The sequence below is a fragment of the Arachis hypogaea genome, chromosome 2 (assembly GCF_003086295.3).
Source record: "Arachis hypogaea cultivar Tifrunner chromosome 2, arahy.Tifrunner.gnm2.J5K5, whole genome shotgun sequence".
In the NCBI taxonomy this organism is placed as follows: domain Eukaryota; kingdom Viridiplantae; phylum Streptophyta; class Magnoliopsida; order Fabales; family Fabaceae; genus Arachis; species Arachis hypogaea.
Genome location: NC_092037.1, coordinates 1,340,458 through 1,410,553, shown reverse-complemented (window position 1 = coordinate 1,410,553; position 70,096 = coordinate 1,340,458). Strand labels below are relative to the sequence as shown.

At 32.9% G+C, this 70,096-nt stretch overlaps 9 protein-coding genes, 1 long non-coding RNA gene and 1 pseudogene across 12 annotated transcripts in view; 5 read left to right on the top strand and 6 right to left on the bottom strand.

Moving 5' to 3' along the window:
- The first annotated feature begins 6,921 nt into the window (after positions 1–6,921).
- LOC112765248 (small nucleolar RNA U3) lies at positions 6,922–7,131 on the top strand (annotated as a pseudogene).
- A 4,920-nt stretch (positions 7,132–12,051) lies between these two features.
- Positions 12,052–14,003, bottom strand: LOC112731432 (palmitoyl-monogalactosyldiacylglycerol delta-7 desaturase, chloroplastic). The gene is made up of 5 exons (XM_025780858.3): positions 13,100–14,003; positions 12,872–13,012; positions 12,655–12,795; positions 12,416–12,522; positions 12,052–12,332 (listed from the first exon to the last, which is right to left on the bottom strand). The coding sequence occupies exons 1-5, from the start codon at positions 13,658–13,660 to the stop codon at positions 12,134–12,136; spliced, it is 1,149 nt and encodes a 382-aa protein (XP_025636643.1). The 5' UTR covers positions 13,661–14,003; the 3' UTR covers positions 12,052–12,133.
- Positions 14,004–14,030: 27 nt separating this feature from the next.
- LOC112731448 (protein POST-ILLUMINATION CHLOROPHYLL FLUORESCENCE INCREASE, chloroplastic) lies at positions 14,031–16,990 on the top strand. The gene is made up of 8 exons (XM_025780859.2): positions 14,031–14,468; positions 15,063–15,192; positions 15,272–15,356; positions 15,436–15,514; positions 15,604–15,717; positions 16,140–16,252; positions 16,481–16,591; positions 16,669–16,990. The coding sequence occupies exons 1-8, from the start codon at positions 14,384–14,386 to the stop codon at positions 16,792–16,794; spliced, it is 843 nt and encodes a 280-aa protein (XP_025636644.1). The 5' UTR covers positions 14,031–14,383; the 3' UTR covers positions 16,795–16,990.
- An 822-nt stretch (positions 16,991–17,812) lies between these two features.
- Positions 17,813–19,363, bottom strand: LOC112731416 (phosphatidylcholine:diacylglycerol cholinephosphotransferase 1). Its single transcript, XM_025780857.3, has 3 exons — positions 18,677–19,363; positions 18,420–18,557; positions 17,813–18,228 (listed from the first exon to the last, which is right to left on the bottom strand). Exons 1-3 carry the CDS (start codon positions 19,106–19,108, stop codon positions 17,911–17,913), a joined length of 888 nt encoding a protein of 295 aa, XP_025636642.1. The 5' UTR covers positions 19,109–19,363; the 3' UTR covers positions 17,813–17,910.
- LOC140178026 (uncharacterized) lies at positions 18,437–19,694 on the top strand. Its single transcript, XR_011870029.1, has 2 exons — positions 18,437–19,215; positions 19,331–19,694. It is a non-coding gene; the product is annotated as an uncharacterized lncRNA (long non-coding RNA).
- A 12,544-nt stretch (positions 19,695–32,238) lies between these two features.
- On the top strand, positions 32,239–32,838 carry LOC140180900 (UPF0481 protein At3g47200-like). The gene has a single exon (XM_072222473.1). The coding sequence runs from the start codon at positions 32,239–32,241 to the stop codon at positions 32,836–32,838; it is 600 nt and encodes a 199-aa protein (XP_072078574.1).
- Positions 32,839–33,058: 220 nt separating this feature from the next.
- Positions 33,059–36,444, bottom strand: LOC112731390 (PTI1-like tyrosine-protein kinase At3g15890). Of its 2 annotated transcripts, none has more exons than XM_025780855.3 (4): positions 35,976–36,444; positions 35,351–35,498; positions 34,318–34,580; positions 33,059–33,999 (listed from the first exon to the last, which is right to left on the bottom strand). In XM_025780855.3, exons 1-4 carry the CDS (start codon positions 36,002–36,004, stop codon positions 33,351–33,353), a joined length of 1,089 nt encoding a protein of 362 aa, XP_025636640.1. In that variant the 5' UTR covers positions 36,005–36,444; the 3' UTR covers positions 33,059–33,350. The 2 variants fall into 2 exon arrangements, with proteins under 2 accessions (XP_025636640.1, XP_072068655.1); XM_072212554.1 differs by having other exon boundaries at positions 34,318–35,002; positions 35,976–36,339.
- A 2,684-nt stretch (positions 36,445–39,128) lies between these two features.
- LOC112731374 (uncharacterized) lies at positions 39,129–41,427 on the top strand. Its single transcript, XM_025780854.3, has 5 exons — positions 39,129–39,623; positions 39,951–40,089; positions 40,216–40,439; positions 40,843–41,016; positions 41,135–41,427. Exons 1-5 carry the CDS (start codon positions 39,465–39,467, stop codon positions 41,219–41,221), a joined length of 783 nt encoding a protein of 260 aa, XP_025636639.1. The 5' UTR covers positions 39,129–39,464; the 3' UTR covers positions 41,222–41,427.
- An 11,393-nt stretch (positions 41,428–52,820) lies between these two features.
- On the bottom strand, positions 52,821–55,478 carry LOC112731358 (uncharacterized). Its single transcript, XM_025780853.3, has 4 exons — positions 55,313–55,478; positions 54,393–54,519; positions 54,214–54,286; positions 52,821–53,281 (listed from the first exon to the last, which is right to left on the bottom strand). Exons 1-4 carry the CDS (start codon positions 55,338–55,340, stop codon positions 53,018–53,020), a joined length of 492 nt encoding a protein of 163 aa, XP_025636638.1. The 5' UTR covers positions 55,341–55,478; the 3' UTR covers positions 52,821–53,017.
- A 342-nt stretch (positions 55,479–55,820) lies between these two features.
- LOC112731342 (uncharacterized) lies at positions 55,821–59,751 on the bottom strand. Its single transcript, XM_025780852.3, has 4 exons — positions 59,539–59,751; positions 58,339–58,465; positions 58,179–58,251; positions 55,821–56,300 (listed from the first exon to the last, which is right to left on the bottom strand). The coding sequence occupies exons 1-4, from the start codon at positions 59,564–59,566 to the stop codon at positions 56,022–56,024; spliced, it is 507 nt and encodes a 168-aa protein (XP_025636637.1). The 5' UTR covers positions 59,567–59,751; the 3' UTR covers positions 55,821–56,021.
- Positions 59,752–68,985: 9,234 nt separating this feature from the next.
- LOC112731316 (2-alkenal reductase (NADP(+)-dependent)) overlaps positions 68,986–70,096 on the bottom strand; it is a 3,667-nt gene continuing 2,556 nt past the window's right edge. For both annotated transcript variants that reach the window (XM_025780850.3, XM_025780851.2), the window contains exon 5: positions 68,986–69,553. In XM_025780850.3, coding sequence (XP_025636635.1) covers positions 69,169–69,553 — 385 coding nt within the window. In that variant the 3' untranslated portion in view covers positions 68,986–69,168. The remainder of the gene's footprint in view (positions 69,554–70,096) is intronic.

Sequence of the window (70,096 nt, the reverse complement as noted above, 5' to 3'; positions counted from 1 at the left end):
TATGACGGTATAATGTTGTGCTTCCCACTTTAACCTCTTTGCCTCCCGCCTATTCGTAGGGAGTGTCTCTGATTTGAGGTAGCTAATTATGGGAGTTATCCATCCTTGATCCTGACCTGCTATGGCTAGGAGTTTTCTTCTTTCAAGATTCACGGGTTCTGCAGTATTTTGTGGATGAGGCTTCTATTGTTGCTCCCTGTTTGGTGCTGGCTAGTTTTGAGAGTGCATCAGCTCGAGCATTCTGTTCCCGAGGTATTTATCGGATCTCACATTCCTGAAATTGTCTGAGTTATTCCCTAGTTTTGTCCAGGTACTTTTTCATGGCAGGATCTTTGGCTTGGTAGGCCCCTGCTATTTGCGAGGTGATGACTTGTGAATCGCTGAAGATGACAAGTTTTTGGGCTCCGACTTCTTTAGCTAGCTTTAAACCAGCCAGTAGCGCCTCATACTTAGTATGATTGTTGGAAGCAGGAAACTCGAACTTCAGGGAGAGTTCGATTTGGGTTCCCCGATTACTTTCTATTATCACACCTGCTCCACTCCTGATTTTATTTGAAGAGCCATCCACGTATATATTCCAACTTGTAGGAATTTTCGGGGTGTCAATGTACTCTACAATGAAGTCAGCCAGATACTGTGATTTGATGGTTGTCCGAACTTCAATTGAAGGTCAAATTCGGACAACTCGACTACCCACTGTAGAATTTTTTCTGCCAAATCTATTTTCTGCAAAATGCCTTTTATGGGCTGGTTGGTCCGAACTTTGATGGTGTGAGCCTAGAAGTATAGGCGAAGTCGTCGAGAGGTTAATATGAGAGCGTATGTGAACTTCTCTATCTTTTGATAGTTCAGCTCAGACCCTTGTAGTGCTTTGCTGATGAAGTATATAGGTTGTTGTCCATTTTCGTCCTCTTTGACTAATGCTGAGGCTACTGCCTGACTTCCTACTGCAAGGTATAATATGAGTGCTTCTCCTTCCTGTGGTCGGGTAAGAATGGGTGGTGGCCTTATGAATCTTTTGAAGTCTTGGAAATCTTGCTCGCACTCTGGTGTCCATTCGAACTTCTTCCCCTTCCTTGGTGTGCCGTAGAAGGAGAGAGATCTTATGGCTGCTCCGGCTAGAAATCTGGACAAGGCTGCCAGTTGCCCATTGAGTTGTTGCACTTCTTTGACACAAATTGGGCTTTTCATGTCGAGTATGGCCTGACACTTATCCGGGTTTGCTTCTATTCCTTTTTGTGTGAGCATGAAACCCAAGAATTTGCCAGCTTCTAATGTCGTCCACATATACTTCCATGAGTTTTTTGATGTGATCTGAAAAGACTTTGTTCATCAACCTTTGGTAGGTAGCTCCTGCGTTTTTGAGTCCGAACGGCATGACAACGTAGCAGTAGTTTGCTTTGAAAGTTAAGACTGAGGTTTTTTCTTAATCAGGCAGATACATCGGGATTTGATTATATCTTGAATAAGCGTCCATGAATGAGAGATACTTGTATCCGGAGGAGGCGTCCACTAGAGAGTCGATACTTGGGAGTGGATAAGGATCTTTTGGGCAAGCTTTGTTGAGGTCGGTGTAATCAGTGCATATCCACCACTTCCCATTTGATTTTTTCACCAAGACGACATTGGCCAGCCATAGAGAATATTTGACTTCTCTTATGAATCCTGCCTCCAGTAGAGCTTGTACCTGTTCTTCCACAGCTTTGGACCTTTCTGGTCCGAGATTTCTACGCCTCTGCTGTACTGGCCGAGATCCTGGATACACTGCCAGCTTGTGGCACATTAGCTTGGGGTCTATGCCCGGCATGTCTGCGGCTTTCCATGCAAAGAGGTCGATATTATCTTTTAAGAATTGTATGAGGGACTCTTTTACATCTCCTTTTAAGATTGCACCAATATTGGTCGTTTTATCTGGAACATCTCCGATCTGGACCTTTTCTATCTCGCCTTCAGGTTGTGGGCGAAGTTCTTCCCGACCTTGAACTCCCCCGAGTTCGATGGTGTAGATTTCTTCTCCTTTGTCTTTGAGGTTCAGACTTTCGTTGTAACAGCGGCGAGCCATCTTCTGGTCTCCTTTTATTGTAGCGATTCCTTCTGTAGTTGGGAACTTCATGCATAGATGTGGAGTCGAGACTACTGTCCCGAGCTGATTTAGCATGGTCCGACCTATTAAGGCATTGTAGGCTAAGCTTACGTCGACCACGATGTAGTCTATGTTGAGGGTCCTTGACCGGTTCCCTTTTCCAAAGGTTGTGTGTAGCGAGATGTATCCAAGTGGTTGGATTTGAGTGTCTCCTAGTCCAAATAAGCTGTTTGGATATGCTATGAGCTCTTTCTCTTCTAGGCCGAGCTTGTCAAAGGCTGTTTTGAACAAGATATCAGTCGAGTTTCCTTGGTCCACCAGTGTTTGGTGGAGGTTAGCGTTGGCCAATACGATAGTAATGACCATGGGATCGTCATGTCCCGAGATGATGGCAGCAGCGTCTTCTTTAGTAAAAGTGATGGCGGGGAGGTTGGGCGCTCCTTCTCCTCGTTCGACATGATATACCTCTTTAAGGTGTCTTTTGCGGGACGATTTGGAGATTTCTCCTCCCACAAAGCCTCAATGTATCCTGTGGACATGTCTCTCTGGAGTACAAGGTGGTCGTTCAGTTCGTCCGACCTCTTCATCCCTTCTTCTTTTTCTGGGCTCGTCCGTCTTGGCTAAGTACCGATCCAGTCTCCCTTCTCTCACCAATTTTTCTATGACATTCTTCAAGTCAAAACACTCATTGGTGGGGTGTCCATAAATTCGATGGTATTCATAGTATTCTATCCAATTTCTACCTCCTTTTTTGCTTTTAAGTGGTCGAGGTGGCGGAATCTTCTCGGTGTGGCATACTTCTCGGTATACTTCTACAAGAGAGACCCGAAGAGGGGTGTAATTGTGGTATTTCTTAATTTTCTCACCGTATGGATTTTCTTTCTTCTTGGAGTCTTTATCTCTATCTCGAGAGGAGTTGGAGAATCCAGATTTTGAGGTCTCTCCTAGTCGAGAGTTTTCTTTCATGTTGATGTAATTTTTGGCTCGTTCTTGCACTTCATTTAAAGATGTGGGATGTTTCTTTGATATGGATTTGACTAAAAAGTCCCTCTCGTAGGCCATTGATGAGACCCATAATGGCTGCTTCAGTTGGCAGGCTTTGTATGTCCAGACATACTTTGTTGAATCTTTCCATGTAGTTGCGAAGACTTTCCCGATCTCCTTGCTTGATCCTTAATAGGCTTGGGGCGTGCTTGATTTTATCCTTCTGGATGGAGAATCTTGCAAGAAACTTCTTGGCTAAGTCGTCAAAACTTGTGATGGATCTTGGCGGCTGACTGTCGAACCACTTGATTGCTGTTTTTGTTAGGGTAGTTAGAAAGGTTTTGCACTGAATTGCATCTGAGGCATCGGTGAGATACATTCTGCTTCTAAAGTTACTAAGATGGTGGCTTGGATCTGATGTGCCGTCGTATGGGGTCATTTCGGGAGGTTTGAAGTCCTTTGGGACTTTAACTTTCATGATCTCTCTGGTGAATGGATCTTGATCTGTGCGAGGGTTGTCTTCATGACTAGATCGAGTAGCTTTGGTTTTTAGGTCGGCTTCAAGCTTAAAAAGTTTGTTTTCTAACTCTCTACGTTGCCTAGTTTCCCTTTTGAGGTCATTCTCGGCTTCTCGTTGGTGCTCGACCTCTTTTTCGAGTTGTTTGAGACGATCTTGTTGAGCTTGGAGTGCCTCCAGAATTTCTATATTTGGTGGACTCTTATCTTTGAGTGAAGTCATCTTATCTTTAAGGGGTACCGCCTTATCTTTCTTTAGGCTTTGCCGCCTTTAGATTTGGGCTGTGTCCCTTCATTTTGGGCCTGCTAGGTCCTCTTATGGCGATTTGGCCGAGCTCTTTGTGAAGAGGTCGGTAATGGGCCAACCTTCCAAGAGGTCAGTCATGGGCCAACCTTCTAAGAGATCGGCCAACCCGGTCCTTTATAGCTCGAACCGATGCATGAACAATTTGGTAAGGATCTCAAAAATAGACCCGGTCATTATTTTGGGTCAGGTTTGGGCCATAGCTCGGGTCACCCGAGCTCGGCCCGGTGACCTGGTTATCATACACAATTAATATTTTATGTTATAAGTGATGGATGATGGTTATTCTTATGTGGAATTTAAATATTGTAAATCTTAATATTTTGTGTTATTAGTCATTATAAGATTATAAGTTAATGTTTTATGTTTAAAATGCATAAGACTTTAGACTAATACATAATATTATGTTATTTGTATTGATTTAAATATTTGGTGTTATTAGACAATATTAGTATTGATTATGGTTATGCTTTAATTTTAGAGAAGAGTTAGTTCTTGTTATATATTTTCAAGTGAATTTTACTATGTTAATTGTGAAATATTGGTTGGAGATTAGGTGATTTTTACATGCTAAAGATCCGATTTTCACCCGATTTTTATCCGGTTTTCACTCGACTCGAAGGTGCGTAAGTTTCATCAGGTTAGAGTCTAAAAATTAGGTCCGGTCTATATTTTGGGCCAGACCTAAATTAAGCCAAACCCAATATAACCCGGCCCATGTACACCTCTAGTACTAGCTACTTAAATTGGTAAAATATGAAATGAAACTATTAATTCATTAGAAAAATTATTAGTTTTTCAAATAATATTGGGAGATAAAAAAAAAGCAACTTGCTTTGAACTTTACTTCATATGTAATTTAATCCCCAAACTTTTTTAATAGACAATAATTTAACTCCTTAAATATTAAAATAATACTTAATTCTTTTTTAAAATCGATAATATTAGAGAGAAAATTTTTAAATTTAACTTATTTAATATTTATTAATTATAACGATAATTAATAAATAATAAATAAAATAAATTTAGACTATTTTAATTAATTTTTTCTGTCTTTTAAACATTGTTGATTATTAGCATAATACAGATAAAAAATAAATAATTATTCATCTCTTAGCTTCAGAATCAAAGTTGTAAATAATAAATAATTTTTTTTAGTTTGTCTTTATTGTTAGCCTATTTTTGAGCAAAAAACAGAAACATATATAGGTGACCAGGAGTGCTTTGGTAAATTATATAATATTATTATTATTATAATATTATTTCAAACTTAAAATTAAATAATATACTTTTGTGTCAAAATGATTTAATAATTTGTTTACAATAATATAATATGTATGCTTGAATAATAATCCACACATGCAACCGATAAATCTACACTTTAACCAAACAAAAGTGTGAACGCAGCTCAATCTAGGTTATGGGCTTACAAATACTTTTAACATATAAGTTACTTTAATTAACTTAAATAATTAGAAGCATGATTTGTTATCATCTTGAAATGCTTGCTTGAAAGGCATGCTCTGTATTGACGTAAGTGAACACATTATTAGAATGTTGATAAGGTTTTGTCCTTTCATTATGGTATAATTAAACATTGAACAATTCATGTTTTTTGTTGGCATTTTTATTCTTCCCATTTTTTACATCTAGATAATAAATTTATGCTGATAAATTTTAAGAACGGAAAATGTTTGATAACAAAAACAAGTTAGCCAAAATTAATCAAAAATTATTTTATTTAATATTTATTATTTATAATAAGATAAATTTTAACTTTTCTATTTTATCTCCCTCCCTAACATTATTGTTCTAAAAAAATAATTAGAGTGTTATTGGACCAGATTGGTTCTAATTTAAGCCAAAAAAAAATATACACGAACAAATTAAAATATAATTGAGTTGTATTTTTTTTTAAATTTAGATTTGTACTGATTTAATTTAAATAAAACTGAATTGGTTCGATTTGGGTAATTATATATTCAAGTAAAATAAAAAATTGTAGAAAATAATTAGAGAATATTTATGAGAATTGATTAGGAGAATTTCTCTTGCAATATATTGCTTTTTTATGATGATATATTAATAATACTATAATATATTTAAATAATTATATGCAACAAAAATTAAATTTATCTTAATACCATTTCTCTTAAAAATTTAAACAAATTGAAAAAAATAATATATATAAATAGTTATATTTCTAATAAAATTACTAATAACGTGGTGTGCCAACTTGGGAAGGAAAAAAAAAGTTAAGTAACAGTTTGATAATTAATAGAATCCCGCTAGAGAGCTATCTATATAATGTGTACAATAGATTATTTATTTGGTTCAATATAAGTTAAAAAATAAATATTTAAGATCGATAAAATACTATTAATTTCTCAAATACAATATATTCATACTATCTAGAATAACCATCCGTATATCAGGAATAATAAACATATGATATCCTACTGAATCGAATATCTCTAAATCCTATTATACACATTGTACATATACTACATTAACTCTTTATACTTCTTCTAATTAATAATATAACCGTAGGGTGAAATTGAAATATATTAAAATTTTATATAAAAAATATGAGGGAAAAAATAAAAATAAAAATAAGATTGGTAATTACACATTCCTAGAAAAAACTATATATATGGTAAATTCTAGCCTACTCTTTCTATAATAACATGTAATTTATCCTCTGTGACATGTCATCTTTTAATTGGTTGCTATGTTAACTATGGTTAAATTATTAATAATTAAATTATAGCCCAAAGCGGGTGATTATGTAATTAAATACCTCCAAATTTAATTTCAATGCCATCCAGAAATCCCATATCATCATCATTATCACTATCATTATCATCATCATCATCATCATTATTTTCATCTTCTTTTTCATCTTCCCCTTCTACACTATCATCATAAAAAGCCATCATAATGGATTTCACGTTCTTAAATTTTAAGATTTTCTGAGTTTCGCAAACGTAAAGCAGTTTTTATAACTAAACACAAAGAACACAAAACACAGAACACGACCTTACTTGAACAGGATCTGTTCTATAGGCTCGTACATCTGTATTTTTGAGTTCTAAGAAGACAGGAACCAAAGTCTGGCGGATGAACTATGACCGTGAGGTCAGAGTGTGATTAATTGTTCCAAAGCGCATGCCATCTGAATGGTGGAGGATCGTTCACGCTACAACCTTGTGGTCGAGATGGTCTCACGGTGTTCTGACAGACTCAAATCTTTTTTCCCTAACTATTTAATTAGTTATTTTCTCTAAATACTTATTTCCTGATTCATCAAAATATGGAATACCTAATGAGTTGATTTTTTCTTTCAATTTCAGAGAGAAATGGGACTGGGGTAAATTGAATTTCTACACAATAATAAAAATATAACTTTATTTTTTAATGTTTATAGAAATTATATATTTATCCCTCTTATAAAAATATTTAATTACAAAATTACCCTACTTTAGTTAACATATTAACTCTTATTGAGTTAAATTAACTCAAACTAAAATTAAGCATCTAATTAAAGCATGTCACGAGGAGTAATTTACATGTTGAAATAGAGGGGGTTGGGTAGAACTCATATATATATATATATATATATATATATATATATATATATATATATATATATATATATATATATATATATATATATATATATATATATATATAACACATTCTGACCAATAAACAACGGAAATTAAATTTGCATAATAATTCAGAGAATGCACTTTTTGAATGCGAAGGTACCAATGTTAAAATTAAAAATATATTGTATAGTATATTAAACCATAGTCCATAGACTTCATCTGTATCGTGCTTATAACACTCCATTAATTAATTTATTTGCATCAAGCTATACCTTTCTGTCTCTCTTCATATGATTATTATTGTTTCATTCTCCCAAATTAAATGATATAATAATAATCAATAGTATAATCTTTTTGTCCTTGCTCGATAAAAGCATTGCGGAAATAAATATATATTATAATCTTGCTTCTTCTATTGTTAGGATTATTTTAATTTTGTTGCTCATGTTCATAAAATGTATACAAATAATATGAGGTCATGAAAGCATGGTGATTAAGTTATAAAGGTAATGATGAAAAAAATGGTGCGTTTCAATGCTCGAGGTTGTTAATTTTAGGAGTAATATTTATGGTTATCCTTAATTTACTTTTTGAATATTCCACTTTTTTCTTCATCATTTTTTTTTCATCCCCAATGAATCTGTACTGTGTTAGAATTACGAGTTACACCCAGATTCCACACAAACAACAATTGATTAATATAGAAGTGAAAATTCACCGATAATTATTTTTATGTAAATTTAATATTTAAAAATTATTAGATAATTTAATAAATTTGACTAAATAATTTTTTAACGATTCTCAAATATTAGTTTCACACAGAAATAATTACATGTGAGTCTTTATTCTAATATAAAAGTTATAAGCTATGATGCATTGATACGGATACGAGACACGATACAACGCGAGACATGCCGACACGCGAATTTTAAAATATTATAAGATACGGGACACGCATACATATAAAATATAAATTAATTTTTTTAATTATTTTTAATGTCTTATTTTAATTATATCAAGCATTTAAAATATTTTTTGTTTTAATAAATAATAATATATACTATATCTAAATTTATTTCATGTTAAGAATAAGATTAGACACACTGACACATGATGGTATTTAAGTGAGTCCAAAATTTTTTTTCACTTTTTATTAAGACACAGTTGGACACAACAAATACGCATATCAGATAAATACTGATGAATATTATGTCCAATAGGGGTGTGCATGGCCCGGCCTGACCCGAAGACCCGGCCCAGTCCCAAACACTTTAGGGGCTAATTTGGTGTGATTTCATCGGGTCTAGGACCGGGTAAGGGTCTCAAAAATAGACCCGGTTATTATTTCGGGTCGGATCCGGGCCATAGCTCAGGCCACCCGAAATCGGTCCGGTGGTCCGGTCACCATACACAATAAATATTTTGTATTATTAGTGATGGATAATGGTTATTATTATGTGGAATTTAAGTATTGTAAACCTTAATATTTTGTGTTATTAGTCATTATATATAAGACTATAAGTTAATATTTTATATTTAAAATGCATAAGACTTTAGAATAATGCATAATATTGTGTTATTTGTATTGATTTAAATATTTGGTGTTATTAGGCAATATTAGTATTGATTATGGTTATGCTTTAATTTAGAGAAGAGTTGGTTCTTGTTATATTTTTCTAAGTGAATTTTACTATGTCAAATAATGGTTGGAGTTTTGAAAATTTGGATATTTTTATATGCTAACTTACAATAAGGTATCAAGGTAATATAATATTAACGGCCCGGTTTTTACCCGGTATATTTGTGGTTCGAAATGGTATAGGTTTCATCGGGTTTAGGGTCGGGTTCGAGTCTCAAAAATAGATCCAGTACATATTTCGGGTTGGATCTGAGTCACATCAAACCCAATTTTACTCAGTTCATATACACCTTTAACGTTCGAAATGTGTCCAACATACAAACACAGCTATTCAGCAAAATGTCGTACTTTATAAGTTATAAGATACTATGATATGGTATCGGAGAAAATGATATCATCTTATGAATGAGTAAAAAGGCTGAATGGTAATTCTGTATTATTATTGAACAAATTAATACTTTTGACTTTTTTTTTTTTATTTTTGATTTGAAGAGCTGTGTTTCAAGATCAAAATGTGCATGTAAAAAATTAGGGTAAAATTGCATTTAAGTTGTCCCAAATTAAGGGTTGGAAATTGAGATAATGATCTATTAAGAGGGAGTGAATCCAAAATAGCTTAAAAGTCACAACTCATTAAGAAAAATATTTCATAGTAGCTAAAAAACTTTTACTAATTATAGAAATTTCATTTTTTTGTAACTAGTTAAATGAAAATCTAATAGAGAAAGCAATTAACCTCGAGCCTACTATCAATTTATAGTCAATGGCTAATTTTTAATTCTCTAAAAAAACGATAAATAAATTTCTGAAAATTTACATTTCGAACAGATTAATTTAAAAAAAATTAATAAAATTTTTTATGATAATAAATATGTACACGTTAATTTAAATTAAGATTTTTTACTTTAATTATAAAATGTGAAAAAAATTAATATTTCATAAATATTCACATATATAATAAAGTTATCATGGGCCAAAAAAGTTTACAAAAAAAAGACTTATTTATGAACGAAAAGAATATTATCTAACAATGTCTATAACAATTAAGCGAATTATTAACCATCTTCAAAGCTTAGTAGAAATTCAAACTTTATGTGCGTGGAGAACTTTTTGAGAATGCATGCAACATGTGAAAAATTAATATATAGTACTAATATTGAATATAATGCCCCCATTTCATTCAAAATTATTAAATGGACGGTTACCCCAAAATGAAATTCCAAAATAATAAAGATTCATGGACGGTGTTTACTAAAATCAAAAGAAAACTATTAATTAATTAATAGTACCTAATGTGTTTAAACTTTTAAAAAAGCATTTCAAACATTAAGCTACTTAAAAAAAAGTATTCAAAATCATCTAAAAATTGAAGGGAGAACGTTCTAAAAATTATTTATTTTATTTTTAATTATACTTGTTAAATTAGAATATAAATAAAAAACATAAAATTAGAATTTATGGACAAATTTAAGTTCAAATATGAATATCAATTTTTCGGTAACAAGTTTCTTTCATATAAATAAGTGTATCATAAATAAGTTTTTTAATAAATTATTGTTAAAGTTTTAAAGACCAATTTTCATCTAATTTGGACCCGATATAATTGTAGTTCAAAAATATCTAAGTTTTATCAAGTCTATAATCGGGTTAGGATCTAAAAAATATATCAGGTGTATATTTAGGATTGGGTCTGTGTTAGAATAAACGATCTATTTACACCCCTTAAAAATTATAAGTCATAATATTAAATCAATTTGAATTGGTCGAGTGATCAACTCATTCGTCCGCTTAAAATAAGTACCGTTTAAATATTGTTTCATGTATAAAAATAGATCCTTAAATAAAACTCATTCGCGACAGATTAGTCTTATGTTTGTCGAATTAAGAGATACCTAAAAAAAAGTCATAATATTAATGTTGTCCGGGCTCACCACTACTAACAAAAACATGTGGATTATACTGTTCAATCGTCGGTTTGATGATTCAAGATTCCAATTAACACAACACCATATTAAGAGGTTTTAGTCGCTTATGACTTTGGAAAAAATGAATCACACAATTTTGGATTTGTTTCTTTATTTATGTAAGATAAGGCTCATGTTTTAAATACATTGGGAGAATTATAAATCATTAAAAGAAATTGGAATAAAATGGACGGAAGAAGAATAAAAATCATGCTCTGAAAATGGCATTTGCCTTTCCCCAATGTGGGTGGAACTGTTGAACTTTTTTTTTATATCAGTATAATTTATTTTTTTAACTAGTAATCAGTCAATTATATTTAAATTTTTTGTTAAAAATATAATGTTAGACTAAGACTATTAGAATACTGACTAAAAATAATAATTAATATAAATTAAAATTATGTGTATTCATAAGAGTAATCGAAAGAGAATTTCTATAATTAAGTGTATATTTTATATTGAGAATTAGTTAGGTAATTTTTTTTATTAATAGTCAAATTAGTTCTTAAAAAATGGCTCATTTTTTAAATTTGTCATTCAAAGATTTTATTAATTAAATTAGTCCTTAAAAAATTATAAATTAATTATTTTTATTCTTCAGTCACTTAATTAACATATTTTATCAACGATTAATGATACGAAATATTAACTCACATCATACATAACACTTAGCATATCCAATTAGATACTAAACAAATATATTTATGTAAATAAATTATATTAGGATTAGAATTTATATAATTAAAAAATAGACTAAATTAATAGATTTTTATAAATATATTTATTTTTTGTTCAGTGTCCAATTAGATGTGTTAAGTATTATACCAGATAATGTTTATATCATCAATGATCGACAAAAATTATCAATCGTGTAACGAAAGGATACAAATGATTAATTTGTAATATTTAAAGGAGTAATTTGAGTAATAAAAATTTTCAAAAAAAAAAAATTTGAAAAATGACTCCATTATGGTTATAATTTTTTATATCTAAACTATGAGTGACCTTATACATAGTCAAATCATACATTCATTATTCATTGAATGCCAATTTTTGCTTGTGACTTTGAGAGGGTAGCTTGACATGAGTGGCCAATCCAATTGCTTGCAAGAACCTAACCACATACCAAGTCATGTCCAATTGCCACCACTCTAAGCCATGTCTAGCTGAATACTCAAATGCATGGTGGTTATTGTGCCAACCTTCACCAAATGCAAGCAATGCCACCCACCTAATCAATTTTTCCAAGATTAGCACAATAATTAAGGATAAAGTACCCTAATTGAAAGATTGAAAGATTGAAAATAGAAATACCAATTGTTTCTGGATAAGTCCTTGGTGTTCCATGCTTGATTCCCCCATACATGGCAAGCTGAATTTACCAACCAAGTTATGTGGTACACCCAAACAATCCTCACACCCTGTGTTCATGTAACCAATTCATGCATAAGCTTCAAGTAAACACTCCCTATATCTACAAAGTTTAAGTAGATAAATGCGGTCTACTTTGCGTGAAGTTGATAACTGAGAGCGATTAAATAGAATTCTCTTACCATTCCCCAAACAAGAAAAGGAAATCCTCCAATGGCATAAAGAAGAGCTCCCAAAGCAAGTGGATGAACAATGTAACTACTTCTTATAAACCTATAAAAAGATTGTTTCTCTAAATCACCAACATTGTTTGTCTCCCCACACTGCAAAATTTATGTACTATTGAATTAACAAAAAGACAAAGAAATAGGAAAATAGTTGAAATTACTCAAATAATACCCTTTCTATGATAGAATTTGTATCAAATAGCCAACTCATATGGCTGAACCAGAATCCTTCAGTGGGGCTATGAGGGTCTCTCTCTGAATCACAGAATTGGTGATGGTACCTATGAGTGCTAACCCAATCAATTGGGTTACCCTGAAAAAAAAAATCATTTTTCTTCTTCAATTCAGTCCCAAGCATTTATAAAAATATGTTTTTGAGTGAAATTAAAAAAAATTGCACCTGAAGAGCAAGAACTCCACAATAGGCAAATGTATATTCAAGCCATTTGGGAAGCTTGAAGCTCCTATGAGAAAGGTTTCTATGGAAAGAGAGTGTGATACCAAATAGACCAGTCACAACATACAAAGACAAAGCAACACAAAGAGCATGGAAATTGAATTGAAATGGTGCAAAGAGACTAAGAACATGCATGGCAAGAACAACACCAGCAGTTCCAACATCCAGTGAGTTCCATTTCCTTCCAAATAACACATTCCTCTCTCTCTCCACAACCACATCAGATAGCAGAATCCTTCTCTGATTCCTCAATGGCCCTTGCTCTTGTTCTTCTTGTTCTGCTATTGTTATTGGCTTCTTGTTATTTTTATAGGTAATAAAGTTGTGATTTTGAAGACTGAATTTTCTTGGGTTTGAGTCAAAGTTACAAACTTTAATGGTTTTAACATTGTTTGTGAAGGATCCAAGACCAATCACAGTTCTGTTCAACCTTGGAATTGCACAGTGAACAGTGGTAATTTGGTTAAGAAGAGGGTGTTTAGGCTGTGATGTGATCAGAGCCATGAAGGAAAAAAAAAAAATGACCCTTTTTGTTAAAAGACCCTTGTTTTTGTTAAAATGAAAAACAATGAATAAGGCCTTAAAAAATTGTACTATTTTGATGGTGGAGAATGGGAGAATCTTGGGTTTGGGTTTTTAAGGGGGTTTTATGTTGTTGGGGTTTGATTTTGGTGATTGTGATTTGTGGTGGCAGTCACTTGTGGGGAAAATCAGAAAATGGAGTTTTAATTTAATTAGTTAATTAATTAATTTTTCATGAAAATTGTGGCATGAAGTTATAAAGCAAGTGGGAGAAAAAAAAGGAGAAAGAAAGTGTAGGAGGATAAGGCAATCCTTGAAGTTTATTGGCCTATGAATGGGATTTCCCTAAAGTAATAAGGTCCAGATATTTTCATTGCTTAGATAACCCTTTTGTTTTTATTTGTTTTTTGTTTTATCCTCATTACTAGTAAACTTTTGATGTTATTTATTTATAATGGAAAAAGACTAATTACAAGATTCATTTCTATTTTATTTTGGTTTAATAGGGTGTTATAGTTGTGTCTTACCATTTGCCACTTCTCACTTTCCCACAGGCAAACTTAAAAAATATCTCTTTGCTATTAAAATATCTTACTATATGATATATGATGATTTAGTTATACTTTGTAACCTCAAAGAGAAAGAGAGTGGTGGAGAAGCAAAGCAAATTTGAAGGCACAAAAAGAGTGTGAGTGATTTGATCCAATGATGGCTGCAACAACAAATGTATCAATGTTTGGTTATTCCACGCAACCTTGTGTTTCTCCTACCACCATTCAAAACACGCTTGGTTAGTCTTCTTCTACGCGTTTATTTCATTTTAGTTATGTAATTTTAAGAATCAATTAAAACGCCACATGTTTAATTTAGTTTAGCTTTTGATTATAATGGTGAAAACTCAGGTGCAACCAACTTCATGTGAAGTTTATAATTAAAAGTCGTTAGATGAAAATTTAATCAAATCAGTCAAATCATTTAATCACTTGAATTTTCACCTTGTTTAATTCATGTAGTTGAGCTTATGTTATTTAATGAGAAAAGCTTGATTATTCTAGACTTTTGAAGTTCTGAGTCCAAAGACTTTTAGAAGATATAAACACTATAGATTTTGTGTCAAGTTTCTCCACCAAAGTAGGAACTATAACAAATTATCACAAGAGCTTTGATATGAGGCTAAGATATGTTATGTGCTAATATGGCAATTATTTTACTTAAACTGGTAAAAAGGTGATGATTCTATATTTATAGTCACTATTTTCATTCATAATGTTTATAGAATTATAATATATAGAACACAAATTTCATAAGAACCTTCATGTTTAAGAATCCTTTGTAACAGAATTTGTATGAGATGATCTAAATCAGTGTAACATTTCTGATGCAGCCAATAATTTTCTCAATGTTTCACTACCAAGATGTTATTACCCCATGAAGAAGAGACATGTGAAACCAAGTAAAAGGATTAGTGCTGCTGCTGCTGCTGTTGAAACAACTCCGTATCAGGAAATTCAGGAGTATGAATTCCCACTGAAATAACATTTTCTATTTTGGTTTTGATTCAGATTAATTTCAACTATAATTTTATTTTTTTAGGTACAAGCTTCCATCATGGGCCATGTTTGAACTTGGGAGGGCACCTGTATATTGGAAAACCATGAATGGCCTCCCTCCAACTTCAGTATGTGAAACATACGCTATCACATTATATTATAACTAATTCTAAATAGTTTAACTTTTTATTTTTTAATTTCTTTCAGGGAGAAAAGCTAAAGCTTTTTTACAATCCAGCAGCAGCTCAACTTTCACCTAATGAAGAATTTGGAGTTGCTTTTAATGGTACTAGTTTTTGACCAAGTATTTAGTTGTCACAGCATTTTTGAATAAATAGTTTTTCTCTTCTTCCAATTTTATGTAAAAATTTTCAGGAGGTTTTAATCAGCCAATTATGTGTGGTGGTGAGCCAAGGGCTATGCTAAGAAAAGACAGAGGCAAAGCTGATAGGCCAATTTATACCATCCAAATATGCATTCCTAAGCATGGTACATTTATTTTATGGATCCCACTAGGGAGACAATGAACTATTTGTACAATATGTATAATAGACTATTGAGTTACAAAATGAACATCTCCCATACTATATAGAATAATGATCCGAGTACTAGGGATAATAAACATCTTCCCAAAAGCTTAAACTGATTTTAGGGTTCACCAAAGATCGAACTCTTGACATTTCGGATCTAACACTCTAATACCATATCATGATACCACTCATCCCAAAAACTTCAACTACCCATTGTACAAACAAATATTTCATTGACACCTTATATTTTTCCTTATTTTATTTCTCTCAAAATGGAAGTGTACAAATATTTCATTGACACCTTATATTTTTCCTTATTTTATTTCTCTCAAAATGGAAGTGTACACTCTTGATAACTTGTTATTCTTCTCTTGTGTATAGCTTTGAACTTGATCTTCTCATTCACAAACGGAGTGGACTGGGATGGTCCTTATAGGTTGCAGTTTCAAGTTCCCAAAAGTTTTCAGAACAAGCCAATTGAATTCTTTAATGAGGTAATACTGTAATAATAATAATTAATGGGTTTCTCATGTTATAAACTCCTCATTCTTCTTTACTTTCTTTGATGTGAGACTAATAAAAATATGATTCACTGTCTTATTAAATTTATCAATTCACTTTTTGATAACTTATCATTAGAAGGGGTAGCTACACATATAGTGTTTAACTTGATATTATGATAATTTAGTTAACATGATCTTAAATTTGAGACTTTGGTGTAGGGATTGGCAGAGGAACTGAGTAAAGATGGAGCATGTGAAAAAGCAATATTCCCAGACACAAGTGTAGTCATGACCAGATGTGCTATAACTGGTAACTTATCATTAGAAGGGGTAAGTGCAAAGACATTATAGATTTATGTAATTGATTGCTAAACCTTTTTTATTAAGAATATTGTTTCACAATGCAGGCTGATAGATGCAATCTAGATCTTGTTCCAGGGTGCACAGATCCTAACTCAATAGAGTTCAACCCACTAGCCACTTTTGATGATGGAACATGCCCCATTGATGCTGATTCTGACCCTGAGGATTAGAATTGTATATATATATACCTAAAATACTGATCTTTTAGTAATTTTAACCGATAATTTTAATTAATATATATTATTATAAACAGTTAAAGTTATTAGAATATCGATATTTCAGATATACTTAAAAAGTCTTTCTTAATACATATTATTGTTGATTTGAATACTTAAGTATATATAAAAGCATTGTATATTCCAATTCTACTCTGTAGTGAAAAAAATGGCAATACATAACTGCCCCATCAAGCTTAGATAGTAATGAGTGTAAAATCTTGCAAGTTTAGGTCTATTATTTCTCTTTCTGAAAATGAAGTGTTTATACTTATATAGCATGCATGTAATGATGTGAAGAATAGTATAAATAAATATATAGAAATGTACTATTACAAACCATTAAAATAGTACTATGTTATGTTTGTTTATATAAAATAATTATCTTTTATTTCTTAAAAAAAAATAATTTAAGTGACAATTATTATGAATAAAATGCAATAAATGCTAACCATATTAATTTATTGAATACAAGGACATGCCAAAGTCAACTAGAAGCTGCAGGTTCATTTATCAATTCAATTCAATTAATTGAGAGAAGAAAAAAATGATTTAGAATTCTATAAAGGTATAATTTCTCTTTTCCATTTTAAGTGGGAAAAATGTTTGTCATTAGAAAAGATTTCCAACCTACTAGTTGGCAATTTTTGAAAGGTATTATTTATTACGCCATCAAGATTTTCATATCCGTCAATGAAATGTGAGTTATACTAAAAAAATGTATAAGAATGCATAAATTGTCCTTATTTTCTTAACCCACCTTTGACAATTCTCACTTTTAAATATGTTACTCTTACACTTCTTGTTTTCCTCAAAATCTTCTTCTAGGTGTTTGTATATCTTATACTATTGAAATAATTCTATAATATAGCCTTCTAGATTAATTTTTTTTTGGTGACTCTTCTAGATTAATATTTAATGTCATATTAATATCTAACAAAACATATTAACGATAAAAACTAAATCAAAGACCTTTACAAAAAAACAAATATTTTTTTGTCTCTTTAATATTACAGATCTCGAAAATGTAAAAATCACACCAATACTTTCAGCCAAAATTAAATAAACAAATCAACAACATTGCACTTTTTCACACAAATTTCGGCTTAATAACTTGGTGTGGCTAAACTCCTCGTACTTGCCTGCAAGAGAATCAAAGAGAATCCCAGCCCCAACACCAACTGCCAAATCAATGGTGTAATGGCCCCTTGTCCCTAACAACCTCACTGCTTGCAACAAATTCAGCACGTCGAACAACCACGCCAGCTCCTGCCTCTTCATTCTCCTCATGTCCAGTGACGCGATCACTGATCCCGCCACGTGGCCAGAGAAGAACAAGAAGAACGATACGTTCCCAACGGGGAAATCCACCCCGGAACCCAGAAACCCCTGAAAAAGGGAAATTACCATATATATCCTAATAATGTGAATTTACCAAACATTATTAACAAATTAATTAAACAACTCAAGCTGACTTGCCAAAAGTATGAGTGGTTTTATATTTAGAACATTGGTTTAAGTGGAAAAAAGTCATTTTCTTCAATTCTCTTCTGTTAACATGTAATTTAATGAACATAGACCTGTGGCAATGGAAGCTGTGTGGAATAACCCAAAATCCCACGACATGTGAACATGAATAGTGCTGAGATCGTTGCTCTTGGTCTTCCTTCAATCAACCATGCCCCCATGATATAAATCATTTGCATTCCTACAAATACCTGAACCCACAGATTCCACAAAATTTAAACTTTTTTTTCTTTCATCAATCAAAATCAGATTTTGACACCGACTCATTTACATTCACCACAAACACAGATCTGAAGAGAGAGGAAGTTACCGTATTGAGGAAGGCCAAACCGGTGTTGAGATTAGGAGAATCTTGAAGCAGGTGGTGGAGTGAGCGCGTGGCGATGAACCCTAAATCAAACGGAGGAGAAGAAGGAGGAACCATTCGGAGCGTGTACTCCACGGCCATGAAGAACAGCAACCCCACCGCGAACAAACACGGCATCCAATGGTGTGTCGCCACGTGTACAGCATCCTGCAGTCTCCACTTCAAGAACGAGGGTCGAGAGTAAGAATAGTAATGCAACGCCTTCTTCGCTGCCATCACTTTAACGCCGTTAGCTGCTTCTTCCGTTCGGTTATTACCGCCGTTCCTTCGCTTAACGGTTCCGTTAGCTAATGCTGGTGTTTGTGTCTCTGTCTTAGCTATGGTGGCGGCTGCGGCGGCGGAATCAGCAGAGAAAGTGGGTGCACCACCGTCCATGGTGGTGAGAGAATGTGAATGATGATGAATGCATTAAGTGTGAATGGTGTATTATATAAAAATCGATGATCGTTAAAGTGATGGTGGTGGTGGCGGAGATTCCAAAGGTTAGGTATTTGTTAGTTTGTGATTTTGTTTTTCTTCTAAATTTTGGGGTAATTGGTGTTGCTGAATTGGGGTTTTAACTTTTAAGATGATGTATCTCTTTGTTTAAATGTGTAGAGAGGTGAAGAGTGAAGACCGTAACTTATCAAGGTAGGTTATTTTATTTTCGAGTCTTATTAATATATGTTTTAAGGATTAAAAAAATACAAATATATATTGAATATTTAAATGTATTTGCTTATTTTTTATTGTTTGAGTTCCTTGAATACTTTATTTTTATGTTTTGGTAATGTTTTTATTCTGTAAACGTAGAAGTGATTTTTGTCTTTAATTCATGTTTACTAAAAGCTAAAAATTTTAACTTTTTCGTTGAATTTTTCACTTTGAATTGAATTTTATATTCTATGTACCAATTATGTCCTTTATTTTTTTATTCATATGAGTTTTTTTATTGTTATTATTTTTTTATATAGAATTTTTTTTACTTTGTATTATAATTCTATTAATCCTATTAGAGTACTAAAGAATACTGAGAATACTAAAAAAATATTAAAATTTAATTAAATATTTAAAATAAAATTATAAGATAATATAACATAATTATTTAAATTCATGTCCTTTTCTATAATTTTTTATTTAAAAGTGATTTTGAACTATTAACAAATTTGACTAAATATCATCTAAAATTTTTCAACTATTAACTTCTTATAAAAATAACTACATGTGAACTTTTACCTATTATTATATACTACAAGTATTTATTGAAAAAATAATATTAATAAATATCATATAATCATAAAAAAAATAAATTGTGATTAATAATTTTTTTATCTTTTTAATTTTTATATATTTAATAAATTTATAGTTAAATAAAATATAATTAATTAATGAGTGACTTTAAAATTAAAATAAATTATATATATATATATATATATATTATAATTTGCTATATAATAATAAAAAGCATTCTAGTACAATGGTATGATCACCTTTCTTGTATCCACGAGGGCAACGGTTCGAGGGAGGAAGAACATGTCGTGCCCTCTTGGTTAGAACAAAACTGGGAACGACTAGAAGAAGTGAGGAAGAAATTAACTTACATGGCTGAAAGGGTTGAGTTTAAGGATATTAAGAATCACAACTAATATCCTTTGGTCTATATCATCTATCAATGCTGTCTATAAGAGAGACCTCTAAAACTTTTTTTCTGTTAGAAACCAGAGTTAATAGGGATAAAGTAATGTAACTAAAATTTATGAACGAGAAATAAATAGAATTGAACCAGAGTATAGATAATAGTGAAAATAATTATGACAAAGTGATGAAATTATAATCTCTCACAATACATAGAGAAGTTTATAATACTCTCTTACGTATTATGGAAATTTATACAAAGGGATTACACATATGAGAGACTTTACTATTTTTCTCTCTAAATTTTACTCACTAATTCTTTGTAAAAAATGGCATCCATTAGCAAATGCCTTAACCCCTGTATATAGTATTTTGTGGAGGTGCATTTAGTTTTACAAGTTGATCAAGTTGTGCACAAGTATGTAGACTAGATTCATCTTTATCAAGTTGTATGACAAGTTGATAAATATCAACTTATGTAACAACTCATCCTTTGACCAAGTCAAAGATTGCAACTAATCTTATCTTTAAGTTGCAAATTTTGACTAGAACTTTGACCATGTAAGTTGGACAACTTGCAAGTAGTTTCATGAGTCTTCTAATTTGATAAGAACCATTTGCATCGTACTTGATTCTAGATCAAGTTTAAGTTCTATGATGTTCTTTAATTTTCTTGAAACTTTATCATGCTCCACTTGTATCACTTGTAACCTCTAGCCAATTTTGTTAACTTCAAACAAAAAAGAATTTTGCTTCTTCTTTTCACAATTTTCCACTCAAAATTATTCTTTTGCCGTATTCATGCTGCTTCATATTTTCAATAGGTAAAGAGAAGATCTGCACCAATCAAATTTATCTGTATTGATTGATTTTGTCATGATATCTGCAAGATTGTCGTTGGTGTAGATTTTCTGCATATCCACTTTTCCTTCCTCTACTACTTCATGAATAAAATGATATTGAACGCCTATGTGCTTCGTTCTTGAGTGAAAGGCTGGATTCCTTGCGATGTGCAAGGCACTTTGACTGTTACAAAATATTGGAATCATATCTTAATTGTGCCCGAGTTCCTCCATTAACCTTTGTAATCAAATTGCTTCCTTACAAGATTGCGTAGCTATCATATATTCAGTTTTTGTAGTTGATAATGCTACAACTACTTGTAATTTTGATAACCAACTTAATGCTCCTCCTGCAAGTGTGAACACATATCTTGTAGTGGATTTTGTTTTGTCAAGGTCTCCTACGAAATCAGAGTCAACATAACCTTTGATGATAAATTCAGATCCTCTAAAACATAAAGTAACATTTGAGGTTTCTTTGATATATCTCAGGATCCTTTTTACAGCACTCCAGTGCTCTTTTCCTGGATTTGCCATGAATCTGCTGACCATCCCGACAGATTGAGCGATATCTGGTTTGGTGCAAATCATGGCGTACATAAGGCTTCCCACTACAGATGCATATGGTACTCGAGACATTTCTATCTTCTTTGCCTCATTGCTAGGACACATCTCAGAAGATAATTTAAAATTGATAGGAAGTGGGGGTATAGATTGACTTACTCGCTTGCATGTTGAAGCGCTGTAAGACCTTTTTCAAGTAATTTTCTTGGAATAGCCAAATCTTTTTATCTTTTCTGTCTCGGCAAATCTGCATCCCCAAAATCTTGTTTGCTGGTCCCAAAATCCTTCTGAAGGTTGTAGAAGGCTTAAAGAAGGGGGTTGAATCTATGACCTTCTTTTACTTTAATGAAATAACCCTTTTAAAATAAACTTTCAATCTGAATCTTTTTTAACTCAGCAGCGGAAAATTTATGAGACAATTTTATTTTGTCTCATGAATATCAAAAAACAGAATAGAGCAGGAAAGAGAGAAGCTGACACCATCATGTATCCTAGTTCGGTTGCCTTATGCAATGCAACCTACATCCAGTCTCCACCACAACAGTGGTGGAATTTTCACTATAGTTAAAGTATTACATACACCAATTCCACAGGATTGACACAATCCTTTCACACTCAAATTCTAACCTAACTTGACTTGGTTATGCTAATACCCAATTATTCACTCTTAGTGCTAACCCAACTAAGAAAGGGGTACCTCACAGGTACAAGATACAAGACACAGAATCTACTTAAACAAATCTGAAATAACTCTAGACTTTTCGCTCATGTGTATCTCTTTGCCTTTTTTTACTCTTAGGCTCTTTCAATGACTCTCTCATTCAGCCTTTTACCTCAAGAAATTATAGAAAGATAAACATTGAAAAGTAAATTATAATATGTAAAACATGAAGGAGATTGATGCTTCAACAGCCTCTTTGCTATGTGATGAACCAGATTTACTTGCCTCTGATTTAGTTTCTCATTCTGGCGGAATGCCCTTTTGACTAGGAAGCACTGTCCATGTTGATGAACTTTTTCAGAGAACTCTTCTCAGAATATAACTCACCAAAACTCTGGTTATCTCTCCTTAGCTTCTGAATGATAAAAAATCTTCTTTTGTATCTCCTTGCATGTTGTTGAGTTGCTCTCTCCTAGGTCAACTTCTTGAGTTGTGAGCTTCACCAACTCACTTTTTCACTTTCTTCCATTTTTTCTCAAATTAGGAACTTTGGTTCTGACCTTTTTTTGTTGACCGAAAGCCACAGGGCAGCAGAAACAAATATTTTCAATGGTAAACCCAGATCTTAGCCATTGAAACACTACTTGATCCCCAAGACACACTTTTGACCATAGATTCACAGCAGTGTTGAACAGAGATAATCTTTCCCATGTAACCCAATTTGGAGTGGCAGAGAGTTGAAAATGAAGAGAAGAAAATGAGATGCTTGTAGAAGGAAATAAATCACATTTAGCTTCTAACTTCTCTTGATACAGTTTAATGTGGGTGATTAGACTTCAACCTTTTTTGCTAAACCTTCTCTTTCTTGCTTCTTTGGTGAATAGCTTAGGAACTAAGCTCTCTCTCACTTCTCTAATTTTTGACCAAGAGGGAAAAAAGGTGAACGTTGCTTTTGGTGAAAGCAAATTGGAGGGATTTGCTTGCTATCAGGCTTGGATCAGTTCTTTTCATTCAGCCCGTTGATTTCTTTGGTTTGATTTCTTTGTTTGTACAACCCATCAGCATTGGTTTTATTCAATGTTCTGAAAACCGGTTCGAACCGGCCGGTCGAACCGGTCGAACCGGACGCTGAAGCGGTTCGGTCAACAAAGAAAACCGCAAAATTTGTTAACCGGTATTGAACCGACGAACCGGCCGGTTACCGGTCGGTCGAACCGAACCGGGACCCGGTCGGTTTTTTTAGCTGGCAGCAAAACGGCAGCGTTTTGCAGTGTGGGAACCCTAATTGCTAATTTCCCTTTTCTCCTTCGTCACTTCGTGTTCGTGCTTCGCCTTCACTCCAGCCTCCAGCCTCCACAGACCCACACTCCCACTCCCACAGCACAACACCGACGAGGCCACGAGGCCACGACCCACCACGACCCACCGGCCACCACTGGGAGAGACAGAACGCCTGAAGCCCTCAACGCACCCACCTCCGTCGCGCCCTCAGCAGCGTCGCGCCCTCAGCAGCGTCGCCCTCAGCAGCGCGCCCTCAGCAGCGTCGCCCTCAGCACCGTCGCCCTCAGCAGCGTCGCCCTCAGCAGCGTCGCCCTCAGCCACTTCGCCGTCAGCGTCTGCCTCTTGAGAGAAAGCAACAGAGAAGCGTCAGCAGCGTTGAAGAACTGAAGTCCTCATTTCCACGACCCACTCACGCCCTCACCGCCGTCGCACTCACGCCCTCAGCCACTTCGCATGTCACCGCTGTCGCACTCTGCCTCTGAGAAAGCAGTAGAGAAGCGTTGAAGCGTTGAAGCGTTGTCCTTCAAGCTCTGAGAGAAAGCAACAGAGTTCCTCATTTCCAGGTAATTTTTAATTAGGTTATGAACATGATTTTGTGATGCAATCCCATTCTGATGAAACTGTGCTCTGATGCAATCCGATTCTGATGAAACTGTGCTCTGAAAACTGAAACTGTTATGAGTTTATTTTGTGATTTCATTGATTCTGATTTCTGATGAACTGAACTGATGAACTGAACTCTGATTTTGATTCTGAAACTGTTCTGAATTTATTTTTTTATTTCATTGATTCTGCTGAACTGAACTGATGAACTGAACTGATGAACTGAACTCTAATTTTGATTCTGAAAACTGTTCTGAATTTATTTTTTGATTTTATTGATTCTGATGAACTGAATTCTAATTTTGTAAACAAAAAATTTTATTGAACCTGAGATGTTGTACTTGTTTAGTTGTTACTTGTTTGTAACTTTGTATACTCTAATTTTGATTCTGAAACTGTTCTGAATTTATTTTTTGATTTTATTGATTCTGATGAACTGAACTGATGAACTGAACTCTGATTTTGATTCTGAAACTGTTCTGAATTTATTTTTTGATTTCATTGATTCTGATGAACTGTGCTATGATGAACTGAACTGATGAACTGAACTCTGATTTTGATTCTGAAACTGTTCTGAGTTTATTTTCTGATTTTATTGATTCTGATGAACTGTGCTATGATGAACTGAACTCTGAGTCTCTACTCTCTGAAACTGTTATGAAATAATTTTGGGATTTCATTGATTCTGATGAACTGAACTCTGATGAACTGAATTCTAATTTTGTAAACAAAAAATTTTATTGAACCTGAGATGTTGTACTTGTTTAGTTGTTACTTGTTTGTAACTTTGTATACTCTGATTTTGGATTTTGGATGATGTTTGTTCATTTATTGTGAAATTGAGAGTTGAGATTATTGGGTTGGATTGCTGGTAATATTTAGGTATGGAAGAAAGTATCAATCAAGACCTACCTAGGAATAATAATGCTGAAAATAATTCTGAGATTATTGGGTTTGATTGGTTGTTTGAGGACTTTTGAACTTTGAATTTGTATTTGAATGAGATTATAACATTTGGTTTATGTAGTACTTTTAATTTGAATGATATTTTAAAGTTTAGATTAGACTATAATTATATTTTCATGTGCTTATTTACATTTTAATTATTATTTTATTATAAAACGGTTTTTACGGTTCAACTACGGTCAAACCGGTTGAACCTATGAACCAGTGAACCAGTGCTTAGAGCGGTTCGATGATCGGTTCGGTTTTCAGAACCTTGGTTTTATTTTCATCGTATTGGGCTGCTGGAACAATGAGTTTTGGCATGCAATATTTAATCAGAAATAAGCAACACTAATTAGTTAATTTGCCCAATAAAATAATGTTTGTCATCATTAATTACTTTAGTTAATTTATTAACTCAACACCTTCATATCGAACTCTCTAGCCAACTGAGTCTTTAATTCCTGGATACGATCTTTGTTGGGGCCTATCACCAACATGTCATCCACGTATAACAGCAGAATGATGAAATCATCATTACTAGACCTCCTGTAATAAACACAATGGTCTGACTGAAGTCTGTTGTAATCAAGGCTAATAATGAAGGAATCAAATCTCTTGTACCAACATCTTGGCGCATGCTTTAAGCCGTATAGAGATTTGATTAACTTGCAAACTAAGTTTTCTTTTCCTGATTCTTCAAAGCCTTCTGGTGGAGCATATATATTTCTTCTTCAAGTTCACCATGAAGAAAGACAGTCTTTACATCTAGTTGCTCTAGATGTAAGTCATACACATCACATATAGCAAGAACTATTCTTATTGTAGAAATTCTAACTACTGAAGAAAAAATTTCATTGAAATCAATACCTTCTTTATGAGAAAATCCCTTCACCACCAATCTTGCATGATAACGTTCTATCTGGTTGTGATTGTCACACTTTATTTTGTAAACCCATTTGTTACCAATTGCTTTCTTTCTGTCCGGGAGTGGGATAAGCTCCCACGTCTTGTTTCTACGTAGTGCTTCTATTTCTTCTTGCATGGCTATCATCCATAAAGAAAAATATGGACTTTCAACAACCTTTTGAAATGTTGATGGTTCTCCATTTTCAATAACAAAACAATATTCATCATGGAAGGTCATGACATAGTCGGCATGCCATTATGGTTTTCTCAATTCTCGTGTTGTTTTGCAAGATTCAGCTGGTTCTTGTACAACTTGCTCAGGTTCTGCTTTAGAAGAGTCCTTTTCTCTAGACTTATCAGTCATGTATATTGAAGTAGTTTCTTCAGTGCTATTGTTGTTTTCTTTCTCCTTTTGTAACTCATTTCAACAAATATAACATCTCTACTGACAATAAATTTGTGGACAGTGGGGTCTCACAAACGATACCTCTTTACATTGTCAGCATAATCCAAGAAGATATACTTTCTTAATTTAGGATCAAGCTTTGTTCTTTCTTGGGTATTGAACATCACATAAATAGGACTTCCAAATATATGGATAGAAGAATAATCAGATGGCTTACCTTGCCACATTTTCATTTGATTTTTCAACCCAATTGCTGTTGACGGTGATCTGTTAATCACGTAACAGACTGTTTTGACTGCTTCTGTCCAAAAGGACTTGGCTAATCCTGCAGTTCGCAATATAGCTCGAGTTCTTTCTAGTAGAGTTCTGTTCATCCGCTCTACAACACTATTTTGCTGAGGTGTATATGCAACTGTGAATTGCCTCTGAATACCCTCATGCTTGCAAAATGCAATGAAATCACCATTAGTGTATTCTTTTCCATTGTCTGTAAGTTTATATTCAAAGTACTGTTAACACACACTTTAAATAGTGGGTATTCTTTTCCATTAGGGTATATATATATATATATATATATATATATATATATATATATATATATATATATATATATATATATATATATATATATTCAAAGTACTGTTAACATACATTAACAAGCATTCATAAAATATATATATAGGTACACAACCGTTAGAGAAAGAATTAAATCGTAAACGGTAGTTTATATTTTATATTAATATATTAATTTGTAAATACTCTATAGTAATAAGAATATTTGAAATATAAATGCTGGTTGGGAAGAAGTCCCAACAAAGAGACAGGATATAGAATATAGAATTTTTAGGATTGGTAAGGTCAATTCTATTTTAATTTTTGTTGGGAGGACTTAATTAAAAATGACTCACAAAATATTATTTTATAATTTTTAGAGATGTGAATTAAAATTATTTTGGAGGGTTAAAGATTAGCCTAAAATTTGGACTAAATTGACACTATTAACTTTAAGCTTTTCTTAATTAGATTGCAAAACTAGTAAAGGGATCATTTCTATTCTTATTGCTTTCCCTTATGCCTCAATGGGGCCAAGTATTCAATGATTACATGTTATCGGACAGATAGATATGAATCAAGCTCCTCTAAAATAAAGAAGTTGATAAATTGAGTATTTAATAATTCTTAAGTCAAGGTAGTAAAATCCACACATGATATTTATTTATTTATTAGGAATATAAAAATAAAAATATTAAATAACGTGAACAACGATTTAAAAAATAAAAGTTAAATTAATTATTAAAACTAGATTTTTAATTTATTAGAATAATCAATTTTTAAATTTAAATTATTAGGGTTAGGTAACGTAATTTTTTCCGTCACATCACATTCTTATTCCATCTCAACTCTCTTCCTCTTCCAACTCACGTTTTCTCCTTCTATTACGCTACAACAAAAACGACGTCATAGCTTCAACCACCGTAAGGTGCAGCATCGCTGAATGCCGTCCACCATTACGGCTTGCTCCTCGCGCGCCGTAGCCACCGCCAAACGTCGCAGCCCACCCCACTTTGCGATTTGTAGTAGTGTCGCCCGACCATTGCAATCCTTTTTCACTCTACAATTCGCAACAGCAAAGACAACTATCGTAGTCCCTCTCCCTCGTGTTGGTAGCTGCGCTGTCCGACCACCGCAATAAACCCTCCCTCGCTATTCGCAGCAACGCCGTCCGACCGCCGTACCTGTCATAGTCCAAACCAAGTCATGACTGGCGCTTAAGGGACAAGTCCCTTAGCAAGTCGAACGACCAAATTTTCAAAAAAAATGGACAAAATCTCCTCTATTCTTAGAATCTTTCCAACTTTAATATTATCTTCCTATATCGATAGTAAATATCTATTTCCAAAGACAACAACATATTCCAATCATATCCACAACCCAACATATCAAAAGTCACATCATATATATTAAGTTGATAACTAAAGTATATAGTTAAATCCATATGTTTTACATAACTAAGTCATAATTACTATCTAAATAGTTTGAGATTCAAAATAACATAACCCACACAAAGACTCTGCCTGTGACATATGGAGCACTAATAAACTCTAGGTTTTTGCATGAAAGTTCCATTACATATCACATAGTCTTTGGAAAGAAGAATGACTTATCGAAATGAATAAGATCTATCGTGGGGTGGGTGAAATGGAACCTAGAACGACACCTGTATCTGAAAAACATGAAAATATAATAGGGTGAGTTTTGCAACTCAGTGAGCAAACATTATATCTATAACCCACACGAGACAATACAAATTTTACTTTAAAAGTTATATTTCTTTTTAAAGATAAGAAATTCATATTAATTAATTATGTAAACAAATAGATAAATAGTTAAGCAGATGAAATGAAATTGGAGTTCTCATTCCAGAAGTCAAATCAAATCAAATATTACACACTTACGGCGACTCAACCTCTAAGATAGTCATTTCCTCTAGTGCGCCCATACGGTATAAAAGATTCAACGTACGACCTATACGTTGGGCTAACAACACTCCTGCTAGCTGAGGTTTGAGTTAGATGCATCTAAATTAATGTCATAACCACCGTTAACTACGATTTTTTAGTCAGAGCCTCCCAAACCAAATCACTTATAATATATTACTAATCAAATATATATAAGAATGCATACTAAAATTTAGTTAACGTTTAATAAAGTCAAGTAAAAAAATATGTATGCTTTACAAATTATATAAATATCATCTCGTGTGTATTTTTATAAAATTATAAGTTTCACAAATCAATATTTATTTCAAAAATTCAAAAGTCATAATAATAAAATATTTTCAAACTCTAAAAATAATTATTCAATTTAATATGTTGATAATAATACACTTAAAAATAATTATAGACATAATATCCACTCACAACTTGGTTCTAAAAAACCGGAAGCAACTCTGAGCGCACCATCGAACTACCAATTGATGTCCAATAATTTTACAACTCTAAAATATGACAATAATAATATTTGTAAGCTAACAATATTGTCAATTAACAAAATCTTATTCAATTTAACAAAAGTCCCAAACTTTCTAACTTTAATAACCCTAATTCGGATTTATGCATACCCATAAATATAGGGATAACAAAAGTCGGAGATAGCTAATTATTGAGTCAAAGAATTATTTGAAGCCTCCATAATAACTAGAACTCAAAAGTTGAACGCTTCTTTCACTTATTAAGTTGAAATTCTATGATTTGAAAGATTTGAGAACATAAGATTCTGAATAAATAGAGATAGAATAAAAAAAAGAAGTAAGATGATGAAGGTGAATTTGATGATATTAGATAGTTGGTTGCAATGAGAAGAGATAAAGAAGAGATGAGAAAATATAATTGGGAAGGGAAGGAAAAAAAGTTTTAAATTTTATTTTTTTGGAAAGAAATGAAAAGAGAGTGAAAGAGAGAAGGGAGAGTGGAGGGAGAGGAGAAGAGAGACAAGGAATATTTAAGAAGGGACTTGTGCCTCCATGTGCTCTTCTTTTTTCTCTTTTTTTTTCCATCTTTTTTGGTTACTACGGTACCACCTCTCTTCTCGTGATTTGCAACATTGCCGATCACCGACACCGGAGCATCCTCCCTCTCTTTCCTGTTTCTACTTTGTTGTGGTTAACTCATAATATGCCGAATGATTATTTTAATTTTTATGTGGACGGTTATTCGATTAGAATTAATTTAATTATATACAATTAAAATATGATATATGTTCAATTCACTAGGTATGCGAATGATTATTTTTATGGATGGTTATTTTTAAGTGTTGATGAAGGTTTTGGGGGGAAAAGTTGGTGGTTTGATAAGTTATGGTATAATAGATGATTAAAATTTTTGAATTATCGAATGAGATTTTTTGGTTGGGTAATTCGAGTGGAGTGTTTTTATTTTATTTTATTTGGCTAAATTTTCAGCTCGTTATTCATGTTGTTTAGATTCTCTATTGTCTATCTAGCAAAGCCGAATTTTAATATAATGTATTTAAAAAAAGTATTGGCTGGTAATTAAAATATTGAATGGAGTTGATTACTAGTGGCAAGTTGATTGATTGAACATAAAGTTCACATGGTAATTTCTTAGAAGATGGATGAGAAGGGATCCAAAGCTTGTGGCATGCTTCAATTAAAAACACAAAATCAAATACTTTGAGGGTGCTTGACTTAGAAAGCAAAATGAACAGAAACATCATTGGTTATGGAGTTCTCATTCCATATTTTAATGGCAGATCAGATGAAACTGTGTACGGTGTATCCTAGTTAGTTCTAATTAATCTCTGCTTTCTTTGTGTGCTTCCAAGAATGGATTTCCAAGAAGAACATGATAGTTCTTGGGAATTCCAAAAAGAGAACACGGATGATTGGTTCGTAGGAAGAGTGAATCACATAAAATATCACAGGAAGCACTCAAGCAGAGATGTTAACAAAGTTTCAGATTCAAGTCCAAAAATACACAGAATTCCACAGTACATGGCTGAAAGGGTGGAGTTTAGAAAATATTATGAGGCACAAATCATCTCAATCGGTCCAATTCATCTAGCCAAAATAGATACTCTTCAAGGAAAGCCATATAAGGATGCATGGACAGCAATGGACAAGCTTGTACGAGTGCACCAGGATTTGCTTATCTTGAACAACCAAATTCCCTTCCCATGGCTCAGGGTCTTGTGCAACGACGACCAGAGGCTCGAAAAATGCCTCCACAACTTCCTCCATGTTCATGGTATTGAGTCTGAAAGAGCCTAACAGCGGAAATGATACAAATGTCCAACACAAGAATAATATAGAAGCACTCACAACACAATATGGCAGCAACTATAACAAGCAAATATAGCAAGTAAAACAATAATAAGAATACGCCGAGATTTTAACGTGGAAAACTCCCTCAATGTGAGAGGTAAAAACCACGGGTCGTCCAGACTAATGAAATAGCTCCACTATAATCAAATGAGATACAAGAGAGTCTCAAACAAAGCACAAAAACGTGCATATAACCAGCCAAAACATCAAAGCACCAAAGCTCATGTATGAGAAGCAAGAAGATGAGCTTCTGTCGAAGCCAATTTCTCTCTCTGCAGACCTCCAATTAAAATCTCCACCTTTCAGAATGAAGAACAAGATGTGAAGAATCTACAATTCAAATTTCACGTCGATCCAACGGTGAAAGAATAAGAAACTGCCGTTCAAAGATTGCTGTTCCGTGTAAAAACGGGAAACATAATTTCTCCCTTGCGAAGCCAATTTCTCCTACTGCAAATCTCCAATCAACATCTCCACCGACCAGAATGAAGAACAAGATGAGAGGAACACACAGTTTAAATTTCAAACTGATCCAACGGTGAACAACTGAGAAACTACCATTTGAAATTTACTACTTTGGGAAAAAACGGAAATTCTGTTTTCCCCTTTCTTTCTCTCTTTGGTGGCTATTCTCTCTACCTCTCAATCACCCCCAAAATCTGATTAGGGTTGTGCCACAACAGATGCAAAGAGACACCCTCAAAATGTTGGACTTAGACCTCATAAAGGAGAGAAAAACCCAACAGAGTCAGCACCCAAGCTTCCGAGAAAGAAAAGAAAGAATGAAGAAGTGAAGGTAGCCGTGGAAGGAGATGATGACGAGGAAGGGCCCTCTTAATGAGAGACCAACACACATTGTATAAGGATATCAACAACAAGAGGAGATCCCTGCACCTCAGGAAATATCGAATTGGGACCATACGGGAGCTCAAGGCAGCCGGGATTCGTGCCAGAAAACTTTCCGACAACAACTCAGTCTTCCCTAGCTTCAAAGATGGGATGCTGCACCTTCCAAAACTCATAGTGGATGGCTCAACGGCTCATATCTTCCTCAACCTTGTAGCCTATGATATGTGTCCTGATTTTCGAAACCACTTCGAGATCAGCTCATTTTTAGTCTTCATGAATGTGAAGGAACTCAGATTAGCTGACATAATTATCAATGAACTTGCCAGTGACAAAGAAGTAGCAGATCTGTTTAATAAGATGGACAGCATTCTTGTGCCTGAGACACCATTGTTCGGCCACGTTAGAGACCAGATCAATTCACATTTTAAGTCCAAACGAGGCAGGATCATAATGCTGTCTTGGATGGGAGAGGCCTCTAACACCTTTTTTCGCTCGCCATGGACCATCATCGCCTTGTTTGCTGCCACTCTTGGTCTTGTTCTTACATTCATCCAAACATGGTTTGCTATCCACCCTAAAGCTTCATAAGTCATAACATCACCCTTGAGCTGGATTCTGCTTTTCTTATGTTTGTTGTTGTCATGTTAAAATTCATAGTCTCTAAAAATACAAGCAGACATCAGCCATGTTGGCCCTTTTGTCAACTAAAATTCTGTCATGATTATGTTTATTAGTAGTTACTCCCATATTTGCCATAACTTGGTAAATTACTGAGTATGCTCAAGAATTCAAGATGCTACAAAGAAAATTTTCAAAGAATATTGACAATAGAATAGTAAACAATAAAGGTAACTGACATGACATACATTCCACAAAATGTCTAGCATACTACACAGACATCACTTCATCAAATTCAAATCAATACCTGCACAAGCCATAACAATCTCAATTCTCAAACACTTGACAATGGAAGAGAGAGGGAGAAACCTATTTTCAAGTAAAGCCAAATTCACATTAGACCAACTTCATCCTAACTTCACAACTTGTATTTGATATATCACCAACTTCCCTTTTTTTTTGTTCTTTCCTTTATTAGAGCATCATTCACCGGTATTCTCTTTCAAGTCATGTTTTGATTCTTTTACCTCCAAGATTAAGTCTGAACCGTCATCTTCGGTCCCAGATTTCGGATCACTGTTTTCTACGGCTGGATGGCTTTTGAATAATTCACTATTCTCTATCTGAGAAATTTTGTCTTTAGATTCTCCCTTTAGCAGTTCAACGACATCAAGCATGGTAGGTCTCTTCTCAGGTTGATTTTGAGCGCATATCAGCGCAGTAAAAACAACCCTTTTAAGCTCTTCCTCCACATACTCACCGTTTAGTCGTGGATCAGCGAGTTCACTAAATTTCCTTTCGCATACCAATGGCAGTGCCCAATCAACTATTGGCCGCTTAACTGCCGAACTAAGCTTTTCAATTGGTTTCTTGCCGCTAGCAAGTTCTAGAAGGAGAATACCAAAACTATAGACATCACAACTCTCATTTGCTTTGCCTAACATGGCGTATTCTGGGGCGAGGTATCCGAGGGTACCCTTAACTTTTGTAGTCACGTGCGTTGCACCATCAGGTATCAACTTAGCAAAACCAAAATCAGCAACCCGGGCCTGGAAATCCGAGTCTAGCAAAACGTTGCTTGCCTTGATATCCCTGTGGATGATATGCGGTGTTGCTTGGTGGTGAAGATATCTGAAAGTTATAACATTTAGGATTAAACAATAGTATAAGGTATAACTATGTTTTTAATCCCTATAAACGTGTTATTTTTATTTTGGCCCATCTAAAGTTTTTAGTTTACTCTTGGAAACTCATTTTCTATTATTAAATTAGTTACCACTCTCATGATATCATCTAGAGCCAATGTTAAGTTGCCATATTATAAAGACTCCGAAATTCTACAAATGTTTGTAGATATTAAGACCAAAGCTTTTGATATAATAATCAAAATTATGTAGCGACATGGACTAAAAACAAAAAAAGAGGGATCAAAACTAGGTTTTTACTCACACAATCCCCTCAGCAGATCCAATTGCAATATCCATCCGCCGTTTCCAATCAAGAAGGCATTCTGACGAGTGCGATCCATGTAGATGAGAGAGCAAGCTCAGATTCGGCATATAATCATATACAATCAACCGTTCCTGCCCTTCAGCACAATAGCCACGTAGACTAAGAAGATTCCTGTGCCGAACTCTTGCCAATATTTCAACTTCAACGGCAAATTCCATGTCAGCTTTGTTGCTCCAAACTTTCAATCTCTTGACTGCGATCTGCAAGTGTACACAGATCAACATAGCAACAACTTTATAGGGATCAAAAGTCAAAGCAGAATGTTAAGAACTTTGAAACGGAAAAATGGTAATATAGTTAAGATATTTGGATCAACATCTTTTTCAATAACTTGAATTCACATCCACTAGGTAAAATATTTTGATCAGAGATTCATGCATCATTGGCTCCTCAAAATGCTGATAACATTTTCTATTCTATAAATCACATTATAAAGTCAAATCAAATCCTAGAAGTGCTAAGAATCTGCTAAGGCACGCAAATAAAAAATGCCTACCATTCAAGACTCATCTGGTATCATGTTACAAAAGCAAGTCTAATCACATTGAAGGATTGCTTCAATGGAAAAATAGGTTCAGCCAAAAGGGGGATTCTCAGTTTCTAAATCCATGCACTTCAATCCCTAATAAGATCGAGAGAGAAAAAAAATTATTCTTTGCATGTCCCTCAAAATATGATCCTTTCATCAATGAAAGAATGATCTTTACTTATTGTGATGTAAGATCGATGCATGAAATTTTATAAAGCAAAGTCCATGGATAAAGCAACAAGTCAGACAATTAGATCATCACACACGAGATTGCTGTGAAATTACTATACAAGTAACAAATTCACAGCATGAGTTGGCAACCACAATTAACACTGCCAAACCAAGATTCACATTCACCACAATAAGAAGGCATATATTGCATGAACTTTTTGACAAAATAACAACAACAACAACAACAATAGAAAAGAATGTAGTCCTTACTTGCGATCCGTCCCAAAGTTGGCCCCAATACACACTGCCAAAGCCCCCTTCTCCAAGCTTGTTATCATAGTTAAAATTATTTGTAGCAGACTGTAATTCCTTCAAAGAAAACACACGCCACGTCGCGTGTTCTTTCCCTCGTTTCTTGCTGCACAATAAGAGACTCCAACATCAATAATCCACCTAAAGAAATTATGTACTCTAAGAATTCTCCGGATTAATGAAACAAGCACCTTTTGTGCCCAGAATCAGAATCAGAAAATTTAATCATTGCATATATGGTGAATTCACTAACACTCAAAAGTCAAACCTCCACTCTATTATTTTTGCCTCTATCGATTCTGCCTCTACCTAACAACATAATCTTCAATGGATCTTCCTACTCAAAACTATCTTTACTAATCCATGGAATCAGAAACCTAGAATCCAAAACCATCTCTAATATTAGTTTTCTTCAAATTTCCCTTTTTCACTTTCAAAATTCAAACAAAGCCTTCAAGTCACAATAAGCAAAATTATGACCCTAAACAACCCCCAAAAACATAGTAGTAATAATAACAATAAAAAAAATTGTAACAAGGAAGAGTTATTCATAACAATAGATTAACGAATTTTACTCTCATACCCATTTCCGCAGCATAACCAAAGAGCCATAACTCTCTCAGCACCAAAACCCAGAAAGCAAGCGAACAAAAAATCCGAACTTGAAACCGACCCAGCCAACCAATTCCAGTGTTGTTGCTGGTCCTCAATTATCAAAGCTCAAAGCTATCGTTATCTATTCGATGATTCGGTTCTGTGCCTAACTTGGTTTCAGTGTTGAAAGAAGGCGTTGCAGCAGAAAATTATGAGAGAGAAAGAGTGATTATGAAAAACGCGTTCTTTTTGCTATCAGAAATTGATCAAAGTTTGTGAGAGAATCTTGCGCTTGATTATGCAGAAGAATCTATGATATTTGTTGTTGTTCTTTCTTCTTCCTTGTGAAGCTGAATTTTTGAAGTACAGCTGTTTGCAAATTTCAAAATAACACACCTGGGACCCACTTTTTTGTTTTTCAACGTCAATTTTTGCGTGATCATTTTTTTTAAAAGAATAAATGTCCAAATTCGTTTCTTAAACTTTATTTTTAGTAAATTAAATTATTTTTTAGGTTTTCTTTTCATTGAATTAAATTAATGTCTCAAATTATCTAACATACATTATTTTGATTCTTAGGCAATATTCCTCATAACACACTTTGTCACTTTGACCTATATTGATAATAATTATCACAAAAATATTGTTTTATCTAACAGTGAAATTTAATATTGCAAATTAACATGAATAAACGGACAAGATTGTCACCCAAAAAAAAGAACGGTACAAGATTAAAAAAAAAAACAGAAAGAAAGATAGGTTAAAAAATATTTGGATTCATTAAAATTTGAGAGACGAATTTAATTAGTACACAAATTTTAAAAGATCATTTGAGAATTGAGGCTGATACTATAATTACTAAATAGGTAAAATATTTTACATCCTCAATGTTTGCAAGAATTTTAAATAATGCTTATAACATTTCAATTTTACCCACAACATTTGAATAAGTCTTAATTATATCCATATATTTTTATTTGTTAATATAGTTTAAAAGAGGAATGTTAGGAACCATCAATTTTTGTGATTTATAGCCATCAAATAGTCAATAATGATAGTTTTAATGGTGTAAGATTGGTGTGAAATTTCATTCAATAACTCACTTTTTTTTGCTAGTTACATGCTGGACAAAATTTAATAAAGTTGCTGATCCTAGACTTTTTCTAGTTTAAAATTATCCTAAATTTAAAAAAAAGTTGTAATCATTTTTATATTTTGACATATATAATTAACTTATAGGAATATAATTAAATTTATGTCAAATATTAACAGAAAAAATAATAGATGTAAATTAAAATGTCATGGATATTTTAAAAAATTCTTATAAATATTAGAGACTAAAAATATAGTTTACCTTGCCAAAGATCTTTGGAATAGCTGGGAGAACAGGTTGACAAATTTGCAATTAGAGGCCAGGTATGTCAAATCTTGATGCTCATAAACTAATCAAGTAGTTAACAAAATACTATTGATATTATTGCCAACTTTCCACTACTAAAGGGACATAAACTCATAAACTCATAATTGTTGAGTATTGATAAGAAGTTTTTGATGATAAATAATGCCAATAGCATAATTTCAACTAAAATTTATGGGAAAATTCATAGATTTGATCTATTCTAGAATATAATAACGCTCTGCTGTAATTTTTTTCTCTTTTTAATTTTCTACATGTATGAACAAATAATTTTGATGAGACAATGATTGGGGTGGCAACGCTTTTTTTTTTTATTTCAATTAAGGTTGAAATATTTTCCATAGATTTTCATATATAATTTTTTTTTATAAATATCCAATTCGATTCAATTCGTTCAGTAGAGTGATATGTTACTAAGAGAGTTGAGTGTAGAGCAGTTATATTATATTAAAAATATATCAGGAATAAGTATCGAATAGTAATTTTTCATTCACATAAAAAAATTTTAATTTAATCATTAAATCAAGATCTTCAATTAAAAGTTTAATATTTTTGTATATATAAAAGTCAAATCTATTCTGTGGTATATAAATATTATATCACAATCTCAAGATCTTTATCATATTATTAAATATTGTATTTTTTTATAATTTGTGAATATTCTATCAGATAGAATTAGAATTGGCATCGTATAAAATATAAACCTATAAATAAAGTAAGATTGAATTTAGTAAAAAAATTAATCTATAAATAAAATTAAAATTAAGTCTAAACTTTATTTTATTCTACTTATTGTCATCTTTATACTAAATTAATAGCCTTAATTATATAATAAAATGAATTTTAATGTCAAATTTATATAACAATATATTATTTTTAGTAGAGTGCATCGCCTCCATTTAAAAAGGTAATTAATTTAAGGATATATTTGTGTAAAAATTTAAAAAATATATAAAAAAAGATTAAACATAGAAGTTTGCTTAATTTTCATACACATTATAATAATTTAAATGTTTTGATAAAAAATAGATCAAATCTACAAACAATCTTTTAATACAAAATTAGTTCCCACGAAAGTATTTTATTTTTTTCGTAGTTAATCGAGATAATATTTAATTTGGTCCCTAAATTTACACGTAAATCTCAATTTAGTCTCTAAAGTTTCAATTGCCTCTATTTAGTTCCCTAACTTTGTGAACATAACTCATATTAGTCTTTAAAACAATTTTCAATTAACGGAACACTATTGTGACAGCCAAATGCCACACTAAATTTTATAAAATAATGTTGTTTTGGTTTTGGCATTCAAATAATCTAAAAATAACATCCTAAATGGTGTTTATTGAAATTTTACCTAACAAAATAAGTGATACGATGTTGTTTTTGAGCTATTTAAATGTCAAAACCAAAATTGTATCATTTTACAAGTTTTAACGTGACATGTGATAGTTTACAACAGTATTTTATTAATGTTTTTATACTAAAAATAGTCTTAGAAATTAATATGAGGTATATTTATAAATTTTGGAGATTAAATAAAGACAATTAAAATTTCAGAGACTAAATTAAGACTCACATGTTCAATGACCAAATTGAGTATTATCTGATGATAATCTTTTTCCGACAGGGGTTGTTGTCGATGCTTTTGGTCAAACTGAAATCCACATCAGCATGATGATGGAGCAACGCGCCTGAAAGCACGTGGAGTAAATAACACTCCCCTTAACACTTATCACTTATATATATATATATATATATATATATATATATATATATATTCTTCTTCTTGTTCTTCGCACTTTGCCACTTATATATATATATATATATATATTCCAATCCAATTCTTCTCATCTTCCAATCTTTTCTCTTCCGCACTTAATCTAAAACCCCTTTCTGTCTATTCAATTTTAATCGGGATTCGTCGTTTTGTTCTTCGAACCCTAACCCTAGAACCATTATTCGATATCTTTTTTATTCCAATCGAAATTGAAATTGGGGGTTAATTGATTTTTGGGGGAGCTGAATTACCGAGCGGGGAAACCACGATCGGAATTTTGAACGATGTCTGCTGCCGTGTGCGGAAGCAAGAGATCTTTCTTCGAAGAACTTCCCCCTTCGCCGCCGCTCTCCAAGAAGCTCCGTTATTCATCACCGATTCGATTCGCTCCTCCTTCTCTCATTGATCACCTTCGAACCTTTTTCCCTCACATGGATGATCTGGTATTTTTCTTTTCAATATCATGAGTTTTCTTCCCCCTTTTGATGTAACCTTCTATTTTCTAATTGAGTCTTAATTTCAGGATATTTTTCTATTTCCAGTTTTTAATTTTTTTCAAAAATTTATTTTGCTTCTTGGTTAAAACGTTTCCCTTCAGCTAGTGATGGTGATGCGATAATTTGAACTGCGTAATTTTTTAAGAGAAGTGATTGCTAGATTAAGAAGAAATATATTTTTTGGATTTTGAATGAGCATGAGCTGTATACTTGTGATGATCATGGGTTGATGATCTTCAAATTTTGAATATGTGATTCTGCTTTTACTTATAGGTTCTAGAGAGAGCACTTGAGGAATGTGGCAATGATCTAGATGCTGCCATCAAGAGGCTGAACGAGCTTTGCTTGGGGACTACTGATGGAAATACTGGAACTGCTGAAGAACCACAAGTTGAAGTTAATGCGGATACAGGTATCATTTTCATCTGAAATTGAATGTTTAGTTTATTGAATATTGAATTATTGGGGAAAAGGATTCTGCTTTTACATATCCTTGAATTGAGTTAGTTGTCAAAAGTTTAGTGGTTAATCTTTGCAGATAAGTTGGAAGATGATGGGCTTGCTTCTGCTTCTGCTTCTGATAACTTGCCTGCAGTGGACAACCTTCCTAAAGATGGTGCAGAATGGGTCGAATTTTTCGTACGAGAAATGATGGTTGCTACTAGTGTTGATGATGCTAGAGCTCGAGCTGCTAGAATGCTGGAAGCTCTGGAGAAATCAATAAGTGCCCGTGTAAGCGCTGAAGCAACAAATGTTCAGAAGGTATTCGTGTTTACCAAGCATTATGTTATATCTTGCATGACAGTATCTCACTTATTGAATGCCCTTAGCAAGGGACAAATAGTTTTGTACTGTATGTTATCCACTTGCTGCTATTGAAGTAGCACTTGGTCAGTACTGGTCCATTTCAGGAAGAATATATAGTGGACACAGGCTGAGGACATTGGTCCTGACTTTTTTACAAATGACTTTTGTGTTATTGTCTGTAATGTGTATATACCCATCTTAATTCAGTTACTAATGATTGATCATAACACTATGGGAGAGGATGAAACTTGCTATGCTTAGACATTTGTTTTATGATTTTCTTTGAATAAACACACATTGCATGCTGAAGATTATGCTTATCAGTTAAAAATAACAGTAACTTTTTATATCTTTTCAGGAGAATTTGTTGCTAAAGGAGCAAATTCAGGTGCTGATTAAGGAAAGAAATTCTTTCAAAAATGCGTTTAGAATCCAGCATGAGCGTTTTTCTGATTATGATGAAAAGAACCAAGAGTTGCAGCATTTGAAGCAGTTAGTATCTCAATATCAAGAACAGATCAGAACTCTTGAGGTCAGTATCAATTTTATCTCTATTTCATACTAATCTCATTATTTCATTTAAATTTCTCTTTGATAACATGCCTTTGTATATTCTAATATAACCTTGAGTTACATGGTTTTGTTGGTAGGTGAACAACTATGCTTTGGCAATGCATTTGAAGCAAGCTCAACAGAACAACCGCTTTCCAGGGCATTTCCCTCCTGATGTCTTCTAATTGCACAATGCAAATATTAGGAATATGTCATAATAAAGCCACCAAAGTAGCTGAATTTTTTTGTTGGGTCTAAGGTTCCGTCATTATTAGTTTCTGAGGGGGAAGGTAGGAATTGCATTCCATATGCTGTCAACCCGGCTTATAATTATAATTTGATGTTGTAAGATGTTTTCAGTTAATTCAATTATCGCGGTTTAATTACTCCATTTTGTTGTCTTTTATTTTACGTTTGGCTTTTAATTGTTAGCACTGAGCAAGAAGCATATTTTGCTCTTAGAGCAGCTTTCTCTCCAATATTGTTCATAAATAAAACTTGTTGTTTGACTGTTGAGCATTGCACTTATTCGTGCAACGTTTTCACTCGCATTTACTTAAATTCTTAGAAAATTTAAACTAAAAATCTCCATCTCAATTTGTTCTAGCTTGTAGCAGCGAATAATTGAGGTATGCCATTTTAAAATTTTGCCCATTAATTGCTCTCCTGTATTTCTCTTCCTATGCAAACTTCTCTAAATCTTATTATCTATCGAATGCAAGCACTGAAAAACCTTTGCATAATATTTCACAGGCCAATGGTGATACCACAAAATATAGAGAATTAAGTAAGATGCTTAAGGATAGATGTTTGGTTAAATTTAGTTAAAACATTAAGTTGGTAGCATTTTTCTTAAAATTGTTTTCCTCCAAATTTAAACCCAAACTCAAATATAGATAAATCCACATGCTCGAATAATGTTTTATTCATCATCAAGAACATATAGCAAACTAGAAAAAGCAAAAGATCGTCCATAATATTGTGTTGATTCTGCTTTCTAGAATTAATTCTTGGCTTCTCTGAAATTACTTGGTTGAAACTAGCTCCTTGACGCTAGCAGGAACGAAGCACTGAGATTATGGCTATCTTAGTTTGTTGTTGAAAGAAAGGATAACATATGCAGACACTGTTTTCTAATGCTTTCATACAAGACAATTTCTTATAGTTTTTACAGAATGAATAATTAGTTTGAGGATCTTCAAAATTACTCTTAGCAAGCTTGTCAAGAGAGACATGTAGCATTGTTCTCAACTCTGAAAGAAAAGTATATGCTCTATTCTGTGAATTTTCATTAGGTGAAATATAAGTAATTGGAATTTCCTATAACTCTTTTTTCTCCCCCTCTTAACAGTGGAATTTTTGAAGTGTGTTTAGTTTTGTATTTTGCAAATGTGATTGTAATTATAGGATTGATTTTGATCAAAATTCGTCTAGTAACTATAGTATTATATGCACATCAAAAATATAAAATAAACTAGCAATCTTTAGATTGTCCATGATAAGCAAATCCATGTTAATGTTTAGATTTCGATGTTAATGTTTAGATTTCGATGGGGATGGGAGAAAGTTGTTTGCATTTTAGGCCTGGAAGCTTTCTTAACTTGTCTGGGTAATTGCTTTTCGGCTTCTTCTAGTCCCTTCAGTTCTCGTTCTAACCAAGAGGGTACCACATACTCTTATGAAAGGAGAAGAAAAGAACATGAATCATTCTTTGAGTGTCTTTTGGATTGATTATAGTTAATTCTGTTTTCTAGAATTGATTCTTCATTGTACTTACGCATAGATATCAAACAAGAAATCATGCATATCACGTGTATAGCTTTTGTAGAATGAATAATTGGTTTGAGGATCTTTAAAATTAGGAAAATATTAAACAATGTGAACAATGGATATATTGGATGTTCAATTCACTAGGTATGCAGATGATTATTCTAATATTAAGATTTATGTGAGTAATTTGGAGTGTAGTATATTTTACTTGAATTTACCCAATTTTAGGACCCGTTGTTCATGTTGTTCAAAAAAATTAATTGGTTATCTAGCATAACCCTTAAAATTATGGGGAATGCTAGGGAGACAATGACTTTGTTGAACAATGTGAACAACCACCAATCAAATAAAAACACACTACACCTCCAAATTAAACTTCTAAATTTTAATATTAAAATAACCATCCGTACACCAGTAAAATAACATCCGATATATCTATTGTTTACATTGTTTAATATTTTCATTGTTTACCTATACTTTTCCTAAAATTATTCTTACTAAGTTTGTCAAGAGAAACATGCAGCGTTGTTCTCAACTCTTACAATTACAAACGCCAATTCTACGTTTTCTTCTCAATTATTGATGATGGTAGTAATGTTTGCTTGGTGAACATAAACTCTGTCATTAATAAGAGTACATTGAAATCTTGAAATAATAATTCAACTGAAGCATTTAAGGTTATGTAGAGATTATTTGGTATGATGTGATTTTGATCAAAATTGGTTGATACTAAAAAATAGTATATATATACTAATAGCTTGTTAATATTGAATAACATTTATGTCACAAGTAAGCATGGTTAGAAAGCTAATTTAAAAAATAAAACATAATTAATCCTTGATATCTTAGCACATAGATATAATATAAGTAGAATCATTCAATCTTTTTAGATAATCAAACAAATGATTAAGAGGCATAACAGGATAATATTCAAATACAAATTATTGTTCACATACTCATCATGCAATGTGAGTGATGGTTTATTCATAATTAAACACACAAAAGTGGATGGTTTATCCATCCACTGCTACCTTGACTTCTTCATTCTCTGTTTTCTTTCTGGGAAGCTTGGGTGCTGTCTGAATACCATGAACTTGGAGGAAGTTGCAGAGGCATTTTTTGGATCAACTGACAAGTCTGATTTTTCCAGCAATTCTAGCACACAACATCCATCCACTATAAGTTATTAAATAATTTCTCCCGCATTGATGACCATCTGTCCTCCCCATAGAATTCCCTAAATATATCTTCAAACTTTAAGTTAGCATTGCTGCCCATGCTTTCTTATACAGCTCTCCTTGCCTAGTTTCTAATACACTTCTATGAAACTCACGCAGATAACTTGCCAACCAGGTTTCCTCCCTGTTTTCCATTGTTGGATGCATACTATCGAGTAGGTGGGTTGAGGTGAGAAAACAAATGACTCGGAGTGTGTTTGGTTGTTTTACAATCTAGTTAAGTCAAGCTCAAAGTCTTTGATTTTCTGTTTCTTAATTTTAAAACAATCACATTTGGAATCCACATCTGAACCCCAATTAAGTTTGAATCACAAACCAAAGATCCGAATGACTGGGATTTCTTGTGCATGTGAAAAAGAGAGACACTTGGGACAAGGGATGGTGAAGGATGCCATTTGGAACAAACCCCACAAACCAAAAACCGATTTTTTTTTAGCTGCTGAGCTCAAACGACAGTGTGATCTAGCGAAGTGGGTGAGTTAGAATATAAGGATTCTTTGTGACAATGAGGTCGAAGAAGGAATGGAGAATGGTGTGCGAGGAAATGGAGAAAAGCTTGCAATGAATGATGGAAACTACGAAGGAGGAACACTGGTTTTAACAGTGTGTGGCTTTGGTTTCGATGATTCCAATGAAAAGTATGACCTCTGTTCTACATGAGTTCTTTACGAGTCCTGACCCGAATAGTATTGAGCTATAGCTTGAGAGTGTATCACGGGTTTCAACAAGTTACTTAAGAGACCTCTCACTCTTCCCAATGACACAGTGCCTACTCCAAGCGTAGAGTGCAAGGCCATCATAATAAATACTGAATCCATACCAAAGGAAGAAGTGCAAGCTACTAAAGGGTCAGAGAAGAGAGAAGCTCCAGAAAAGACTGAGGTTACCCTATCACATGTTCCCTCTGTGACACCCATTCAAGAGCTTGAAGCACCACACCCTCAGAATCCCCAAAAGGAGACCAAAGACGAGCACTGCTCACAGTTTTTGAAAGTTTTTAAGAAGCTACAAATCAATATTCTTTTTGCTGAGGTTTTGAAGCAGAGGCCTCTCTCTACTGGAAGAAACTTCATTGATACTAAGAGAGACAAATTGGTGCTGAGGTTACGAAAGGATTAGATGGTTTTCAAGGTCTTTAAACCTCTACTACCCCCTGATAAAGGAGGTACTTGCATGCAGAGTACAATACTAAAACTTCCTCCCTTGGTGGAAACTCATACAGTTTCTCCATCCATCAAACATAAGTTTGGTGTTGGGTGTGCACTATCAACCAAGGAGGAAGGTCCCAAAAGAAGGATGCATAAGGGATGGAAAAACAACAATATCCCTACTGAAGGCTTCTCACCAGGGACGAGGGTAGTATTTCTTGCAAGCCCAATCCTACCTCAGGCAATGAATAGGATCTTGTCTCTTGAGCATATTAAGCTGATCCATGAGAGCACAGGAAGGAAGTTCCCAGTGAGGAGTGAGGATTTATTCCTCTATGACTATGTTCCTCCTTGAAGGAACTGACCGTCAAGCTAGTGACGGTAAAGAAGCGCTTGTTGGGAGGTAACCTGGTGGACGAAATTGTGATTTCATATTCATTGTAATTGGATTTTAGAAATTGGCACGAGTGGACACAACTCCGTTCAACTAACCAGCAAGTGTACTGGGTCGTCCAAGTAATAAACCTTACGTGAGTAAGGGTCGATCCCACAGAGATTGTTGGTATGAAGCAAGCTATGGTCACCTTGCAAATCTCAGTTAGGCAGATTAAAGGGGAATTGTGATTATTGGAATAAATAATAAATAAAAAGGAATGATAAAAGGGATAGAAAATTTATGCAGATTCATTAGTGGGAATTTCAGATAAGTGAATGGAGATGCTGCAGAGCCCAAGGACGCCTGCTCTCCTACTGCTTCTACTCAATCCTTCTTACTCCTTTCCATGGCAAGCTTTGTATAGGGGTTCACCATCAACTGTGGCTACTTTCATCCTCTCGGGAAAATGATCCTATGCGGTTGTCAGTCGCACGGCTAATCGTCTGGAGGCATCACCCATGGCTGATGGCTACATCCCATCCTCGCAGTGAAAACTAATGCTCACGCACTCTGTCACAGTACGGCTAATCACCGGTTGGTTCCCTCCCCTACTGGAATAGAATCCCTCTTTTGCGTCTGTCACTAACGCCCAGCAGGTTACAAGTTTGAAGCACGTCACAGTCATTCATTACCGGAATCCTACTCGGAATACCACAGACAAGGTGAGACTTTCCGGATTCCCAGGATCCTACTTGGAATACCACCGACAAGGTGAGACTTTCCGGATCCTCATAAATGCCGCCATCCATCTAGCTTATACCACGAAGATTCTGTTGGGAAATCTAAGAGATACGCATTCAATCTCTGTTTCATGTAGAACGGAAGTGGTTGTCAATCACGCGCGTTCATAAGTGAGAATGATAATGAGGGTAATCTAACTCATCACATTCATCATGTTTCTTGGGTACGAATGAATATCTTGGAATAAGAATAAGAGAGATTTGAATAAAAGATAATAGAATTGCATTGATACTTGAGGTACAGCAGAGCTCCACACCCTTAATCTATGGTGTGCAGAAACTCCACCGTTGAAAATACATAAGTAAGAGAGGTTCAGGCATGGCCGAATGGCCAGCCTCCCTAACGTGATCAATGATCTCTTAGGATGAAGAATAAAACAAAACTGAGACCAAAGATGTCTAATACAATAGATAAATGTCCTATATATACTAGACTAGCTACTAGGGTTTACATGAGTAAGTAATTGATGCATAAATCCACTTCCGGGGCCCACTTGGTGTATGCTTGGGCTGAGCTTGATCATTCCACGAGCTAAGGCATTTCTTGGCGTCAAACTCCAGGTTATGACGTGTTTTGGGCGTTCAACTCCGGATCATGACGTTTTTCTGGCGTTTAACTCCAGACAGCAGCATGTACTTGGCGTTCAACGCCAAGTTACGTCGTCTTTCTTCGAATAAAGTATGGACTATTATATATTGCTGGAAAGCCCTGGATGTCTACTTTCCAACGCCGTTGAGAGCGCGCCAATTGGAGTTCTGTAGCTCCAGAAAATCCATTTCGAGTGCAGGGAGGTCAGATTCCAACAGCATCAGCAGTCCTTTTGTCAGCCTTCTTCAGAGTTTTGCTCAAATCCCTCAATTTCAGTCAGAATTTACCTGAAATCACAGAAAAACACACAAACTCATAGTAAAGTCCAGAAATGTGAATTTAACATAAAAACTAATGAAAACATCCCTAAAAGTAGCTCAAACTTACTAAAAACTATATAAAAACAATGCCAAAAAGCGTATAAATTATCCGCTCATCACAACCCAACCATGAGTAGAGTACTATTATTTTTATTTATTTTGTTTATCTCCATTTGCTTTCATTTTAACTAATTTCCATAAGTTTTCCTTACTTGTTAACGTTTGTGATCATGTGTAACATTTAGAGCAGAAATAGGAACGTATAGGAGAGAAACAGAACTCCTTGGAGAGTGCCCCTTACTAGCGTTCAACGCCAGAAGGGAGAAGAGAGTTGGGAGTTCAACGCCCATAAGGGAAGCAGTTCTGGCATTCAACGCCAAGAGGGGACCAAGTTTTCTTTGCTTGTGGATAAGCAAACTGTCTAAGTTTGATGTTACAGAGCGAGCTACAGGTGTATATTATCATGATTGGCACCAAAGGGAGATGAATCATTTTCACAGAAGAGAACAGCCTGAGCAACCATTAGTACTGAGGTGGTTGAGTTTCATTCTCCATTTCTTTCTATTTTTCAGTATTTCATTCTGTTTTCTATTCTAGATTTTACATGATCACTATTAAGGTTTTCTTTTCTTTTTAGTCTAGTAGTTTAAATTTTCAAAAAAAAAATTGGGTTTAAGATATCTTTTGTACCCCACAACAAGCTTAAAAAGAAAATTTTTGAAAAAAAAGTAGTAAAATACATAAGATATTGAGTTATATCATGAGTTATTCCAATTACTTTGATGTGGTGGCTTTACTTTTACTTTCTGAATGTATGTATTAATAGTGCATAATTGATATTGAAGTTAAGTATGTTGGCTTTTGAAGAACAGTAAATTTAGAAAAGTATTATCGATTCTCTGAAAAATAAAAAATATTTATTCTTGAAGTAAGAAAAAGCAGCAAAAAGAAAAAAAATAAAAGAAAAAAAAAGCTCAAAAAGAAAACTGAAAAGAGCAAGGATCCAAAGTTTTGAGCATCAATGGTTAGGAGGGTCAAAAATTGGCCTAGAAAGCTCAAATGAGTTGCTGTCCCTAACTATATGCTTGTGGTGTGAAGGTGTCAAGTAAAAGCTTGAGACTGAGCAGTTAAAGTCATGATTCAAAGCTGAAGAGTACGCTTAAGAACTCTGGGCACCACTGTCTGGGAATTTAAGCAAAGCTAAATTCGAATCCAAAGGGTTCTCCCAGTTAAGTGCCTGTGGCGTTTATATATCCGGTGGTAATACGGGAAAACAAAACGCTTAGAGTCACGGCTAGACTCAAAAGGTGCAAAGCACCAAAAGAAGTTATGTTGAAGAATCAAGAAGAGCTTAAAGAAGAGAATCAATAATATTATCCAGATTCTAGTTCCAAGAGAGGCCAATGCTTCTGAACTTCAAAGGAAAGTGAGATGCCAAAACTATTTAGGAGTAAAGAGCTAATAGCCCCATTCAATTAATTGGAATTAAGTTTCATTGAAAACCCTGAGACTTATTGTATCTTCCTCTTCTTTCTAGTCCTATCTTGTTTTTGGTTGCTTGAGAACAAGCAACAGTTTAAGTTTGGTGTTCTGATGAGTGGATATTTAATACACTTTTTGGCATTATTTTCTTAGTGTTTTTAGTATATTTTGTTAAGTTTTATTGTGTTTTAGTAGGTTTTAGTGCAAAAATCACTTTTTGGATGCTACTTTGAGTTTTTGTGGTTTTCTATGATTTTAGGTGATTTTTGGGTGAAAATGGCAAGTTTTGGCAAAGTCTGATTTAGAGGCAAAGAAAGGACAACAGATGCTGTCAGATCCTGACTACCATGCATTCGAACGAGCATTTCTGGAGATACAGAGGTTCAATTGACGCACTCTCAATGAAGTTGAAAAGCTAACTTCCAGAGATTTCTAGCAATATATAATAGTTTATACTTTATTTTGGAAAAGACTGCCCAAAACGGGTGTTGAACGCCCAATTTATTCCCTTTTGGTGTTCAACGCCCAAACAGGACCAACCTCCCAAGTTAAACGCCCAAATTGGCGTTCAACGCCAGCCAGGGAGCAGGAAACGCCCATAACTTGATTTGAATGTTAGGCATTAGCCCAAACACTTACCAAGTGGGCCCCAAAGTAGATTTTAGCACTTCTTATCTTATTTTATTTCTCTTTTGTAATTTTTAATTAAAAACAATATCTTTTAAGTTTAATTTTAGAGTTTTTATTATAAATAAGGGACTTCATTTTTCTTGAGGATTATGCCTCCCAAGAGGGAAGAAGCACTTACACATTATTTTTATACATTATGAGCAACTAAACCTCCTAGGTTAAGGTTAGGAGCTCTGCTGATTAATACGATTACTTTTCTACTTCAATCTATGTTTGATTCTATTCTATAATGCATTGTCATTCTTCATCCTTATGAATTTGGGGTGGAACGAAAGTATGACCTCCCTGTTCTGCATGAGTTCTTTATGAGTCCTGACCCGGATAGTATTGAGTTATAGCTTGAGAGGGCATCACGGGTTCCAACAAGTTACTTGGACTAATTGGGATATGTGACATGAAATCCCATTAGTCAAGGGTAATTGAGGTTCATGTGGCTCTAAGGGATAGAATCATAAAGCGTCATTCTCTGATTCGGAAGATCCGACCTTGTCTCTGGCGTTCTGAGTAGGATCATCAAGAGATTGAATTGCGCGCGCTTCACCCTCTCCCCGATTGATGTAGCATGTTTGGGTGTTTGGTTTGGATCTAAGGAGATTAATGACCACGACCAATGGCTTAATCACTTGCAGCCTTGCCATTGAAGGAATTATTCATCATTTGAGTAGTTAGTATGACATGTTAATCTAGAAGAATAAGCATCTCCGAAACCTTAACTGATTTCTCACTACTGTTTCTATGTTTTATTGTTATTGCTTGTTTATACGCCTACAACAAACAACAACTATCTTCTATTCGCCTGACTAAGATTTGCAAGAGAACCACAACTTGCTCAATCTGGCAATCCTCGTGGGATTCGACCCTCACTCACCTGAGGTATTACTTGGACGACCCGGTGCACTTGCCGGTTCAGTTGTGTGAATCACAAATTCGCGCACCATGGTATCTTTCGACATGCCTCAATATCTCCACCTTTTCCAGCCAAATGATGCTTAACCCGATTAATTTTTTCACCCCTAATAAGCTTCTCGCAATAAATACATAGCAGAACAGTTCTACCTTTATCCATAACTTGTTTACAATGGCCCCATGCAGGATCAATTTTTTCTCTATTACTGTTTTTTTTTTTGGGTTCCAATTATTGCATCAAGAGTTTATCCTTGTTCCTGGAAAGTTGGTGTTTCTGATGATGTATTTGATGAAGCCATCCTAAATTCCTAATCAACCAAGATTAAATGACTAAACTACAGAAATAATATACAACAACAATCTACTAAGAACAATATACAATAGCAACCAAATATAACAACAATATATTACATATAACAAGAATATATTACACTATAATCAACAATATGTTACACAACAATATAAAACAAAAAAATGAACAATCTAACAGAAATCAACATAGATAATCAACACCATTAATCAATTAATTCTAACTAAAGTACTAAATTATTGAAAATTTAAAATATTGAATAACTTCAAAAAAATAAAAATACATACCTTATGCACCGCCGGCAGAGAAGAGGGAGACCGGAGAAGAAGCATGGAGCCGATTGGACGACCGAATCGGCAAAAGGAGGACGACGATGGACACACAACGACACAGGACAGGAGGCGACGAGCAGTAGCAATAGCAGGACGCGACAGACATACATGAGCCGACGACGTTTGATGGAGGTGGCGCTGGCTGTGGTGGGTGATGCGAGAGCGAAACTGCGAGTACAATGAGGTGGCACTGGCTGAACGAGTCTCTCTCACTCTTTCAAACTCTCGGTCTCAGGTGGTCTCCCTCATGAGTTTGGGGGGTATTGGGAAGGCCGAAAGAGAATAGGTTTGGGAAAGGGGATAGAAGCTTCAAGCTAGGGTTTCTTTTCTTTCAGCCCAGTGTTTTTTTAATCGAAACGACGTCGTTTCACTTGAAGGAAAAAAATTAAAGTTCGAACCAGTCCAGGTTATTTCAAACCCACCGGTTCACTGATTTTCGTCAAATCCGGTCGGTTCAAACCAGGTCTCTCCGGTTCTCTTTTTTGTCCGGTCAGCAAGCTCATTCGGACCGGTTTTGTCATAGGTTCACCGGGTTTTTTGTCCGACCGGACGGGTCGGTCCGGTTTTGATAACACTGGATTTGAAAGCTTGCCATGCCACTCCTATAAGGTATAAGATTTTCGTCTCTCTTTTTAAAACATGTATTTGCGATGAGAAGGTCAAATGTTGAGGAAAAGTCCAAAATAGTTTTACTCTCAGTATTAACTACCCCAAAACTATGGCTTTTGTGAATACCTCCATACCAGTCACTCCTCTTCTAATATGGTCATTTAAATCTCCTCCTAAGAAAATCTTATCTCCCAAAAGTATGTCTTGGATCAAACTCTCTATATCCTCCCAAAACCTTATCTTGTATTGTTCGTCCGAACCCACTTGCGGTGCATAGGTGCTAATCACATGAAAAGTACCTCCTTCCATCACAAGTTTGATAGAGATGATCCGATCAACCACCCTCTTGACATCCGCTACGTCATTCTTCCACTGCTTATCCACAATAATACCTAACCCATTCCTATTATTCACCTTTCCTGTATACCATAGTTTGAACTCGAATGTATCAAACTCTCTAACCTTCACGCCGACTCATTTTGTTTTTTGTAAGCACATGATGTTAATCTTCCTCTTTGTCATGGTATCTACCACCTCCATGGATTTTTCTGTTAGAGTGCATATGTTCCATGTCCCAAATCTCAACCTTCTGTCACTCCAACCTTTACCTTTATCTTTTTCTTTATGAACTAATTTATTTACTCTCGTCCGTCCACGAAAACGCGGGAACCCTTGCTCATTTAATACTGCACCCGGGCACCGATACAGCGGCTCTTGCTTATTTGACACTGTACGCGAGCCATACAGCGCATTGCTTCCGGGTCATGAAGATTCGACTAAATTTTTATGTTGGCTGTTGAAGGCCTAACACAACTCTTCTCCTTTATCCGAGTTTGAGATCGACTATGTACTGCAAGTATAGCATAAGCGGAATTGATTTTTAGTTATTAAATTTCATGTAAAGACATCTGCATGTGAGTTTTCGCTAACATTAAATAATTGATTTTATCTAATCAAATTTTAAACTTAATCATACAAAGATAAAACATCCTCGTTCAAATATTCCATAAAGGAATTATTCCATAATTGAACATGAATCTTTTTTGTTATTAATACAAATAATTTTAGAGTAACATTATATGCACTATCTTTGTTTACACCACTTTTATACACCTCCATTTTTTAGTATTAAAAGTAATTAACAAGAAAGACGACAATATAAAATTTTGTCTTTTATACCATAAAAATAATGTGTACAAAAGAGGTGTATAAAAAAAAAATAGTTCCAATATCATTTTATAATTTTATTGAAGACATTTCATGTTTCATTCAAAATCCAACCTTAACCGATTTTCTCATCAAGTGTTATTTCATGAAATGCAAACATCATGTAATCCAAACATATACAATCATGAAAATAACATCATTCTACATAAAATGAAATGAGGAACAATGATTTGTGCTGAGAGTTTCAACTGAGTTTTTGTTTTTGGTGCCACCAAACTGCAAGTGTCACAGTTGAAGCATAAACTGAATTGGGTAACCATCTAACCATATTCCCAACATGTGGGATCCCTTCTGTGATTTTCTTTGTTAGCATGGCGACCGTTGGTGCTATGGCGAAGGTGAGGATGAGTCGTTTACTGACGATCGTGACTGTATCTGATGTGATCTGCTTGATGAAGTCATAAAATTCGTTTCGATCAATTTCTCCATCAAAGTTGATGTCACATTCCTGCAATATTGTGATATGAATTAGAATGGATTCAAGAATGCAACAATTTCAATATAATAGGAAGAGTAAACGATCAACTTAGTCCCTAAAAGATTATTCGTTTTTTAATTTGTCTCCGAAAGATTTTTTAATCAAATTCATTCTTTAAAGATTTTAAATTAGTCATGTTATTCCTTCTGTTATTTTGTTTGTTGATAATGTCAAAATTTGCTAATGTGAGACGTTAAATGATACTTCAACACACACCTACGAGTCTTAATTGACTATTAATATGATAAGTTTATGAAATTAGATCAAATCAAAACTTAACTGACGGGAGAACTTAAGGCATTTGAATCCCACAATTTGAGGTTGATTTGATCTAATTTCATAAACTAATAATGTTAATAGTCAATTAAGACTCCTAAGTATGTGTTGAGATGTCACTTAACGTGTCACGTTCAAATTTTGACACAATCAATAAACAAAATAACGAAAGAACTAACATGACTAATTTAAAATATTTAAAGGACAAATTTGATTAAAAAAAATTTTCAAAGACTAATTTAGAGAATGAATGATCTTTCAGGGACTAATTTGACCATTTACTCATACAAGAAGGAGTACTCGTTGATTGTAGTTGAAGGCATTGACAATTTTTTGGTTTGTTCAAACAAGGTTGGGAATTTGGATAAACTTTTAGGAGATTTGATGTTTTAAAACAGTCAAGTATAGACAGAAAGATGATAATGATTAATGATTTATGAGCAAATACTTTTCCATCCCAAAAAAAAAAAGAGAGAAAATTAGTCCATTGTTTAAATACACTATCCTAAATACATCTTGAACTATCACTCAAATGAACCGAAATTACACAGAATAATGAAATAGATAGAGCAGAGTACTATTGTAATTTTGATATGTAAGTAACCACAGCAAGTTGTTTATAGTACCTTCATGATTTCTCTGACTTTGGCTTTGGATGGAGGATCAATATGTGTAACAGGCAAAAACTTATTGATATCACTACAACATATCACAAGAATTATTCAAGTCTATACAATTTTTTTTTTCCTTCCAAAAAACCATAGTAAACTAAAATTTCAACAGCGATTCGAAGCAGAAATCTCACTTGTACACAAGTAAAACAGCAATATACAGATCTTCAAATTTCAAATTAGCTCTTCCTCTATCATTCTTTACGGTGTCGAAAATTCGATCTGTAATAATCTTTATTTGCATTTTCCTTAGATAGATACCTGTGTAAAATGCAGGTTTATTAAAACATAAGTAAGATGATTGATCATGTTGATTAACTTTGCCTCTCAGGTTTTGTGATGTTGATTATGAACTGATATAATTCAGCTTAGAAAATAATTAAAAAAAAAACACATATATGAAGTGAAAGACTTTAACACAAGCAAGTACATTGAGTGCAACAACTTTTACCAATAACATGTATGTTATTTATATTTATATGCAGTATCTTAAATAATAATGTAATGCAATGTCTACAATAACATTGACAATATCATCTTGAATAATGTAGAGACTGCAAAATCATTAAGCTGGTTATCTCAGCTACCTAGATTTCATAAATTTTCAACCATATCATATCAATTCAACCACAGAACAGCCAATAGAAAGGTAAATCTTTGCATCTATCAATTCAATATATTGGTATAGTATCAGTTTCTGTATGATAACAACTTAGAAATCAAGTATCCCAATAATTTTACTGACATAAAAAATCAACACATTGCTCATCAAAACATTGGTTGCTAAACTTGCAATTGAAATGAAAGAAAAATAATTACAAGTTTCACATCTTTGGTCTCAAACCATTTTTCTATAACCCCCATTCTCCAAATAGATTAAAAAGAATTGCAAGCCAAAAAACTAATAAAGGAATCCTGAAAATAAATAAATACAAATCGGAGAAACTTGAAAAATTGAAATCATTTAATTGATTGGAGCAGAATTCAGAAACTAAGCTACAAGTACATTAAATTAAGAAAAATGCAGTTTCATTTGCATTGGCATTGGCATTACCTTGTAACTTGTTCAGGACTTGTTCCATGGCACCACTCACTGTGGATCCGAATGTTTTTAAGGTTCAAATTCAATCAACACTTTTGGGGAGTGAAGTGCAATAGAGAAAAGGTATAATGTTTGATTCGGGTGTGCTTCTGAATCACAATTCACACCTTTTGCATTATTACATTAGTCATCTTGGGACCAATGTATTCCACATAAAGAAGAAAAAAGAAAAGAACAAAATAATAAAAATACTTACGTATATAAGTAAATAAATACTATCACACAAAAGTGTTTATTAACTAAAAAATTCAAATAATCTAGGTAAATAATAATAAAAAAATATAAATAGAGTAATTCTTTAGCAAACCCAAATTCAAAGGGGAAAAAATATAATTCTTGGTATTACACAAGAAACACTTTAATTTATCATCCCTATACCAATTTTTAAAGAGAGCTAGGCTATTGCAATATTTAAAAAAAATCAGATCAAACTCATGATAGAATCAATTCAGAACAATCATTATCCATCATAATTATTGTACATAATTTTATTGAAGACAGGTTATTATTTACAAGCATAACCTTTGACAGTAAAATCAAGAGTGTAACTATTTTGTAATTAACATGCAAACAGTAAGCAATCCTACGTAAACAAATAATGAAAATTGTACCATTCTGCTAAAGTGCTAATTAAAACACAGTGATTAACAATGAACAATGACTAGTACTTTGGATCATCTCCAAAGGTCTGTTTTTGGAACCACACAACTGCAAGGGTCACAAGTGAAGCATAAACCGAATTTGGTATCTTCTGCACCACATTCCCAACACCAGGGACCTTTTCAGTGCTTCTCTTTGTTGCCAATGCAACAGCTGGTGCTACAGCCAAAGTGATAATAAGCTTTTGACTAACAATGATGAAAGTATCAGCAGTCAACTGCTTGATGAAATTGTAAAACTCTTCCCGGTCGATTTCCCCATCAAGGTTGATATCACAATTCTGCACAATGTCATATGAATCACAAAAGATTTTTAGTGTGCCAACAGTTGACAATAAGACTGCAAGGAAAACTTGTTCCTTGTAGTTGAAGCAATTAAAAAATTCTCCGTTTGTCCAAATAAAGGTTTCCTTTTTTATTTTTAATAAAAGTTTGTCCGAACGAAGTTGTAAATTAAATTTAGGGTAAATTACACTTTATCTCTTTTAAAATGATAAGATATTACACTCCGCATCTCTTGATTTGTCATAGTTACACAATACTCCCTTATTGCTATGTTTACAGAGATCAATGCCAAATTTTACAATACAAGGTCAAGTTTCCCAAAAGCATTAGAGTATTGAGTACAAATGTGTAATATCATCTAAACCTTAGGGGAGCTAATATATATTTTAGAAATCGAGATGTATCGTGTGTAATATCATCTAACCTCAAAACTCAAGTGGGTATAATGTACCCTTCAATTTATTTTAGATGATTTGATATACATAGTCAAGCATAGAGAGAAAGATGGACCTTGAATAAACTGTTTCTCTCCTAGTACTGGTACTTAATCAAAGATTTCTATGTTGATTTTAACTACATACATGATAGTGCTTCTTAACATAAAGAGAAATACTAGACCCAGAACAATTTCCCAACTAGACTAATGTGTCCCAAATAAATATGATCTTTCGTCAAAAAGATCCTGCAGCTCTCCACACCAAAAATCTTTAACATCAATCTTTTCCAGACACTCTGGATTGACTCTACGAGTATGACAAATCACAGCAGCTAACTGGTTGAAAATAAGTGTACACTCTTAGCTTATGGTAAATAACAACCCTGACTATACAGAAAGCATTATCATTCACATGACAATTATAACTCAACAGGAACTTATAATAACATAATCCACTTACCGTAGAGATATGAATGCAGAAGTGTCTCCACTGATACACGACAAAAGATATTATTGTTTTCTCCCTAAGGATTTAAGATATACTTTTGTGCTAGCCGGTCATTGATTTTTTAATGTTGTATTGGAATTTGAACTTCTAACCCAACCTATGTTTAGATACCCGGTCCCAAGTTCGGAATCCAAGAAAACGAGGAGGGTTGTGTTAGGCTTGCGGCAACGTAAATTTTGTCACATCCCTATTCATGGCCACGATGTTTGACATTTTTGGATCCATGTATGGTTGTGTTAGGCCTGCAACAATCAAAGTAAGATCTTGATGCATCCCAATGCAAGATGCAATGACATCTTTGATCCATGTAACCGACCCTACTTAGTGGAAAAATGCTTTGTTAAGGTATTAGAATTTGAACTTCTTAGTTGGATTGTATAACATATCACCTTCCCAAGAGCGATATGATTTAGTAGCACATAACTGAATTTGTCGAAAACCTTGGGATTTGAGTAAAAGAGTTCAGTTCTTCCCTGTGATTGCATGGTAGTCACACTCTCCACCATCTCCAACATGGTGGAGAGTGTGATAATATACTCAGGTAACTGAACACTGCCTCAGAAACCCTCTAGGAATCCAGAAACAAAATGGTTCTCCATAAACCATCACAATTCAGTGAAGTTTGTTCACATAAACTCAATGCAGAATAGCTCTTGCAAACATAATTGACTCAGCAACTGCTCAAATGACCCAGAGTTCTATATTATTAACAATTTAGCAGATGGCGAAAGGTAGCTTCTCAGGTTAAATCCTCCATCATTAACATAGTTAAATAAATGAATACGTCAAAAACTATAAAATGATCAAGAAATGCATATACTTCATAAAATGTATATAACAGAAAGCACAGATTCACTACATATAATCATATGGTGAAGATTTCATATAAGTAGAAACATAGTTTGTTCTCATTGTGAAACAATAAAGTACCTTCATCATCTCTCTGACTTTGTCTTTTGGTGGAGGATCAAAATGCGGACCAGGTAAATGCTTGTTGATATCACTACAACATAGAAACCACCGCATATAGAATAATTATCCATATCAACCAAGCTAAAATGTGGGCTAAATTTTGAAGCAGATATCTCACTTGTACACAATCAAAACAGCAATATACAGATCTTCAAATTTCAAATTAGCCCTTCCCGTCTCATTCTTCACGCCATCAAAAACTCGATCTGTAATCTTCCTTATTTGCTTTCGCCTCCACTCCTTACCTGTGTAAAGTGAAAGGCTATTAAAAGGCAAACGGAGCATTGAGCACAATAATTTTACCATTAAAGTTAATGCAAATATATGTACCATCATACACGTGGATCTTTAACATTGATTAACAAGATGGGACTCAAGGATGGGTCCCAAACAAAAATCAAATCAATGGTAAAGATCTACACATGACAAGGGCAGCCCAGTACAAAACATCCCACATTATGTAGGTTCAAGGAAGGGCCGCATCCAAAGAGTGTAATGTAGGCAGCCTAACTTGATGCAAGCATTAGTGGCTGATTCTACGAATTGAACCCGCAACCATGAGTTCAGGTGGACACAATTCAACTTTTGCTCCAAGGCTCTAACTCAGATCTAAAAATGGCAAGAATATGTGGAATTCTCAACTGAGGGGATCCATTCCTAATTAATCAAGGCCTAAAATCTGCAAATCTATAAGCAAGGGAATTGAGCACAAGAACTTTACCAATAACTAGCTATAGCAATACCCTTTATCTGATCCACTGTCCTAATTGGAGCCTCTAGAGGACTTATCTGAACTTGTCCATAGCACTAAAATGAGGTATTATCACAATTGACTCTAATGCATCCATTCTTACTTCCATTCAGTCTAGTGACCCCACTTTTCCAACTAAGCACCATCACCTTTGTAACATCACACTAACTGCAGTTGCAACATTCAGATTAATTTCCAGCAAAAGAAACTAAGCATACGGGTTTAGCAATTCTCTTATTGCTACTCCACTATCACAAGTTTAATATGTAATCCACTTCAAAACCTAATTGAAACCCTTAGTTAAAACACACATTACAGAATAGATTTCATAATTCTCAACCACATGATAAATTTAAATCAGAAAGCAGCAGTATCCAATGAAATATCTAAACTACAGCAAATAGAAAGGTGCATGTAATTTAAATCAGAGAAAATCATGTATGCATCTTGGTGAGAACATGGAAGTCAACGCATCAAAGAGACGAATTATGAATCTCCGCAATCAGATAGAGAGAGAAAAAAACAATAATAAAAGAAGAAAGTTGGTTTTGGGATTTGGAGCGTTACCCTGAAGCTTGTCGAGGATTTGTCCCATGACACCAAGCTTCGTAGATTGCTCACTTGCTTCAGCTTCTGATTTCCGTTGTTCTTAATATCAGCTTTTTAAGTTTTCGTTATTAATCATTTTTTTAATAAAATCCAAAATATCTCCTCACAATTACTTCAAAAGACAATAAGACCCTTAACAAAAAAAATCTCAACTCGACTCATGATAAATTCAAGTTATTTTTTTTGTACGGGGCTAATCAGTCCCAAAAAAATATCATGGGCCGGACTTGATGTTTTTTTTTTGACTTCGTTGTTCTTTCGAGGTAATTGTCAGGGACCGAATGAGGTATTCATTCTTTTTTTTTCACAGTATCCTCCAATCTGACAGGTCAAATATTAAACCGCTGCATACACAAAGTAAAATTCGAACTTTTAACACTTACTTAAGCGAACTAGTGAACTAATCACTAGACTAACCTAACTTGGTTTCCTTTTTTTTGGTTTCCCACGGTATCCCCCAACCCGACAGGTCAAGGACTAATCCGCCGCGGTACTGAGCTCCATTTAAGGGTTTGTCGCTGGCCAATGGGTTGCTGCATGCACAAGGCGGGATTCGAACCCCCGACACTTGCTTAAGCGGACTAGTGAGCTAACCACTAGACCAACCCAACTTAGTTAGACATATTTAAATATGATAATTGCTATGATACAGTTACTAATTTATATGTATCGATACAAAATAAAAAATGAATAAATAAAAATTTGCCATATAAATTATATTTATCTACATTAATATTTATTTTTTATTTATTTTTTAAAAAATATTATATTACTGTATATACAAAAATGTCCTCATTAATAATTTTAAAAAAACAAATATAATTTTTTAAATATTTTTGTTAAATGACTAATAATCTTTTTTATTTCTATCATACAAATACCTTTTTTCAATAACAACTAAAATAAAATTTAAATCATCAAATTATTTTAAAAAAGAAAAAAATCAATTAACCTTAAAAATAATTCCAATTTTAAACAAATCTATTATGTATGTTTGTTTTTGTTCTTTATCCTAACTCATTGTTCTTGTTTAACCTAACCCACCCAGAAAAATCAATTCTCTCAGTCCTCTTCTCCCTCTCATATGCTGATGTGACGCTCATACGTTGATTCTGAGAATTTATTTGCTTAGGTATCGTTACTAGAAACTTTTAGATTTATATTTATAAATTATAAATTATAAATTATTATTTGCTTAGATTGTTATTTTTACATTTTAAATTATTTATTTGGATTGTTTTAATTAGGTTGTTATTTTTTAAATTTTAAATTATTTTATTTGTTTGGGTTATTTTACTTAGGTTGTTATTTTTTAAATTTCAAATTTGATTGACTTTAATTTAAATTTAAATTAAAGTCAATCAAATTTAAAAAATGTTAGTTATGAGTCAACTATAAAAATATAAGTTATGAGAGATGTAAAGCACTACAATTTAAAGTATATCAATCCCTTTCTTTACATATATTCAAAATCTATCTACTTATTCCAATGGCTGGTATTCACAAAATTGCAGACATCAATCCTACCATCGATAATTTGTGTGTATGTATACGAGTGATACGGTTATAGATACTACTAAATTACGAAAATTCTCCATTGCCATACTCAATTGAGATGGTTTGGCTCAATGAAGACGTGAGTTTTCTACTAATATTTTTTTATTTTATTTTAAATTTATATTATTTATATTTTAAATTTATTTGTTTATTCACATCTAATCGTTTTTTGATTTTTGTTCATCAATTCTATTTTAATTTATTTTGCATGTTTTGTAGTCTTTTACAAGGAGGCAAAATAAGTTCTAGGAAAGAGTTGTGTAGAGATACTTGATCCACTTCTATTGGTAAGTTCTAACCAATATTTATTTTTAAAAACATTAGTGAAGATATTTTTAATGGTAATTTTTATATTATTTATTATTAATATATTATGTAATATCCTGCAGAAAGGAGATCTATCGGATACACCTACACTTTTTCTCAACCTAATTGATAAGACTTTTCTCTTCATCGTTGAAGTTCAAATATCTGATAATCTACATTTTTCACCTTCTTATAAAGTTAAAAGATGATTGATAATATGGACCTCATAAATAAATTCAAAGATGTTCACCCTATTCAAATTATGAGTATAATTATAAGTGTACTTTCTATTAAAAATCAGTTTATTTTTTGCTTCCTTGGTCATTAGTAGTATCTAATTTATAAATAATAATTAATAATTAATTATAATTTTAGGATGTTGACTACACTAGTGGTTTGCTTCCAATTTCAAAGGCATTCTCAATTATTGAAGGGGAGAAAGTAGAAGATGCTAATGTATTTGTTCAAAAAATAATTTTTTTGTTTGTTTGTTCTTTCAAAATTAGATCTTAATTTTATTCGAAAAATATTAGTGAGATAAAATCAAAGGTTAGAAAGAAGTCTTTAATTTAACGTGGTAAAAGTACAGAATTTGTTGCTTGAATTCTCCAATGAAGTTACGGCCAATGGTGAATCTGAAGTGTTGGAAAATGCTATTACACCAACTAAGCGACTATCCTCGGAGTTGGAAGATTCGAAGGTGAAAGGAGATACCTCAACTTGCAAGAAGATTAAGATTGAAAATGAAACTTGAGAATTTGAATATACATGTTTTGAAATCCCTTTTAGAGTCTATCTAATAGAATAATGCCAAGCATATGTTTGTTTTGGTGGAAACATTGTCTTTTCTTGAGTTGTTATTTTTCTTTTAATTCTTTTCGATTTTTATATTTGGAATTTAGAATTTTTTAAAATATAAATTGAAGTTATTTGGTTATTACTTGTGGTTTTATTTTTAATTTGATTTACACCGTTGAAATTTTGATAATTTCTAATTTAATATTTAATATTATCAAGTTATAAATTTCTTTTTTGAATTATTGTTGATACAATTAAGTTAGTTATTAATTTTTAATGTGTGCTTATTTTAAAAAAAATCTAATTATAATTTTTAATTAAAGTATTATGTTTAGAATTTTAAATTTAAATTTAAATATACTTTTTTTTTAATTTTTAAGTAAGTAATTGGGTTTGAGAATACTTTTTTAAAAATTTATATAATTTATAAGCTACTATGCTAATTACAAAGGATTATAATAAAGTAAATAGAATTACCAATCTTATTAAGATGTGAGGTTATTTATACTGTTTAAAAAAATATTTATCTTTATAGCAATATAAATAGGAAGTTCTTAGGCTGACGTGTTGCTCATACATTGAGTTTGAAAATTTACTTGCTAAGTGCCGTCACTGAAAATTTTTAAAATTTTATTTATAAATTATAATTTATTATTGTTTACGTTGTTACTTTTTAAATTTTTAAATACGCTTTCTTAGGTTGTTGGGTATTTAGTTTTTAATATTGTTGAACTAATAATTTGCTTAGGTATCATCACTAAAAATTTTTTAAAATGTTATTTATAAATTATAATTTATTATTTGCTTAAGTTGTTACTTTTTAAATTTGAAACAATCTTTCCTCCATATCGAATACAAATGGAGAGATTTTTTGCTGAGGTGGCACTCATATGTTGAGTTTCGAGATTATTTGCTTAAATATCTTTATTAGAAATTTTTTTAATTTTATTTATAAATTAATAGATTATTTGGTTAGATTGTTAGATAATAATAAGGATTTAGTTTTTGAGTTTATTAACAAGATAGTTAGATATTTAAATCTTAATATTATTGAACTAATTTAAAAGAAATAATATATAAATTATTCGGTTAGGTTGTTAGATATTAATAAGGATTTAGTTTTCGAGTTTATTAGCAAGGTAGTTAAATATTTAAATCTTAATATTATTGAACTAATTTAAACAAAGTTATTTATAAATTATTTTAAAATTAGGATGCTTGTTTAATAATAAAATTAACAATTTAAAAGTAATAACAAAACAATAAGAAGCAAGTAGTAATAAGAAACAAGTTCGAAAACAAAATACTAAGAGCTTAAATTTGAAAATGGAAACAACAAGTTCTTTTAAAACAAAACAATAAAAACTTGAATTTAAAAGAGATCGTTACTTTTAAAATTTAAGTTATTTACTTAAGTTGTTTTGTTTAGGTTGTTATTTTTTTTTAATTTTAAGTTATTTTGCTTAGGTGGTTATTTTTTAAATTTTAAGTTATTTGTTTAGTTTATTATTTTTTAAATTTTAAGTTATTTATGGATTACTCTTTTAAATTATAAATTATTATTATTTGTTTAAGTTGTTACTTTTTAATTTTAAATTATTTGTACATAAATTAAAATTTTAAAAAAATTTTAAAAATACATGCTTCAGTTAAGAGCACTCTTGTGTCTCAATTCATGAATTTGTTAAGAGAAATCGATGACGGATAATCAATTATTATTTTTTAAATATCAATATTTACGCATAATAGATGAGTAAAACGAAATCTAGGAATTTTAATATTAACTTCAATGTAAGTTTATTTATTTGAATTTGTTTCAAGATTTCATTCTATATATTCGAATTTATTTGTTTTAGTATTTTGTATTTAAATTGTTATTTTAACTTTATTTTGTTACAAAAATTTTTATAATATTTTTTTGTACTTGAAAGATTTTAAAAATATTAAAAAAACTATTTTTGTTGAAAATAAATATTTTTTCTATCTTTTTATTTAAAATATTATTATTAAAATGTTAATATTAAAAATATAAAAAATAAACATACTTTAAAAAATACTTTACGTTGTTTGATCTTCAATAAAAAATAATTTATAATTTTTTTTCAAATTTTATGAATTTGTTAATTTTTAAATTTTAAAATATAAAATATATATGTATATAGTTTGGTATAATTTTTGTTGTTGTTATTTTAAAATATAAAATATATATGTATATAACTGGCTTTTGAAGAAACTACGACAAATACAATAGTTAGAGATGAAGAACCAACCTGAATTCGAAGAGTAGCTAACCCCTTTGCTAGTGTCGAAACTCTACTGTAGTCTGTTACCGAAATATTAGTAGGAATCAAATCATTGAAATATTTTCCAACCTTGTTTAACATCCTTTCCGGCAATAAACTAATCACCACTCCCCCATCGACCAAGACCTTGTTAACACATATGCCACTCATTACGGCGCTAATATGTAATGGTCGAAAGTGTGACCTTTGATTTTCTATAGGCCTTTTGAAACAACCTACTTATTCATCCTCACAAATGAAAGCAAAAGCCTCCTCATCTTCTAAATCATAATCCTCACTCGAATATCCCTCATATTCATCCAAATACTCTGTAGGAATAATGGAGATTTTGCTAACCATCTCTTCATCACCTTTATCGAAATATTCCTCATCAAGATTAACATCTTTTTTATTAGGTTTAATAGGATTATGATACGTGATTAGGAGGACACTTTCGTCATCTTAGAGCTAAGAAACGGAATGATAATCTTGTCATATTCAAGGATCTGAATTCTAGAAGAATTGTGTCATGCCAGTTTTGGGCATCAAGAAGACCAAGAGTTCGTCTCAAAAACAGTGGTGCTGAAAGGGCAACAATTTATAAGGCCCATTGGGCTACGGCAATACAATAAGAAGCCCAATAAAGCTTTTCAAAATTCAATGGGAGACATAATTTTTATTAATTTTTGAATTTTTAGTAATTTATTTTTAATTTGTTTTGCTGTCAGAGTTTGTTGGAAGATTTGAATTACTTCTGATTTGCTTAGTAGTATTGTTAGGGATTTTAAATTTAAATCAAATCTGATCTAATCTAATAAGATCAAATCTGATTTAAATTAGTTATCATATCTTTAAGATTTTAAAATTTAAATCAAATCTGATTTAAATTAGTTATCTTATCTTATCTTTTAGCTAGTTTGTTAGGGGTCTATTTAAACACCTTTGGTGAGACAGTTTGGAATAATTTTTTATGAATAAATTTTCAGTTACTTTTAAGCATGTTTTCATTGTGTGAGGAGTGATGTGAGTGATTTACTTCGCTTGTTGCACGGAGAAAATTGAGTGATTCAATTTTCATCCTTTGATCTAGGTTGTCAAGGACAGGTTCTTTGAAGGTCTAGTAGAGAAAACCTTTCAAGTGACCTAGGTTGCTAAGAACAGGTTTTTTAGAGGTCTAATAGGAAAAAATCCCTTTATCTATCCTCTTGTTTTATTTTTCCTTATCAGATTAGCTTTGATAGCTTTATCTTTACTACCTTTTGCTGAAAAAGAAATTCCCTTTAGATAAATCTCCCCATTCGATGGAAAAATCACTCTAGTATGGACAGAAGGTGTTACCCCCTTATCTATAGAAGTTGATGCCTTATCAGATGTGACTCAACGAAAGTATCTTCCACCTAAATTTTCTCTTACTCTTTCCTCGAGGATATGGTTAACGACCTCAATTGAATCCTCGATAGCCCCTTTAAGCCTGGCGTTGTTGATACTCTTGCACTTCTCAATCACAAAACTCATGACAATTCTTAATCCGTTGAGCCTTAAGTGCTTGAGAACGATTCATTGAAAGAGAATAATTCTCTTAAGGATTTTGAAAACTTTGCCCTTCCTGATGTCGAGAAGGATACCTCTAATGGACTTGCTCTTCTTTATGAGCTAATTCTTTTTTCATCCTTTCCTTCTCGAAAATAACTGCAACGTCAACATCAAATATAACATTGCATCGAGGGTACAAGGAAACATCTTGATCCTTTAATTTCTAATGCATCAGAAATTTCAACAGTCCCTCACCTATTCCAGGGTAGACTTGCCAAACATTCCCTTCAAAATCCCCCAAAACTAAATCAAACTTGAAAGATGTAAACCATCCATGTTTATCCCTATGAAATAGGGTTTAGAAAAATTTGCTTCAGCATAAAAAGATCAGTATTGACCTTCATCTCTTTTTTTTCCATCATCACACTTCAATCGTCCTTCCATAATCGCTTCTTGAATCAAGTCAATGAAACGAACACAATTATTAGTCGAATGGCTAGTTGCTTGATGAAACTTAAAATAAGGTCTTTCTTTCAAATCTTTAATCGAAAGCAATATTTTGTCCTCTAACAAAATCAATTGTTTATCTTTAAACAATACATCAAATATTTGTTCCGATTTTGAGATATCAAAATTATACTTTCTACCACTCTTATACCTCACATCATTGAACTTATCAATATTTGCAACTTTCTTAAGTGAAGAACAAACATAAGGTGATCCCTTCTTTAATTCATCCAATTTGACTTCAGAAAATTCAAAATCAGATTCTTTACTCAAATATCCCATTTCGATATAAGAAACTTTTTCTTTTCAAGTAAAAGGCTTATTATTAAATTTTTTCTCACTTTTAAAAATTTTTTTTTATGAAGAATTTCTATCTGTCTAACTCTTTCAGCCAAGTGAGCTAAATCAAGTATATGTACATTAAATAACTTTCGACGTATGTAAAAACCTAGACCCATAGTTTCTATCTTCACTACCTCACTTTTGGGAAGAGAAACATAGCGTCGACTCCGAGCATTTTTAAATCGAATAATAAAGTCATCTATTAATTCACTGTCATTGCGCTTCAAAGCAACCAAAATAGTGATTGTCACATTTAACTCTCTCCTATAAAATTGAGCATGAAAATCATTTTTTAACTGTGCCCAAGTAACAATAATCGAGTTAGGTCTTAAGTTCGAAAATTAAGTAAGAGCATTCTTTGTTAACAAAGAAAGAAAAATTTTATTTTTAAATTCTCATCATTTGCCAAAATTTCTAACTCTACCATATATCAAGCAATATGTTCAATAGTGGACTCCCCAACTTCTCCTACAAATTTTATTATTATTTTAAGATTTTTCACAGTCCTTGAAACTTCTACCATTTGCACCGTAGTAGGGAATGCAAAAATAAAATATGGTCGATTCATAAAACCCATATAATACCAACTCTATTAAGAACATCCTCGACAATCCTAGTTACTTGATAACGTTTTCCTCGCTGATTAACACAAATTATATCCAATACATCAACATTTTGATCATGTCGAACTACATAAGAAACATTCCCATTTAAATTCATATTGTCATTCATATCTCTAGGATTATTCCCTAAATCCTTGGGATTCACTCCTAAACTTTGATGATCACCCTTATCATAATCAACAATCCGATCAATTCGTTCAACTTGTCTAGTCAAACGCTCAAATTTTGTCTCATGATTAATCATCATGGGATTCAAAATAATAGTCATCTATCGAGTTAATAGATTGACTAAATCATGATGACTCTCATCAACATGCTGTCAAAATATAGCCATCAATTCAAAATTATTCGATGTTGATCCTACCTGATAATCTCGAACAAACACAGGATTATGTAATTGATTGTTAACTGCTCCTAGTGCACTACCATTCTACCAAATCTAATTGGAGGTACGTAACCACTTTTAGGTGGAGTATAATCTGGAGGAAAGCCAAAAGAAGGTCAACTTGTAGTTATTGGCGGTTGCGTCTACGTTTGAAAAATTCATGAACGTGGATTATATCCCGTATTTCTCACAGAAGGATTATTAACTATGATATTATCTCCAAAACTATTGCCTGAATTTTGAATGCTTCCTTCTGCGTTTGTTAATTCTATAGATGTTTGTGCACCTATTATGGAAATATTATTATTTGCAGATGACATAACATTATTATTTGAAACATCATTAGTCATATTTATGACTCTGCCACTTCGAAGTTGCATAAATTAAATCATTACTCAAAAACTAATGAATTTTTTGACATACTTGATAAAACAGTACCACTGGACGTGCCAATTTGTTATACAGATTTTTAATAAATCTTGATTGATTCGATATCTAATTATCTGATAACGAAACTTACTCCTCGTTTGAATAAGTGCTAGTTTTTAAACGTGCACCAAATGTGTCATTTTTAGACAAATAAATAAAGAAAAATTTGGAATGTAAAGTAAGATTAAATTGCTTGAAATTGAAAGTACAAAGAGCGAAGTAAATGACTTCAAATTTTAAAAAAGCGATAAAACACCTCCAACGTACTTAAAGGATTTTGATATGCAAAATTTTAAAGAAAAGGAAAAGACTTTGCAACAGAAAAGTAAATTGCAAAAAGGAAAAAGTATAAGGAATTTTAAATGAAAAGTAAAAGCATGAAAGAAATCCTATAAAAAAAAAATTCTTGATAGACTCAACAAGTCGATAGGAATATGAGTGTGCGAGAATATTTTCTGAAAATCAATTTCAATCTATGTTTCTTATGAATCTTGTATATTTATAGATTTTTTCAACTAATCAAATTTCATCACGTGTTTTATATACAAAACCTGAAAAGTAATTATTCCCGCCAAATACATGTGTTGTGTAAACGTTTTCAGCTGTCTTGACCATAGATTCTAATTATGTTTCAACTGCTCTATTTCACTTCGACAAACCTCATCGAATTAAATACCTTTCTCCTATTGATAACCTCATTTTGACAAAAGTCATCACGCTCGACAAGACTTATTGTGTACAATCCTCGATACAAATTACAACATCTTCAATTTATAATTTATTTTATTCAAATAAACAAAAAAAAAAGGAAAAAAGAAAAAAATCACTACTCATCATCATTTATAAGTGAAAGCACTTGCTTTCCAATGTTGTGGCCATTGAAAACTCTAACTAAGGCAGCAGCCCCATTCTCAAGGCCCCCAACTATGTCTTCCACACATGATATTTCACCATTTCTGATTTGAGGCAGCAAGAACTCCAAGAATTTGGGATAGAGTGGATAATAGTCAACCACATTGAACCCTTGCATGCGAATCCTTTTATAAATAAGACATGCTGTGTTTTTAATTCCTTCATGTTCCTCCTTTGTGTATTGAGATATCATTCCACACACTGCAATTCTACCATGCACTCTCATGTTCATAAGAACTGCATCTAGCATTTTGCCCCCAACAAGCTCAAAATATATGTCAATACCTTGAGGAAAGTACCTAGTAAACAAATAATTTAAAAAAAATTATGCTACATATAAGTTATTTAATTTATTAATTAGGAACTGTCACAAAAAAAAAAATTATTTTTTAGGAACCAACTTTAGAGCTTTACCGTGGAAGAAGGTTAAAAATTGACTTCTTTAAATGTTGTTATTAAAGTGACACTTTTTTTTATATATTTCAATAATGCTTTTTATTTTTATTTTTAAATTAAAAAATATTATTAAACAATAAAAAATCTTATTTTAATTTTAATAATAATTTTTAGTTTTTTTTAAGTGTTGTTAAAATGATATAAATATCATAACCAGTAACCACTAAAACCATAAATGCCACAATATCCACCTTAATAAAATGCAGCAAAACAATAAAATGTAAAGGTAAGGAATTAGGTATTATTGGATTAATGCTTTTAATTTCATTGTGTCTAAAATCTACTATATGATGACTTAATGTAATAGTGTTCAATCAAATATCTATTCATTGTAACAAGTAAATAGAAAGCAAAATAGTTATTATTAGCAATTGTATATTAAAATT

What these genes read in the sequence shown, in the direction of transcription:
- LOC112731432 (XM_025780858.3), bottom strand. Translation starts at nt 13,660, where the DNA reads ATGGCTCTGATCACATCACAGCCTAAACACCCTCTTCTTAACCAAATT. An exon ending in CTTTTCTTGTTTGGGGAATG is followed by an intron (nt 12,523 to 12,654) that starts GTAAGAGAATTC and finishes ACATGAACACAG; the next exon opens with GGTGTGAGGATTGTTTGGGT. An exon ending in GACTTATCCAGAAACAATTG is followed by an intron (nt 12,333 to 12,415) that starts GTATTTCTATTT and finishes AAAATTGATTAG; the next exon opens with GTGGGTGGCATTGCTTGCAT.
- LOC112731448 (XM_025780859.2), top strand. Translation starts at nt 14,384, where the DNA reads ATGATGGCTGCAACAACAAATGTATCAATGTTTGGTTATTCCACGCAA. An exon ending in CAATTGAATTCTTTAATGAG is followed by an intron (nt 16,253 to 16,480) that starts GTAATACTGTAA and finishes ACTTTGGTGTAG; the next exon opens with GGATTGGCAGAGGAACTGAG. An exon ending in GTAACTTATCATTAGAAGGG is followed by an intron (nt 16,592 to 16,668) that starts GTAAGTGCAAAG and finishes TTCACAATGCAG; the next exon opens with GCTGATAGATGCAATCTAGA.
- LOC112731416 (XM_025780857.3), bottom strand. Translation starts at nt 19,108, where the DNA reads ATGGACGGTGGTGCACCCACTTTCTCTGCTGATTCCGCCGCCGCAGCC. An exon ending in GTTTGGCCTTCCTCAATACG is followed by an intron (nt 18,558 to 18,676) that starts GTAACTTCCTCT and finishes CTGTGGGTTCAG; the next exon opens with GTATTTGTAGGAATGCAAAT. An exon ending in CACAGCTTCCATTGCCACAG is followed by an intron (nt 18,229 to 18,419) that starts GTCTATGTTCAT and finishes TCCCTTTTTCAG; the next exon opens with GGGTTTCTGGGTTCCGGGGT.
- LOC140180900 (XM_072222473.1), top strand. Translation starts at nt 32,239, where the DNA reads ATGAGAGACCAACACACATTGTATAAGGATATCAACAACAAGAGGAGA.
- LOC112731390 (XM_025780855.3), bottom strand. Translation starts at nt 36,004, where the DNA reads ATGGCTCTTTGGTTATGCTGCGGAAATGG. An exon ending in AACTTTGGGACGGATCGCAA is followed by an intron (nt 34,581 to 35,350) that starts GTAAGGACTACA and finishes GTACACTTGCAG; the next exon opens with ATCGCAGTCAAGAGATTGAA. An exon ending in GGATCTGCTGAGGGGATTGT is followed by an intron (nt 34,000 to 34,317) that starts GTGAGTAAAAAC and finishes TATAACTTTCAG; the next exon opens with ATATCTTCACCACCAAGCAA.
- LOC112731374 (XM_025780854.3), top strand. Translation starts at nt 39,465, where the DNA reads ATGTCTGCTGCCGTGTGCGGAAGCAAGAGATCTTTCTTCGAAGAACTT. An exon ending in TGAAGTTAATGCGGATACAG is followed by an intron (nt 40,090 to 40,215) that starts GTATCATTTTCA and finishes TAATCTTTGCAG; the next exon opens with ATAAGTTGGAAGATGATGGG. An exon ending in AAGCAACAAATGTTCAGAAG is followed by an intron (nt 40,440 to 40,842) that starts GTATTCGTGTTT and finishes ATATCTTTTCAG; the next exon opens with GAGAATTTGTTGCTAAAGGA.
- LOC112731358 (XM_025780853.3), bottom strand. Translation starts at nt 55,340, where the DNA reads ATGGAACAAGTCCTGAACAAGTTACAAG. An exon ending in AGTCCTGAACAAGTTACAAG is followed by an intron (nt 54,520 to 55,312) that starts GTAATGCCAATG and finishes CATTTTACACAG; the next exon opens with GTATCTATCTAAGGAAAATG. An exon ending in AAGTCAGAGAAATCATGAAG is followed by an intron (nt 53,282 to 54,213) that starts GTACTATAAACA and finishes ACAATATTGCAG; the next exon opens with GAATGTGACATCAACTTTGA.
- LOC112731342 (XM_025780852.3), bottom strand. Translation starts at nt 59,566, where the DNA reads ATGGGACAAATCCTCGACAAGCTTCAGG. An exon ending in AATCCTCGACAAGCTTCAGG is followed by an intron (nt 58,466 to 59,538) that starts GTAACGCTCCAA and finishes CACTTTACACAG; the next exon opens with GTAAGGAGTGGAGGCGAAAG. An exon ending in GCTGTTTTGATTGTGTACAA is followed by an intron (nt 58,252 to 58,338) that starts GTGAGATATCTG and finishes TCTATGTTGTAG; the next exon opens with TGATATCAACAAGCATTTAC.